The sequence below is a fragment of the Megalobrama amblycephala genome, linkage group LG8 (genome assembly GCF_018812025.1).
Source record: "Megalobrama amblycephala isolate DHTTF-2021 linkage group LG8, ASM1881202v1, whole genome shotgun sequence".
NCBI lineage: Eukaryota > Metazoa > Chordata > Actinopteri > Cypriniformes > Xenocyprididae > Megalobrama > Megalobrama amblycephala.
Window position 1 is genome coordinate 30,084,885 of NC_063051.1, and position 60,948 is coordinate 30,145,832.

Here is a 60,948-nt window from a genome sequence, read left to right on the forward strand (position 1 = left end):
TTAGTTTTAGTCATCTGAATTTTGTTTTAGTCTAGTTTTCTGAATCTACAGTAGATCTAATGCGTTTAGTTAAATTATAATGCATTAATTAAGAATTTCTCCAAAATTTCCAAACTCATTACATACTCCTGGAGAAAACATCTATTAACCTGTTAATATGAGTGATATTAAAATTTGAACACGCAATACAGACACGGATTTAACTGCTCTTAAAATGAAATACACTGCTTTTCAAATTATTATGCAAGTGACATATCAGTAAGATTTCAGTACAATAAACATTCAGATTTTAGTTTTTCTAAGAAAATGTTTGTTTGTTTATTTATCCATGTCTTTTTAGATAACTGGTATCAATCTCAGGCAAAATAATTTGCCAGATCTATGAAAACCCTACTTAGAGGTTGTTCCACATTATTAAGCAAGTCACAGTTCTCATGCAATATGGGGAGGAAGAAAGATCTTTCTGAAGATGAAAAGCATGAAATGGTGCAATGATGTGCAAAAGGCATGAAAACAACTAATATTGTGTGAAACTGAATGGAGATTATCAAATTATCATAAGATTTGTGAGTGATTTAGAGCACAGCAGAACTCGGTCAGATAAAGGCTTATTAATGAAAGTTCCTGTCAAAAAAATTTATTGTATTAAAAGGAGGGCTATAAAAAAGCCAGTGTTGAGCAGCAAACAGGTATTTGAAGCTCCTGGTGTCTCTGGAGTCTCAAGAAGCTCTCATGCAGGCTGGCAGTTGTGCGTAAAGATGCATTTCAGCCACCCTAAACCAAACCTCACAAAGAGAAACATTTACTGTGGGTGTAGAAATACATTTTCAAACAGTTTTATTGCTGTCGTGTTTTTTTTGCAGCATGGGATAGTGCATAGTGCATTGTATTTCAGAAGGCACTATCCTCCTTTTTATACCATAACTGAAAATGACCAGTTATGAACTTCACATATCTTGCAAAAGTCATTTTAATACCTTCAGAGAACCTAAAGGGACCTTCCATCTCACTTCCCAATATTCCAGCCCAAATCATCACCCACCAGCTCCTTGCTGACGTCGCAGTCTTGTTGGAACGTGGTGGCCATTCACCAACCATCCAGAAATCCATCCGTTTAAACCATCCATTGTAGTACAGCATTAGTCAGTGAATAAAACTATTCAAAAATGAGTCTTCATGTATTTCTAAACCCACTGTAAATGTTTCTCTTTGTGAGGTTTGGTTTAGGGTGGCTGAAATGCATCTTTACGCACAACTGCCAGCCTGCATGGAGAGCTTCTTGAGACTCCAGAGACACCAGGAGCTTCAAATACCTGTTTGCTGCTCAACACTGGCTTTTTTATAGCCCTCCTTTTAATACAATAAATTTTTTTGACAGGAACTTTCATTAATAAGCCTTTATCTGACCGAGTTCTGCTGTGCTCTAAATCACTCACAAATCTTATGATAATTTGATAATCTCCATTCAGTTTCACACAATATTAGTTGTTTTCATGCCTTTTGCACATCATTGCACCATTTCATGCTTTTCATCTTCAGAAAGATCTTTCTTCCTCCCCATATTGCATGAGAACTGTGATTTGCTTAATAATGTGGGAACAACCTCTAAGTAGGGTTTCCATAGATCTGGCTAATTATTTTGTCTGAGATTGATACCAGTTATCTAAAAAGACATGGATAAATAAACAAACAAACATTTTCTTAGAAAAACTAAAATCCGAATGTTTATTGTACTGAAATCTTACTGATATGTCACTTGCATAATAATTTGGAACGCGTGTAAAACCACTTCTCCTTATGAAGAACACATGGTCTTCTTTTCAATAAATAATGTATGCATTCTTTATGATTTTACTTGCATAGACTAAATTATTCTTTCAAACAGACATATTTATTTGTATAAATTAAATATAATCCTTATTAAAGCTATGAAAGAGCAGTGAATGCTTTTCTCTTTGTCTTTTGTTGTTTGATTAATATTAAGGGCACAGACGGCAGTAGGTTTATTAGGCTACTGTCACTTTAAGACCGAATATGCGGATCCAATACACTGATACACATCCGATATTCTCTGTTTATGTTTTCTTAAGACATAACCGACTGTGTTTACGTGAATACTTTCCAAAACGGACATTTTGACAATGTTGTGTGTGTTTTTCCATTCTGGCACGAAAAGACATGAAAGAGAACTCAATTCAGTACTCGAACGCTGACGTCTGAGAGGCGGCTTTCGCTTCGGGTGTGTGTGCACAGAAAACCGCACCGAATAGAGCTCTTTTTTTTGACTTTTTCAGATTTATATGTCTGCTCTTCTCTTTCTCCCAGACATTTACATTTTTGAACGTTTCTTTATGCAACAAGTGTATGCCAATTTATGTCCCGGTGGTCGTTCAGCGCATCTTCAGCGCATCTACAGCGCAGGACATCATTCTGACTGGATCTCTTCCCAAATCATCCCCTCAATAACATTTTCATCTCGTTTTTATTTGTTGACAAAAATGTAAACCAAATCATAGTTTTTGTCATTCAAAGCAGGTTTTTATTTAGTTATCGTCTCGTTTTTGTCTGCGAAATATGTTATTGATAAATTATTCGTCAACAAAATTAACACTGGCCCATTTTGGCGAGTTAAAATAAAAAGTTTTAATGAATGTAAATAGTTGAAGTGTTAGATCCATGTTTATGGTCTTAAAGTGACAGCAGCTTAATATACTCTACCTGCTGCTGCCTTGTGTCATTAATGTTAACTAAAGAACAAAACAAAATTAAAAAAAAAAAAACTTGGCTGAATAACTTTCTTAGCTTTAATAGGATTAAACTATATTTAATTTACCCTAGTAAAATAAACTATACCAAAAAGTATACTTCAAATAATATTTATTTTCACATCACTTAAGACTTACCAATATAAAATTATAATTAAACTTTATTTGCACAATGCACATTTCTTAATATTATGCCTAAATGCGTTTTAATATCACTATTAATAAGGATTATATGATCTCTAATGTATCTCTAATAGCAGTCTTTTAAATGCAAGATATTTAAAGTATACTCGCAATAGTTCCACTTTAACACAATCAGATATACTTCAGTATATCTTTAGTTGGATCTCAGCACAACTTTTGCACAATTAAAGTGCATCAAGTACTTCAAGTACACAGATAATATACCAAAAGTACAATTGCAGGGTATTTTTTATTTAGCACATAAATATGTAAATGTATTTGTAGTATACTTAGCATAAAATAAATGCATTTTGAAAATATTTTAATATATATATGTATACATTAGTCTTTCGTACTTGAATACTGCTAGACCAACCTGAAATCTACTTATTTCGTATTTTCAATTCGATTCACATTTATTTGCATAGCACTTTTCACAAAAAGTATCGTTTCGAAGCAGCTTTACAGAAAGGTGACTGTCAAGGTAATGTCTATATGGCAGAATATACAGTTATCATGCTGATTAAGCAGAAACATTTGTAAGCACACATTTCATTTGTATCTTTGTATTTATTTGTGCTTGTAATTTGTTCACTTGTTCTTATTTTATTACTAACAGTATTTTTGTCTTTATTTAACATTATTTATTAAAATACTATTTTTTTGTTGTTGTTTTTGTTTTTTTCTTGGCCCCATGTGTTAATATAGAGAGCCCTGCCCCTTTTGTTATAAAATAAAGTTACAAAATCTGTTATGGGGGGAAACATTTTTACTAAATCAGTAAAATAATGTTAAAACTCCGGCCCACGTTACCTCTCAAAGCTGGAGCCGGGCCTGCCTGTCCCTGTGTTTGATTGGTGGAGGGCTGTGGACTGATGGGGATTTGTGGAAGGGACACATTTCCTCTTAACTCTCCCATTTATTCGGAGGATTTAACAGGGATTGTGTTCAGATCTCCAAGCGGTTCAGTCTCATCGGCTCTGTTTGTGTGTCTTTCCTTCGGGCTGCAGGGTTGCCAGTGTGCAGAGTGAACCCGGACAGCAGAATCTGCTCATTCAGCCTCCTCTCGGTCGTAAGAGAGGACTTAGACAGGTGAGCTTTCAGTCTTATTTATTACGGTCTTCATTTTTGCATTCGGTGTCATTGAGGTGCTGTGTCTTATAGCTGCGGCGACCCCTGCTGTCCATCCAGAGGGTGCAGGACGAGTCCCGCGGGCGTCAGGGAGCCAGACTCTCAACGACCCGCAGGAGCATTCAGCCTAAGAATAAACCACTCGACAGGGGTACGGTCTGCTTGTGTGACTACATGAAAAATGAAATGAACACCAATGATGCACAACATTTAACTTTTGGCATATTTAACATTGTAAAGCCTGATATATGAAATAACAATCATCTAGTCTAATGGAAAAAAAATACGCTGCCCTCCAAAAGTTTGGAAACACCCCTGGTAAAGTGTGGTTTTGGACGATATCAGCATAAATCCTTATAATTTTTTGATGCAAATACATTACAGTAACTTGACATTATCATTGAAGACCAGCAATAATAATTTTCATTTTGATTACATAATAATGGCAATATATACATGTCAAAGTCAGACATGCCCCTTTGCCAGCTGTGATGCTGGTTACTGGTTAAACTTGGACCAGGTTTGTAAAAGATGTTTGGGTCAGCACACCTTAATAGCTTCAACAATTGATTGCCAATTAAGTTTAGAATACAATGAACCAATCAGAACCCAGTTTAGGTCAGATAGCTGCTAATGCTGGATATTTTGAGGAAGTTTTTTCTATGTATAAACTGTTTATGTAATAAAATATGTTTTCGTAGTTTGTGTTGTCCCTTATCAGTGCAAAATTATTACAAATTAAAAAGGATTCATGCCAATATTGTCCAAAACCCCACTTTTCTAGGGTGTTTCCAAACTTTTGGAGGGCAGCGTATATATAGCATGTATAATAATGTATAAAAATGACATTATTATGAATAATAATAAAAATACATATCAGTTCCCACTGTATGTATGTGTATATATATATATATATATATATATATATATATATATATATATATACACTACCGCTCAAAAGTTTGGTAAGATTTTTAATGTTTTTAAAAGAAGTTTTGTCTGCTCACCAAGGCTTCATTTATTTAATTAAAAAAACAGTAATATTGTGAAATATTATTACAATTTAAAATAACTGTGTACTATTTAAATATATTTTACAAAGTAATTTATTCCTGTGATGCAAAGCTGAATTTTCAGCATCGTTACTCCAGTCTTCAGTGTCACATGATCCTTCAGAAATCATTCTAATATGCTGATTTGCTGCTCAATAAACATTTATGATTATTTTCAATGTTGAAAACAGTTGTGTACTTTTTTTTTCAGGATTCCTTGATGAATAGAAAGTTCAAAAGAACAGCATTTATCTGAAATACAAAGCTTCTGTAGCATTATACACTACCGTTCAAAAGTTTGGGGTCAGTAAGAATTTTTATTTTTATTTTTTTGAAAAGAAATTAAAGAAATGAATACTTTTATTCAGCAAGGATGCATTAAATCAATCAAAAGTGGCAGTAAAGACATTTATAATGTTACAAAAGATTAGATTTCAGATAAACACTGTTCTTTTGAACTTTCTAATCATCAAATAATCCTGAAAAAAAAAATATTGTACACAAATATTTTGTACATCTGTACACAATAAATGTTTCTTGAGGAACTAATCATCATATTAGAATGATTTCTGAAGGATCATGTGACACTGAAGACTGGAGTAACGATGCTGAAAATTCAGCTTTGATCACAAGAATAAATTACATTTTAAAATATTTTGAAATAGAAAACAGTCATTTTAAATTGTAATAATATTTCACAATATTACTGTTTTTACTGTATTTTTAATTAAATAAATGCAGCCTTGGTGAGCAGACGAAACTTTTTAAAAACATTAAAAATCTTACCGATCCCAAACTTTTGAGCGGTTGTGTGTGTGTGTGTGTATGTGTGTGTATGTATGTATGTATGTATGTATGTATATATATTAATATTATTTATTTATTTATTTATTTATTTATATATATATATATTTTTTTTTTTGAAAAAGCATTGGTCAAATTAATGATGACGAGGCCTTAGAAAGCCATGTATCAAATTTTATATATATATGAGGCTCAGATAATCTAATGAATCTCTCTCTTTTTTTTCTTAAGCACATGGTGACCAAAAAAGGTCTGTCACTTTCACTGAGACCCAGCAGGAAGCAGCGGGCAGATCTCCTACTGCCACTCCCAGCCCCAGCAGCGGCCCAGCAGGGGTCACAGAGGTCGGCAGGATGAGCCATGCTGCCGGAGGACACTCTCCTTCCTCATCACCCAGCATCAAAACTGCCCCGCACAAACAGGCATTGCCACAGGTCTGATCACAGTGTTCAAATGAAAGCTTGCAGAGTTGTATTAAAATTATACTTGTGTGTATCGAGTGGAGACCAGGGTCGGAAATTAACAGGGGCATGCAGTATAAAATGTCCCCCAATTCAAAAACTGCATCTGCACAATTACATAAAATCTGTCGCTATTGAAAATGATTCGACGGCTCACACTCCACCTGCTCTGTTTTGACTGTAGGGCTCTCAGAGTGAGAATAAAGACAGGAAAGATCAGGCGAGTGTCAGAAGCAGTCTGTCTCCCACCCCTTCTGCCGCCTCCAGCTCCACTTCCAGAGCCTGCTCCCCTCTTCCTCCTCCCCTCCCTGTCCTGAGCACTCCGTCCCGGCCCAACCCATCCCAGATCAGAGAAAGTCCAGAGGATGAGGAGACATCTGGGCTTCTGCAAAACACCGACACCTCCCAGAGTCCAGAAGAGGACCGCGGCACAGAGAACCCACTGCTGACCTCGCTGCTCACACCCCATGCCCTCTCTCCGCTCCCCCTGTCCCCTGTCGACCTGGATCTGGACGAGTCTCACGTCTGAGAATGTCCGGCTTCAGGATGTAACGGTGCAAAACTGTGAAAAGAAGACATTTTGAAGAATGTCGGTAGCCAAACAGTTGATGGACCCCATTGACTTCCATATGTTTGACATTCTTCAAAATGACTTCTTTTGTGTTCAGCAGAAGAAAGAAACTCGTACAGGTTTGGGACAAGTAAATCATTTTTGGGTATATCTATCCCTTTAATTCTACCTGATTAACCTGTGTCGTACCATTCAGTCTTTATTGAGATCATTTTAATTTAAGTATTCTGTGAAAATCATACATTAGCTACAGGAACTCATGTAATTTATATAGATGTATTCTAAATATTTGTCTCTTAAAGTATTTATTCAGAGGATTATATAAAAATTAGATATGTAGAATAAATATTATAAATGCTTTATTTTCAGGGGAAAAAACAATGCCAAGTTTGTTGCCAAATATTTGTTTGCTAAGAAATACTCACATAGACACAAGGAAATAAGTCATTAAATATTTAAATAATATAAATATATTTAAATAGAAACATTCAAAGCATCTGATTATGTGTTTAATTTCAGCCTAATTCAACTTTGGTTACACTTTATTTTAAGGTGACATTGTTACTCAAATACGTACTGAGTAATATTAACTAACTACTGTAATTACTATAGAGTTACGGTTAGTTATTTATGCATAATTTACAGTTATTACTACACCCTAAAAAATGCTGGGTTAAAAACAACCCAAGTTGGGTTGAAAATGGACAAACCCAGCGATTGGGTTGTTTTAACCCAGCAGTTGGGTTAAATGTTTGCCCAACCTGCGGGATAGTTTTATTTAACTCAACTATTGTTTAAAAATGACTATATGTCTGGCTTAAAATGAACCCAAAATTTGTTGGAAATTAAAAATCAGACACATAATTACTAGAGGAAACAATAATCATAATAATTAATATTTTTGATTCATTTTAAGCAAGCAATACAGTCATTTTTAAACAATAGTTGAGTTAAATAAAACTATCCCGCAGGTTGGGCAAACATTTAACCCAACTGCTGGGTTAAAACAAGCCAGTCGCTGGGTTTGTCCATTTTCAACCCAGCATTTTCGCTTTTTTAGTGTATAGTAAGTATGTTGAAATAAAGTGTTACCTCAACTTTTGCTTAATCTGACTCTAAAATACAGTATAACCTTTTTTCAGATACCTCACATATGATTCTTCACCACATTCGGTGTTAAAATAGCAACTTAATTAACTGAATGTTTCACACTCTTGTGTTCAGAATGTAAAAGCTCATTTTGTTCTGTGTGCTGCTTTGTGGGTATATTGTTTTTTCGTCTGTTGCTATCTGTTGGATTTGTTCAATAATAAATTTTTTAATCATGATGTTGGTTTGTTGTCTTGTTGGTTTAGTATAATTACTAAATTAATTCTATTTGTTGTATTTGTGAAAGAGTAATACTGACTTCTTATAATTATTTGTCCTGAAGTCAATAATTTTATCCCTTAAAACTCATCTTTAATCACCAAAATTACGTATTTAAACGTTTTTTATCCTATGAAAAATTTTCTTCATGCCTTAAAATAGCTTGAATGTAACTCTACACCCTTTCCTCATAAAATATGCGGATAAATGAATATGCAAATTAGCCCCGCCTCCACTCACTCGCACAAGCTCAGAGATCCACTCGGTCAACTTACTGAGGTAAACGCTGTACAATGGTATCGCTCTTTACAACATCAGACACATAACGGTAATTAATATAGGCTAATTAGTATTTTGCTTGACTATGTTATCAAACAAATAATAATGTGTTGCTATTTGCCACTTGTTTGCCACCTGATGTCACCTGTTGGAGTTTGGGTTCCTTGCCGCTGTCACCTTTGGCTTGCTTAGTTGGGGACACTTGACATTTGACTTGACATTTGATATTCAACAGTATTCTTGACATTTATTCAACAGTGCTTTGATCTGCCAGCATTGACACTATTCTTGAAGAGTTGCTGTGCAGCAAAAATGATTTAATGGTTATCAATGTAAAGCTGCTTTGACACAATCTGCATTGTAAAAAGCGCTATATAAATAAAGGTGACTTGACTTGTTGCTAATGTTACACAAACCATGTTCCTGTTTGCCATCTGTGTCACACAGCTGTCTTCTAACAATCAGCATCCTCACTATATCAGCATATAGTTCATCATAAATCATACACCTGCCATATTGCTAAATCTACATGATTTTTCATATCAACAGAAAAATATATGGAAGGCCAAAAGGGCCAAAACGTGTGAAACTGACTTCTTAACACGCAAATGATGTCTTAATGCGTAATTATATGTAATTACGTGTTAAGACGTCAGTTTCACACGTTTTGACCCTTTTGGCCTTCCATAAAAATATACCGGGATAACCTGGCTTCTCTCGAGACTTCCCTGCTCGCTGTTAATGATATGCTAAAACCCGCCCTCACATTGACGTGATTGGTTACAAGGTAGTTCATGACGTAACAGACACCAGCGATTTCAGCCGTTTTTTTTTTTTATCACTGCAGGTTTAAAGAGAAAATACTCATCAATGGTGTTGACTTATGAATTCGCACATGGTTCATCTTAAAGGTGCCCTAGAATTAAATATTGAATTTATATTGGCATAGTTGAATAACAAGAGTTCAGTACATGGAAAAGACATACAGTGAGTTCTCAAACTCCATTGTTTCCTCCTCCTTATATAAATCTAATTTGTTTAAAAGACCTCCGAAGAACAGGCGAATCTCAACATAACACTGACTGTTACGTAACAGTCGGGATCATTAATATGTATGACCCCAATATTTGCATATGCCAGCCCATGATCAAGGCCATTAGACAATGGCAAGAACGTCTGGATCTGTGCACAGCTGAATCATCAGACTAGGTAAGCAAGCAAAAACAATAGCGAAAAATGGCAGATGGAGCAATAATAACTGACATGATCCATGATATCATGATATTTTTAGTGATATTTGTAAATTGTCTTTCTAAATGTTTCGTTAGCATGTTGCTAATGTACTGTTAAATGTGGTTAAAGTTACCATCGTTTCTTACTGTATTCACGGAGACAAGAGCCATCGCTATTTTCATTTTTAAACACTTGCAGTCTGTATAATTCATAAACACAACTTCATTCTTTATAAATCTCTCCAACAGTGTGTAATGTTAGCTTTAGCCACAGCAGCATAGCCTCAAACTCATTCAGAATCAAATGTAAACATCCAAATAAATACTATACTTACAGGATCCGATGTATGCAAGCAGCATGCATGACGAACATCTTGTAAAGATCCATTTTAAGGGTTATAATAGCTGTGTAAACTGTGTTTATGCTGTTCAAGGCAAGCGCGAGCTCCGGGGGAGGGAGAGCGGGAGATTTAAAGGGGCCGCAACCTATATATCGGTGCATAGTTAATGATGCCCCAAAATAGGCAGTTAAAAAAATGAATTAAAAAAAATCTATGGGGTATTTTGAGCTGAAACTTCACAGACACATTCAGGGGACACCTTAGACTTATATTACATCTTTTAAAAAGAAGTTCTAGGGCACCTTTAAAGCATATTAAAACTAGGGCTGCACGATTAATCGCATGCTATTCTCACGCGCATTTCGTCAGTAAAGCCGGTTCCCTGATTACCGCTAAATCGCCATCACCTGCTTTCAAATGAAGCGGCATTTAATAGACAGAGCCGTAGGTCACTGAAAAGCCACGCAATATCGCGTTCATATCGCAGATGAATCGCCTGCGATAATGAACGCGATATTGCGTGGCTTGTCCGTGAACTACGGCTCCGTCTATTAAAAGGCGCTCCGTTTAAAAAACAGGTGATGGCGATTTTGCGGTAATCAGGGAACCGGCTTTACTGACGAAATGCGAGTGAGAATAGCATGCGATTAATCGTGCAGCCCTAATTAAAACACCACATAGACATATAAACAACATTAAACACTTTAATTCAAAAGAACTAGACATGTGATGGTAATGCAAAACAATTTATTAGCAGAAAATAGTCAAATCTTGGAATGTAACTGTCAGTAAGAGTTTCACTTGTTGGCCAGAAATGTCTCGAGGAGTTTAAAGAGTCTTTCTTCTCTGGCAGCAGCTTCTCTTTCTCTCCTCTCCTCTCTTTCTCTGTACTCCCTTTCCTGTCGTTCTTCTCTAGCCAGCATCTCTTTCTCCCACCGCTCCTCTCTCGCAAACATCTCCCGTTCCCTCCTCTCCTCCCTCTCCAGCGCCTGTCTCTCTCTCCTCTCTTCTCTCTCTGCGGCCCGTCGGTCTCTCTCTTCTTCTCGGGCGGCAGCGCGTCTGTCTCTCTCGTCCTCTCTCTCCGCCGCTTGTCTCTCTCGTTCCTCCTGCCGCCTCTCCATCTCACGCAGCGCTATCAACCAATCCTCTTCCTTTCTCTGCTTGATAGGAGGAGCGTCCTGAGCAAATGAGGTCACGTGGTCCGGCTTGATGAAATGGTTGAGGGGGATCTCGCTGCTCAGCGCGCCATCCATGATGGCGTACCACTTCCAGGTCGCGATTGCTGTGTCTCCTCCCGCCATATTGAGGCTTTTGAGGTCCTGCAGTAAATAATACCAATCATTAGAAATGTATTCATGTGGGTTTCATTTTGATTTGAGAACCTTAATGAGTCCTTCGTGGACAAATTTGCACACAAATGTCACAGGTGTGATCCCATTTTTTTAAAAATAAATTAGAGATACACCGATATATCGGCCAATAAAAGCAAATTTTCACACTATCGGTCGATATATCCTGTCGATCAAAAGAGAGCAGGAAAATGCACTGCATTTGTGCTTTATGTAAAGAAAATGCTAAGAAACCAGTTTGATGTTCAACATTAATAGTAATTATATGAATTAATAACATTCAGAAAGAAATATTAATTTAATCTTCAGAATTTAGTTAATGCATGGTAATATTAATTTGAGTAATGTGTTTGTTTATAACTGATACCAGTTACTCTGAAACAAGTTGATGAAATGGAGAGAATAAAGTTCTTTCAAAATATAATAATTAAAAATATAATGGTTAATTATTAATTATAATGAAATGATCATTAATTTAAAAGAATGTATAAAAGGCAGAACCCCCAAAATATCGGCATCGGCAGATATCACTCTGAAGAATCGGCTATCGGTGGAGAAATTTAGTATCGGTGCATCTCTAGAATAAATGTCATAACACTATCTTTAATAAAATAAAAACACTCAATTTATGCATTTCTTTTGTGATGTTTTTTTTTTTTTTTTTTGGTATTTTTGAATTTATTTACCTCTAAAATTACCAAATTTTTCATGTAAAATATACTTATTTTTATGTTATGTTTAATTTTTTTTAACTTCAGTAAAAGTATTAATCCATTTCATCAGATTAAAGTCATTAAATTACAAGAAAAAAGTCATTAAATTATGAGAACAAATTTGTTCTCGTAATTTAACGACTTTTTTCTCATAATTTAATGACTTTATTCTCAACATTTTATCTTGACCTTTTTTCTCGAAATTTAACTTTTTTTCTCATAATTTAACGAATTTGTTCTCATAATCTAACAACTTTTTTCTCATAATTTAATGACTTTATTCTCAACATTTTATCTCGACTTTTTTTCTCGAAATTTAACGACTTTTTTCTCGTAATTTAACGAGTTTATTCTCAACATTTTATCTCGACTTTTTTCTCGAAATTTAACGAGTTTATTCTCAACATTTTTTTTTTCGAATTTTTTCTCAAAATGTAACTAGTTTTTTCTTGAAATTTAACAAGTTTTTTCTCGTAATTTAACGAGTTTATTCTCAACATTTTATTTCGACATTTTTCTCGAAATTTAACGAGTTTATTCTCAACATTTTTTTTTCGAATTTTTTCTCAAAATGTAACTAGTTTTTTCTCGAAATTTAACAAGTTTAATCTCGAGATGGTTTTATTTTTTTATTATTGCTTGGCCCTAATCCTCTACCGCATGAATGAGAGTTTGCACATTATTTAAAAAAAAATTAAATAATTGATGTTTAATTTTATTTATTTATTTATTTATTTTTTACATATTTTATTATTTTTGCAATTATCATAGTTTTTTTTATAAATAAATGAATAACTAGGGGGACTTGCAGCACATGACATTTTACAATCAAAATTGACCAACTTTACCTTCTCTGGTGTCCCCAGAATCTCAAAATACCCCACAGATCATTTATTATAGCTTGTCAAATTTGCCCCTATTTAGGTGTGAGCAAAAACATGCCAGTTTTTGTGTGTGTCCCTTTAAATGCAAATGAGCTGCTGCTCCCGCCCCCTTTCCAGAAGAGGGCGGAGCTTTAACAGCTCAACAACAACAAAGCTGGAGAATCTCACGCAGCCAAAATGACAAGTTTGCATGTTGGTTGCACCTGATGACTTTGATTTGGCAAATATTATTTTATATTAATAAGCAATGATTTAAGCATTTTAAAAAAATATATATATTTTCTTTTCAACAATTTTTAAGTTTTTTTCTTCATCGTAACATAAAGATAGTTGTACCCTGACATCTCTGACTTCACATCTCTTAAATAAATGAATAGATCCCAGATAAAAATGTCAAGTCACTACCTTTAAGCAATGTAATTTATTAATATTTCTTCTGCAGAATTGCAAAGGAGCAAAATTAAAGCAATACATCACCTTATACTTCTGTTTGAGATTCTCCCACTTCTTTCGCACCCATGCAGGAGTCACTTTCCCTTCCAGCTGTTTCTCTTTCACATACAGCCTGTAGATCAACACCATCATCATCATCATCATCATCATCAGTAATGCAGATGAAGGCAGATTAACACTCAGGTGTTACTCACTCGAAGGCTTTAATAGCTGCATTTCTTCTGCCTGTAAACAGTCTGTTGTTGCTGACTCTCCACACAATTAGATCTGCCGTGTTGGCATCAGTCCCTAAATCACAGAAACGACTGATAAAGATATTGTCACCACTATTTGACAAGGGAATTAATCACATGCATTGACAATTTCACGATATCCGCATGTTGTTATTGTTAAAAAGTAAATAAATCATGCTAATCATAAACCGATTCATTCTGACATTAAAAACGTGTTACTTGCATTTAAAGACTCCTTCTTCCGAGCCCATTTTATTATTTTGTTTTGTTTAGCATTGCTTTCTTCTGCTGTTCTTTCTCTCCTGTGAGTGAGAATGAAGTACGGCATTACCGCCCCCTATGGTGAGGAGTACAACACGATTGTTTTAGTCGGTTGTTGTTGTCTGTGACTGATTTAAAATGAATCACAGTTCAAAAAAACTATATAATGTATTAAAGATTCGGGAATTGTTTTTTTAATTCTTTAATTTCGTGTAATGAGACAGCTGAGGGTTTTGTCCAGCAGGGGCGGTGTCGGGGTCGCGCCTGCAGGAAGTGACGCGCGCAGCAGGAACAGCTAGCAGTTCGACAGAAAGTGTGTAGTCACCGTGTGTGACCCGCTCTGCAGCTTTATTCTCAACATTAACATTATAAAATCATCTAAATAATTCTTCTTATCAGTGTCTGCGTGTACATCTGTCATCATGGTAAGTGAACACGTGTGAATAATCAGCGCGTTTGTGGATTATGATCTGTTTATTAGCACTGTAGCTCATTTGCACTCTCATCTTTACACATTTGCTCGTTTTAAAAACATTTATCATAACCTGCGAACTAAAAAACTTTCTTCTAAGTATTTTTGTGTATTTATAAGCACCCCGCGCGCACAATAAGCTTTAGTTATGTTGAGAGAGTGTTATTATGATGAATTATTTGCCTGGTCATGTTTAAAACGAAACTAACAGTGTATGAATGCGGGATTAATCAAGCACAGGCGTGCAATAATTTTCATAATTGTATCGGTATGAGAAGGGGAATTGACTTTTCTTGATCAAGTGAATGATCCTTTATAAGCGTTTCAGATGTAGAGTTATAATATGCTTTCATTCAGCGTACAAAATTATGACAGTTTGGTATTTTATTCTATATAATAACTTTATTTTTTTTGTCCAAAGGCCTTAATAATAATAATAAATAAAGATATGACATCCAAAGTATGTGAGGTAGTACAACTAGAACTTTATTGAATCCAATAGGTTTTAATTATATTTTTCTACATATAAATGTATTGAAGTGTCAAAATGACATTCAGTTTAACCGTCTAAAGGCCAATACAGCCATTTAATTTGTGATTTAAAATATATTAAAATGTAATAAATGTGTATTTTTTTTATTCTGGCATGATTTTATAACATCATATATCAACATAGTGCAAAATGGTATTAAAATTATGTGTAGAAATCGTTGCTTTGTATGAGAAATTATGTCCAGAAAAATGAATTTCATTGATGTCATTTGGCGTAACCAATATAAAGAGACCGTTTTAAATCAGGTCATGCGGTCAGTATCATGTGACATCATTCAGACACCTGGACCACATGGTCGTGAAACAAAGTAACTAACTCTCTTTTAACTATTTGAAAAATTCATGTTTTCACTTGTTCATACGCATGTCCCGAAACATCAGGTCATTCGGTGCAACTGCTATAAAACATGGAAAATGTTGTAATATTTTAAAAACTTGCACTAAATATAAAATTGTCCTTTTTGCTAGATATCAGCCTGTTAGCATCGTTTGAAAATATTGTGATTCGGTAAAACCGAAATTTAGGTTAAACCGAATGACTTTTTGGTGACAAATTTTATCCATCTTGTAAAAAATGACAAAAGCAGTGTTAAATGATTATAAAAACCACATAATCTCATTGTTAACACTTAATACAACTTCAAAATTAATTATACAATATCTCCGTTATGTTTTTTACACTTTTAAAAACCTTATGCGTCAATGACCCAAATAAAAAGCAGTTTCTTAAAGTCGCCCTGTAGTGAAAATCAAGTTTTTAATGTTGTTTATGTCTATATGGTGTTTTTAATATGCTTTAAGACAAATCATTTTCAAATTCATATGTAAACACCATTGCTGAGTATTTTCTCCTTAAAACTGCAGTGAAAAAAAAAATGCATTTGAAATCGCTGGTGTTTCTTACATCATAAACTACCTTGTAACCAATCACATCAATGTGTGGGCGGGCTTTAGCATATCATTAACTATAACTGATCTGAAGCAGGGGAGTCTCAAGAGAGAAGTCAGGTTTATTTTTCTGTTGATATGAAAAATCAGGTAGATTTAGCAATATAGCAGGTGTATGATGTATATTACGATCTTATATACTGAAATAGTGAGGATTATCATTAGAAGGCAGCTGTGTGACTCTGACATGGCAAACAGGAACATATAACATTTGCAACACATTATTAGCGGTTTAAAAACAGAATCAAGCAAAAGAATAATCATATTAATTAACGTTAAGTGTCTGATGTTGTAAAGAGCGATACCATTGCGCAGCATTTACCTCAGTAAGTTGACCGAGTGGATCTCTGAGCTGGCGTGAGTGAGTGGAGGCGGGGCTAATTAGCATATTCATAGATCAGTGTGTACTAAATGACGCAAGGATGTAGAGTTACATTCACAGGAAAACTTTAAATATGTAATTTTGGTGAGTTTTAAGCTGGGATGAAATCTGACACAGTCTTGTTGTCTTCTGCCTAGTCTATTATGTCATATAATGGAGGTGCCGTCATGGCGATGCGGGGAAAGGACTGTGTGGCGATAGCAGCAGACCGAGGTTTGGCGTCCAGGCTCAGCTGGTTACCACCGACTTCCAGAAATTATTCCCCATGGGAGATCGACTCTTCATCGGGCTGGCAGGTCTTGCCACAGATGTACAGACAGTGTAAGAATACAATATTATAATCTTAATATTTTTAACAGCACTTGTCACTTTACCTTATACATAATATAACCTTCTCCTTTTACTCTAGATCTCAAAGGCTGAAGTTCCGCTTGAACTTGTATGAGCTGAAGGAGGGTCGTCAGATCAAGCCGAAGACCTTCATGAGCATGGTGTCCAATCTTCTGTATGAGAGGAGGTACATAATGCACTTCTTTTCTCACTACTTCCTGTTAATTTGCACCAAATACCCCCAGGAATCTATTGTATGATGTTTATTAAGTGCACAAACAGCATGCTTGAAATCTATAATGAATGCCTATGTATTGCATAATACATCAAACTGGAAACGGATGCAAAAAACATACCTAATATAAGCAGGATTTAAAAATACAACCCATTAAAAGTCATTTGAACCAATGGGATCACTCGGGGTCCTAAAGGAGACCCGATTCCTGGCGTTCTCAGTGCCATCAAAATAAAAGTCCCATTTACTCACAGCTGGTATGTGTAACCTCTCATGTCCCGGTCTCAGGTTTGGGCCGTACTACATTGAGCCTGTGATTGCTGGTCTGGACCCAAAGACCTTTGAACCCTTCATCTGCTCCCTTGATCTTATTGGATGCCCAATGGTAACAGAAGACTTTGTCGTGAGCGGCACTTGCTCAGAGCAGATGTACGGCATGTGTGAGTCGCTATGGGAACCTGACATGGTAAGTGGACGTCTACATTACTGTATTGGACATGAAGGCTGATTCCTGATAGTTTCCTCATAGGCTATGCTGTTGATTGTGTTCTCTAGAAACCAGACGATCTGTTCGAGACCATCTCACAGGCCATGCTGAACGCTGTTGACAGAGACGCCGTGTCTGGAATGGGAGTCGTCGTTCATGTCATGTAAGCGTTTCATCAAATGACAATCATTAACTTAATAATCTGCACATTTTTACTGAACTCAAAACAGCTTTTAATGTCTTTATTCACTGTATACACTGGGATGTTTAATGCTTTTGAAAGTCTCTTCTGCTGCTATTTTTGATCAAAAATACAGTAAAAATTGTGAAATATTTTTCCAATGAAAGAGAGCTGTTTTTTATGTGAATATAAAGTAAAATGTAATTTATTCCTGTGATCAAAGCTGAATTTTCAGCATCATTACTCCAGTCTTCAGTGTCACATGATCCTTCAGAAATCATTCTAATATGATGATTTGATGATCAAGAAACATTTATGGTTATTATCAATGTTGAAAACAGTTTGATGCTTCATATTTTAATAGAAACTTTTTTAAGTATATTCAACATTCTTGAATTTTTTTATCCAACAAGGATTCATTATTTTAATGACAGAAGAAATTTAGAAATATATACAATATACATATTTATGATGCAAAAGACTTATTTCAAATAAATGCTGTTCTTTTGAACTCACTATTCATCAAAGAATTATGAAAAAAATTATCAGTTTCCACTAAAATATTAAGGAACAAAAAAAAAAGTTTTCAACTTTGATAATAAGATCCAATAGTAATAATTGAGCACTAAATCATTATATTAGAATGATTTCTGAAGGATCATGTGACACTGAAGACTGGAGTAATGATGCTGAAAATTCAGCTTTGATCACAGGAATAAATTACACTTTACTATATATTTATATATTCACATAGAATTTTTTTTTTAATGTAATAATATTTCACAATATTACTGTGTTTTTGATCAAATAAGAGACTTCTTTCCAAAACATTAAATGCATTAATTGACAAAACATTGATTAATCCAAATGTAATTAATTTTGTTTGACGTCTTGAACTGAATATAGTAATGCATGGTCCAGATTCAGACTATGAAGTTTCTTATTTTGACATTTCTGTAATCCGTTGAGTTGATGGTGTATGTGTTTATTTCACAGTGAGAAGGATAAGATAACCACACGCACCCTGAAGGCCAGGATGGACTAGAGAAAACTGCTGCTGTTTCCTCTCCTACAACCCCATTTGTTTTTTTTGTACTGAAATAGAATTTGCCTCGTTCCACTTGTCATCATTAAGATTGAATTGTTCAATAAAACTTTCTGATATTTACTCATTTCCTAGTTTTGTGGTCAGAGGAAAAAGTTCCATGTATTGGGAAAGATGCATGGAAATTCAGAAAGGATTTACTACACAAACATGGAAGGCACTGACTAAAGTGAATTGAAAGCCATATTTAGCTGCAGTGTGTCCATGACCAGTGTTAATCTCAAGATGTTGTTCAACTCCGAACTTTATTTGAGATAAAACACAATAAAATAGATCCTGTAAATTAATGGAGTCATAAAAAAAAATGCACAACCATAAATTAATGCAAATCCTTGTGAATGATGGGGGATGCGTTAAATTTGCAGAATTTCATTTTTCTCTTTATGCATCGACTTTTATTTAATAATTGTTTAATCTGTAAAAATATGGTGAAATGACGGGGATGTTACTTTGGATTCTGATTGATCTGTTTATTCCTAGTTCAGGGTTCGAGATGGTTTGTGAGTCGATGAAAAGCTAATAATTTAATGGAATGTAAAATCATAATAAATGTGAATACAGAAATTCGTTCAGACAAATATAAGCTTTTGAAAGTGAATTTTAAACAAATATTAGCCTTTTAACTTTCAGCGCAAAATAAAATAACTATTAGGCCGTCAAATTCATTGTAATTCACAACAATAATATATTTATATCTTAATTTTTATAATTAGTTAAAACTATAATATTATTAATAGCCCTATACTCAGTTTTATTTATAAATAATAAAATCAATTAAATTTAAATTTTTAAAAATTTCATCTGTTTAATTGCATGTCCTCATGTGACGTTTACCAACATCACAAAACCGTGAATTATTGAAATATTAGGGTTTTTGGCTGATAAAGTTTGGGAGAGAAAAGCCTGTCGATCGCCCCCTGCAGGAGAAATGAAGAATGACGAGGCTGAGCTGTCCTCAGCAGAAAGCAGACAGAAAGCAAAATTAAATAAAATAAATGAAGCAATTGAGTTTAAAAGGATAAAGGAACAAGCCGGCAGAGTATTGAAATGTGTTAGCTGAGCAGTCAAAATAAAGCAAAAGCTTACAGCACATGGTATTTCCAGGCAGTTTTGCACAGAAAAACTCCACAATAGTTTTCATAACCTTCAAAAAGAGAGGGAAAATAGAGAACAATTGATAAGTTATATGAAATGTTTTTAATGTTTTAGAAAAATTTTTTCAGGATTTTTTGATTATTAGAATGTTTAAAACAGCATTTATTTGAAATAGAAATCTTTATAAATGTCCTTATTGAATAAAAGTATTATCTATTTTTAATTTTTAAACAAGATCTTACTTACACCAAACTCTTAAATGGCAGTGTAGCACGGTTTCTACAAAAAATATAAAGCAGCACAACCGTTTTCAACATTGATAATAATCAGAAATGTTTCTGATTGATCATGTGACACTGAAGACGGGAGTAATGATGCTGAAATCTCAGCTTTGATCACAGGAATAAATTACACTTTACTATATATTTAAATAGTTATTTTAAATTGTAATAATATTTCACTATATTTCTCATCAAACAAATGCATAATTAAGAGAATTCTTTCAAAAACATGAAAAAAAACTTAATTAGCCCCATGAAGTCATAGTTTACTGTGATTTTAGAACAGCATTGTCAGGCACAACATGGAGTGTCTGTTCTAAAATCACTGTAAACCACACAGAGGTCTTCTTCTCAAATGGTTCCTACATATAGCTGGCAATGTTTCATAATACAAGCACACAGCAACACAAACTGATTGATTGATTGATTGATAACACACAATAATCTAGTAGTTCTTCAATCAATGTTCAGCAGAATGGTTGCCAAGCAACACAGACATCGTTATCCGTTTGTTTCTTATAACCGGTATAACTTGTATTTCTCGCAGTGCTGTTCTTGCACACCGCAGCTCTCATGAACTGCAAATACTCTCTTCCCAGCTTGAGATAATGATACCAGGCATTTAGATGTTTCTCACTTATAGGCAAACTCCTAGTTCTTCATCATAAGTGCTTGTCAATCATGGGAACTAATGCACCGATATGATTTTTGGGGCCGATACCGATTTTAACAAAGAATTAATGGCCGATACCGGAGCTTTAATACGGTTAATGGAGAGCAGTTCAAGGAACAAGATATTTTGCAGATTTAATGCTGCAGTCCGCAACTTTTTTGTTAAAAATTTTCAAAAAGTATATAATGAGAATATACAACATGAATCATTTTCCAAACCGTGATTTTGTCTTATCCTGAATCATTATGGTACGCTTATAATAAGTGTTTATATTCTGACTATTTCAGACCAGACTGGTAGGACCCGCTGCAGAGTATCACAGTAACTGCGTGACTCGCCATAGACATACACTGAGAAAAGTAGATCCGGCTACAATGTTCTTCCGCAAGACACGTGCAGTTCTGTTTATTAACCGCTAGAGGGCCAAAAACGTGGACAGCAGCTTTAAAGTTTGTCAGTTAATTAAGCACCCCCCGAAAAGGCATAAGATCTGTGTTTATTTACTTTTAGTTGTAATAAGTGTTTTGTGTAATTCAAAATGGTGAGAGAGAGTTTAATGCACACTTATTGTGCTCTGTATTGTTTAGCTTTTGTGGTGATTTTATTGGAGTGAAAACGGATGCAATAAACTTAAAGGATTAGTTCACTTTCAAATTAAATTTCCTGATAATTTACTCACCCCCATGTCATCCAAGATGTTCTTCAGTCGAAAAGAAATGAAGGTTTTTGATGAAAACATTCCAGGATTATTCTCCTTATAGTGGACTTCAATGGTCTCCAGACGGTTGAAGGTCAAAATTACAGTTTCAGTGCAGCTTCAAAGAGCTTTAAATGATACCAGACGAGGAATAAGAGTCTAATCTAGAGAAACCATCACTAAATTTTTTAAAAAGATTTTATACATTTTAACCATAAATGCTCATCTTGAACTAGCTCTCTTCTTCTTCTCTATTTGAATTCCAGCAGTGTAGACACTGTTAAGTGTATTACTGCCCCCCACAGGTCAAAGTTTGAACTAAATTGTTATATACAATATGCTTGTGCAAGTATATAACAATTAGTTCAAACTTTGACCTGTGGAGGGCAGTAATACACTTAGCAGTGTCTACAATGCCGGAATTCTAATAGAGAAGAAGAAGAGAGCTAGTTCAAGATGAGCATTTATAGTTAAAACGTATATAATTTTTTATTTTTTTTAAAAAATTTAGTGATGGTTTCTCTAGAAAAGACCCTTATTCCTCGCTGCAATGAAATTGTTCAACCATTTGGAGGCCATTGAAGTCCACTATATGAAGGAATATTTTCATCAAAAACCTTCATTTCTTTTCAACTGAAGAAAGAAAGACATGAACATCTTGGATGACATGGGGGTGAGTAAATTATCAGGAAATTTTCATTTAAAAATGAACTAATCCTTTAATAAAACATTAGTAAAGTTTTGTTCATCATTCGGATGGGTTCCGCTATACTTATGAAAGTTACAAAAGTTATTTAGTCAAGAATAGTGTGCGATCTTTTGTTATTCGATTGGCATTAAAGCGCAGACAGCAGCACTAGGATTACACAACAGACATTATACAGCTCTGCGCCTTCACGCAGTTAATTAATAAACCATCGGTTTGTTTTATCAGCCTTTTTCATGCTACAGCCGATATGCCGATGGTTGTAAATTGAGCAAAAATCGGCCGATAAATATCGGTGGCCGACACATCGGTGCATCCCTAGTAACAATTAAATGTTATTTTCAGACTCGTTCAAAAGAAAAGCTCAGCCTCTGGATTTTAATGTCACATTGCTTCCTTTCTTGGTACCCCTAATAACCAAAAGCAGCCGAGACCTCAGGGAAATTACTTCTGTACAATATCAATATATAACAAATAAGGTAAATTCAGGTTGATTGGGACACATTCTGCCGAAGACTTAGAGTTCATTATGAATATTATATGAATTACACAGTTACAATTCATATAAATATTAATAAATAATTAGCAGCAAAAGCTGGGCAATTTTGTCTCTACAATTCTTTCACTCTAAACTGTTTTAATTTGGAGCGAGATACAGGGAGAATGGCGTTATTTTATCAGCGTGTCACTTCATACTCACAGCTGATTGGTCCAATTTTGGTCTGTGATCTCTAACCCAGAATAAAACCTGCTCTGGAGCAGGTTAGCCATGTAGCGTTAATTACCATGGCCCTAAAAACCAATCCACCTTCTTAAGCCCGAAAAACTAGTTTCAAACTTACCTGGGTAGTGGCTGAAACCAGCTTCGTGCAACAGACCAAAACACACTTAAAAGGTCCTGAAGGTTTTATGTTTTTAACTATAGATTTAACAAACAGATTTCTTTGGAACAAAAGCCTCATTAAAGGGTTAGTTCACCCAAAAATGAAAATCCTGTCATTTATTACTCACCCTCATGTCGTTCCACACCCTTAAGACCTTCGTTCATCTTCAGAACACAAATTAAGATATTTTTGTTGGGAAATGTCATTGCTGGCTATGCTTGCTATTGTCATTGCTAACACAGGCCTCACTGAGCCATCGAATTTCAACAAAAATATCTTAATTTGTGTTCTGAAGATGAACGAAGGTCTTACGGGTGTGGAACGACATGAGGGTGAGTAATAAATGACATTATTTTCATTTTTGGGTGAACTAACCCTTTAACAACAAAAGGTCAAAACAAAGTCTAATAATATGAAGCATCTCTTCTATCCCAAAAGAACGAGTTAAAGCAATACACCACTGAAGGCTGTTAGTGGGGTTTTACCACAGGTAAAAACACAAATTAGCTGCCTAAAACCAAAGACTATTATATAGAAAGATGGTTCACTCCTATTAGTTATGAATGGGAGAAAGTGCAACGCGCAATATGGCAGAATACGTCCTGATTTATAAAGTCATTGCATCACTGCAGCTGCCGTTAGAAGCTCCGGTTATCATATGCTGTGCCTCATTTCGGAGGCTGCGTCCTCCGGAGGTTGCATTTGAAGGCTACATACGTCATCAAGAATGTCTTATTTAAGAAAAGTAACCGTAATAAAATTGAATGTTATTCCCCGTGAGGTGTAAAACACTGCAATTTCTTTCTAACTTTGCAATCTAATGGTTACTTTTCTTAAATTAAATCACGTCGATGACGTATGCACCCTTCAAATGCGACCTCCGGAGGACGCAGCCTTCGAAACGAGACGCAGCTCATAGAAACCGGAGACTCGCGTTTAGAATTGCACATGTGTATGGCTGGTCTAGCTTTAGACAGTTCATGTCAGAATTTTGTTTCTGATTTAAAATATGTTATTTAATTGTGAGTTCGGCAAGTAGTTTTTTTTAAATTTCAGGATTCCTTCATTCAAATAGATAGGACCTGGTCTTAGATGTCCGAAATAGCTGGCGTTACAATAATGGCTGCCAAGTGAACGGTCTTTCCTTGAAAAGGAGTTTGCTGAAACCCAAATAATCATGGTAAAATCACTATGCATGTCTTAAATTGTCTTCTTGCTCTTACAAAATTGCAAAAAAGCATAAAATAAGAGAGGCCGATGTTCAAAAAACACTTTTATTAGTAATGAGAATCAGAATAAACAATTCTTCCACCAAGTGATATAGTTTGTTTACAGTTGCTAAGCAATGTAGCAACATGTCTCATTAACGTGTGGTTACAGTTATGCGTTAAGCATTTTACAACAGCTCCGAACATGATTTAAATCTTAGAGTAAGCTCTAATCTTATACATCTAGATTATTCAATGACTACCATGTTCTACGAACAGTTCTAGAACCACTAGTCCAAGCTTTAAAAGAAACAAATTTACTTTTGTTTACACGTTTACTAAGAAATAAATGTTTTCCAAAATTTATTTGGTGGCACATGCTTTGTGTAGAATAGTTGTAATATTTGGGGGGGGGGGGCAGAACATATATCCTATTAACTATACAAAAAAAAAAAAAAAAGTTTATTTTACAATAAACATCAGCATTAATTACTCCAACGCAGTAGTGATTTTGCTGTTGTAACGTAAAAGGAGTACACGCTCAAAATGTTCATCTGTGAGATGATTTCCTTTTGCGGTAACAGCGTTGGCCCCGTTGCTGAAGAGATGTTGCACTGGGGCGCTTGAGGGCAGAGTTGTGTTGAACTTGATGAACACTTTTTTCACCCCTGGAAATTCATTTAGGCATTTCAGATCTTTGTTTGTGCCCTGAAGATACAGCCACACCTCTTCTGCCGCTTCCCTCTTTCCACCTTTGTTGCCAGAACTTCCAGGTCCATATGAGAAGAAATCATCCTCATGAACAGAGCCTCCATTGGTCTCGGTTTCCTCAGTCCCTTGGTCTACCTGTACAACCTCAGTGATCAACTGCGCTCGAAGAGCTTCCCTCTCATCTTCTGGTAACCACCACAATCTGAACTGTGGCATGGTGGCTGTGGCCAATCTGGCATCAGAACTGTCAAACACCTGCTTGAAGCGGGAGTCAATTGCTTTAACGGTGTTCTCAATGACCTTGGAGAACAGGTGGGTGTTTGCCGCCTTCTCCTCCAGCTTCCTTTTAAGGGTCAACAACGTTGGTATCACAATGCCAAGGAAACACTTTTCTTCTCCCTGCAGAAGGTCAAGCGCAAATGCCACTGGTTTGAAGACGTCTGTATATTCTGTGAGATACGCGGTTTCGTCAGGTGTGAAACGTGTGACACCCAAGGCTTCGGTCAATTCGTTGAGCTGCGAATCAGTAAGCGACATCAGCTTGTTAACGGCATAGTATTCCGAGCTCCACTTATTCAGGCAAGGAACTGTGATTGTCATTTTTGCAATGGATTCCAATGCCTCAGCAGATTCCGTAGAGGAATGGGTCTTGTGCCATATCGCGGCACATTTTGCAATCGCGCTACTGTGCAATTTACCTGCCGTTCCATTTGAGACAGCATCCGCTAGGTCCTTTGAGGCAATCAAGTTCAATGTTTGAGCTGCACACCTTTGGTGGGGTGGTAAGAAATAACTCAGAAAGAAGTCTCCACCCATTTCTCCGTCACAAAGAATACTGCCCAAATCCTCAAAGTGACTGTCCTCCACTTCTTGGTCATCCTCAGATGAGAACTCTTTAAAAGCCTTCACGAAATTGTTACAGTTGTCAGTGACGGTGGCCTGAACTTTGCTCTCGATGTTATAGGAAGAGTGAATTTCTTGAATTTTAGCAATAATGGTTTCACAGGTGTAGCTGATAGGGATTCTTGTGCAGGCAAGAGCAGCAGACTTCCTTTCGAGATTGTCCTCAAGCCAGTGGCACGTCATTCCAAAATAACTTCTGTCCTGCACCGACCATATATCAGCAGTTGTACACAATGTCTGCACTTTGTCGAGTTTCGCTTTTAGCTCCCCTTTCATTCTATCAAATGTCACATCAAGCCTGGTGACAAAAGCGTTTGGGCTCATGACTTTTTTGCCTCTGCTTAATGCTTCAATCAACTTTTTGAAGCCAGGTTGCTCGAGAATTGAAATGGGTTGCACATCCTCCACGATGAAATTAAAAACCAGTGCATTTAGCCTGGATTGTGTTTGATAATAAATGGTGGGATCGGACTTAGCTTCTTTTGCTTCGGCTGATTCTTCTGTTTGATTTTCCATAATGCTTGGTCCGTAATTGCTTGGTCCATCACTGCTTGGTGCATCCCTTATTCTCTTCCTACACACCACAGAATGCTTTCTCTGGAGGACAAAGAAATTAAAACAAGACATTTATTTTCTTGGCTTGAACTTGTTGAAACCAAGACACGTGAAACACTTTAAAGCATTAACTAATGGGTATGTCTTGCCCTAGAAGATGAAAGATTTGGAATATTTATTTCTTCTAGGTTTGAAAACAATGAAGAAACTGGGGATGTCCCGAGGTGCCTCAAGGCTCGGTATTGGGGCCGATTACACTTTTTTTTTTTTTTTATTGATCAATATCAGCTATCCTAAGACCGGTCCTTTATTTTGCATCAGCTGTCACACAGATGTTGTGACATGCAAGAACCAATAAGGTCTGTTCTAGCACGACACACGCACGTTCGAGCTTCCGTGTTCAGCATATTTGATGCATACTTTTGTAACGAATGACTCGAAAGTAATTGATTTACCATTTATTTATATCTGCCATATTTATCACTTTTGACCAATAGGTGGCTAGGTTATAATAAGAGTAAGGTGACAACGACACATACAAAATTTTGGTGTCAATATGCCAAAGCATTGCAGAGAAACAGCATGCAATAGTTCTCTGTAAAAGATTTTGGCATCATGCCTCAATTTTGTTTCGGTTTCGTCTATCAACGCGAAATCCAAAATTTTTGTCGACACTGTCTGAAGATGATCCGACTCGAATTTGGCGAAAATTGGATAAACAGTTAGGAGGAGTTTGAAAAGGTAAGTTCTAAAGGAAATCAAAAAGGCGGACAGGAAGTTTGGCTGACTATTGCAAAATTGGTATCTACGTTCTTGGCATGACCCAAGATATTGATATCTATTGATTTTAATAACTTAATGTACTTGAAGTGTGCACCAAGCACTAGGAAAATACTTGCCTGGCAAGGCCAGACTGATATATCTTCTACAAGATATATCAGTCTGGTCAGTCCGCCCTCCGTCGCGATTCGAGTCAACTCCAAACCGTAACGCAAACAGAGTCACTCTAGTGCGGCGAAAGTCCCTTCAATATCAACAAAGATTGCGCACGGGAGACCCGAGAGTTTGTTGTATTCGGCCGTGAATTCAGTTTTAAATGACCAAAAACACATTATTTACTTTTCGCTGTTGACTCTCTTGTCGCTTTGCTAACGTCATATCCGCCCTTCTCTGATTGGTTTACTCCGCTTCCTGTTTGCTCAGATTTGCTCCGCCCTGGAAATCGAATTGATTCAATGGCCGACCAGACTTATCCTCTGGTACAGTGGTGAGGCTGGATTTTCCAGGCAAGGAAAATACAAGTATCGCATCGGGACTCGGTGTCGGCAGATACTCAATATTCAATGACTCAGGACATCCCTACTCAAAACATTCTTCAAATTATCTTTTGTGTTTCACAGACAAAAGTATCTTGGTTTGAAACAACATGAGGATGAGTAAATGATGACAACTTTTATTTTTGGGTGAACTATTCTTTAACATGTTGGACAAAGTGGGACAGTAGCCATTAGGCAAGCTGATCTAGAAGTGTAACGGTATGAGATCTTCACGGTACACTGAAAACGGTACAATATAACAGGATTATACACTTGATTTCCCCCCACACAACTTTATATTTTCTGTTGTTTTTGGCATTAATAAAAGGTTGTCCTATAGTAATGTTGCATTTAACGCTTACAGAAAGTACAAACATAATGTTGACCTATCTATAAACCTTAAAATTAGTCATTATATTTTATAAAGTTTATCTATAATTTATTAGTTGGCGATTTATAGTATTGTCACTTACATTCAGCTTTGCAAATTCCTTGGGGTGGTGGTCACGTAGATGGTGCATCATGTTTGAAGTGTTGCCCGCCCGAGCCGACACTTTTTTCCGACACATTCTACAAACTGGATAACCATCAACAAGGATGGTGCCTCCTGGGTCTTTTAAATACCCAAAATACTCCCAAACAACGGACTTCAGCCGCTTGGGTGGGAGAAAAAGAGGCTCAGGCTCCGACATTTCGCTGTGCTGCCGTTTGCGCATCTGGCAAGGTGAGTGACACTTAAATGAAAGAGGAGAAAGTCGCAATTTAGACATTTTTTTATGATTCCCTCTTTTCTTTACTTTGTTTTTTATTGAAAATAAGACCCCTAACTTGTGTTATAATAATCGTCTTTATTTAAAACCGTGTACCGTAAAAACCGTCATACCATTACATTGCTAGTGTGAACAGATAAAGTGCTTTGATGAATAATAATAAATCAATCAACATACTGTAATGAATAAACATCACAATCATTCCATACAGAAATTTAGCTGTGTCTGAAATCACCCCAATCCCATTGTGCATTATTTAGGGTGGAGATTATCCAGTGCACTCATTCAATCCCATAATACTCAACTAGAGCGTACCCATAATACATGGTTATGGTATTTTTATTATCAATTAGACTTAAAGGATTAGTTCACTTTCAAATGAAAATCACCCCAAGCTTTACTCACCCTTAAGCCATCCTAGGTGTATATGACTTTCTTCTTTCTGATGAACACAATCGGAGTTATATTAATAAATACCCTGATGTATCTGAGCTTTATAATGGCAGTATGGGTTACCAAACGAGTATGAGCTGAAGAAAGTGTCTCCATCTACATTCACATCCATCCATCATAAACATACTCCACATGGCTCCAGAGTGTTAATAAAGGCCTTCTGAAGCAAAGTGATGCGTTTGTGTAAAAAAAATCCATATTTAACAAGTTTAGAGGTAAAATATCTAGCCTCTGCCAGACCGCCTCCCGTATTCAAGTTACGAAGAAAACATAAATTGCGCAAAAAGTTTAAGTGACGCGACGCCAAGTTGAATAGGGAAGGCATAGGACGTGGCATAAGCTTTTTGAACTGCAAGAGTTTTACACTTTCTTCACATGTTGAATACAGGGCCGGCGGAAGCTAGATATTTTACTTAATAACCTGTTAAATATGGATTTTTTTTTTTTTTTAACACAAACGTATCACTTCGCTTCAGAAGGCCTTTAAAGGATTAGTCCACTTTTAAATAAACTTTTCCTGATAATTTACTCACCTCCATGTCATCCAAGATGTCCATGTCTTTCTTTCTTTCTTTCGTCAGTCGAAAATAAATTTTCTCCATATAGTGGATTTCAACGGCTACCAAACGGTTGAAGATCTAAATTACAGTTTCAGTGCAGCTTCAAAGAGCTTTAAACGATACCAGACGAGGAATAAGTGTCTTATCTAGCAAAACGATCGGTCATTTTCAGAAAAAAATACAACCGTTTATGCTTTATAAACACAAAATATCGCCTTGAACGTACTTCACGTTTCCGCGTTCTTCAAAAAGCTTGCGCTGAATGTTCTAAGCCTTTCCTATTATACTTATGGAAAAAAACGGAACTGGCGCCACGGTTGTTCCTTAAGTAGAACAAGAAAGGCTTCGGAGCGTTACGAATCAAGTGTGTCAAATCAGCGATTCGGAGCGCCAAAGTCACGTGATTTCAGCAGTTTGGCGGTTTGACACGCGATCCGAATCATGATTCAATACACTGATTCATAACGCTCCGAAGCTTCCTGAAGCAGTGTTTTGAAATCGGCCATCACTATATAAGTCTTTTTTTTTTTTTTTGGCGCACCAAAAATATTCTCGTCGCTTTATAATATTAATATTGAACCACTGTACTCACATGAACTGATTTAAATATCTTTTTAGTACATTAATGGATCTTGAGAGAGGAAATGTCATTGCTGGCTATGCAGGCCTCACTGAGCCATCAGATTTCATCAAAAATATCTTAATTTGTGTTCCGAAGATTAACGAAGGTCTTACGGGTGTGGAACGACATGAGGGTGAGTAATTAATGACAGATTTCATTTTTGGGTGAACTAACCCTTTAATAACCCCTTGGAGCCATGTGGAGTACGTTTATGATGAATGGAAGCACTTTCTTCAGCTTCATACTCGTTGATATCGCTCACTGACATTATAAAACTCGGATGCATCAGGGCATTTATTAATATATCAGAAAGTAGAAAGACATAGCAAAGGAATTGTCAGCAAAGGAATGTTTTATTTGCTTTTTTAAAACTATAAAGCAACTATAACTATATGACATTCACTAAATAAGGGATAGAGGTTGATTTCGGACACAACATATTTCATACAACAAAGTTAAACCCGCCTTAAAAACATCACTGACCAATCCCACCTTCGCAACTGTTGCCGTCCGCCATTTTCTCAAACGAGCTTTTGCTCTTTTTTTAACACAAGTATACAGAGGATATGCATGTTTCGAAGTTTAAGATTATATTTTACACAAACACAGTAAGATGTCATTGTTTGATCACTTAGAATTGTGAAACAAGCGACATTTCCCCTTCTAGAAAGCATAATAAACAAACCGTGAGACATACACGCGGTTTTGCCCCCCATTCCCAAATATACACGAATTACATCAATAACATCCTTTTCTAAAAAGTAAATACAACGTTTTACCTATATTAAATAGTCGACAATAACTAAACAGTTTGCAAATAATAGCCTAAATGCGTTGTAGAAACAGTACTTCCCTAAACCGCCAAAAGATAATTATATGAATCATTATATGACTGGATAATCTATTATACGTTATTACTATCGAGTAACTAGACTTAATTTAGCACCCTACATCCAACTTAACGCTTTTTAAAGAAGAAATTAGTTTGCTCCAAACTCAAAACCACTCCCACTTTTGTTGATTCGGACCCACGTTTTGCTTGAAACTTGCCTGAAAAGCTTTTAAAGCGAAAACCAGTATTTATAAGTCACCAAATGATATTATTTAACGCTTCCTTGCATTCACATTAACAAAAGCTTTCATCTGTGCTCGAGCGCGAATCTACCAAAAACATGCTTTCGCATATTCGCCCAACAAACTCAAAATACACAGTAAAAACAGCAATCTCTGGGTGTTAAATTGAGAAAACACGCAAACGTACCTCTAAATGCTTCTTCAGGTTGGATGTGGAGTCCCTGGCGGTGGATAGGATGTTGATTTTGGGGAGGCAGAGGTTGCACTGCACGGTGATGTTTCTGCCGCGCGTGTCTCTGAATGTGAAGTGGTGTTTGTGCATCCAGTGGTCGAAGGCTGTGCGAGACCGCTCCATCTTCACACGAGCTCTGCTCTTTTACAACGAAGCAACAAAAACAGTAAATTATGTTTGCTACTTACTGTTTAATAGTGTAATACAAAAAATAAAATATATCCTATTCTATTTGCAGACTCTTTGTTTTTGTAATCTAATTATGTAATCCAAAATATCGTGTAGTCCGTTACTACCAAACAACAGACACATTTCTTCTCTCTTCTGTTTGCTGTTTCCGGTGGAGGAGAAACTACAATAGCTCACTACCGCCACCTTTTGCTTGGATGAAGCAAAGACAGTAGACTAGAGATTTCAAACACATATCACTGGGAAAATTCACTTTTTGTCTCATTTCAAAGGCTGCATTTCTCATCGAAGATGTCTCATTTCAGTAAAGTTATAAAATTGACTTATTTATTGTGAGTTGTAAATTACTATAATTAAATTACTGAGTTGTAAATTACTGTAAATGCAACACTAACTATAAACTCTAAAAAAATATATATATATATGGACAAACAAACCCAACTGTTGAGTTAAAAATGTAATTAAAAAAAATTAACCCAACAGCTGGGTTTGTCCACATCTGACCCAATTTTGGGTTGAAACAACCCGGTTTTTTAGAGTGTAATATAGAAAACTATATAAACCAATGCTTTAATAAACAAAACCTCCATATGGGTGTTTCTTCAACTATAGCCAATTTTGGCCTTGTTGATTTTGAGAATTAAAAAAAAAAAAAAGACAATTTGTCCACTACACTAAAATTTGGGATTTGTTTCAACCCAAATCCCAAATTTGGGTCAAAAATGGACAAACCCAACTGTTGGGTTACATTTTTTAATTACATTTTTAACCAAACGGATGGGTTTGTCCATATTTGACCCAAATGTGCATTGAAACAACCCAATTTTTATATAGCAAACTATAAACCAATGCTAAAAAAATGGTGGGTTAAAAACAACCCAAGTTGGGTTGAAAATGGACAAACCCAGTGGTTGGGTTAAATGATTGTCCAAAGTGCTGGACAGTTTTATTTAACTCAACTATAGTTTAAAAATGACTTTATGTCTGGCTTAAAATGAACCCAAAATATGTTGGAAATTAAAAATCAGACACATAATTACTAGAGGAAACAATAATAATCAAAAGGTGAACATTTATTAATAAGCAATTTAATGTTTATTGTTTAATTATTATTCATTAAACTTATTAACAAATGTTAATTTATTAATAAATCTTAATTTCCAACATATTTGGGTTAATTTCCTGCAGGCAATACAATAATTTTTAAACAATAGTTGAGTTAAATAAAACTACCCAGCAGGTTGGGTTAAAACAACCTAATCGCTGGGTCTGTCCATTTTCAACCCAACTCGGGTTGTTTTTAACCCAGCATTTTTAATAAACAAAATCAACATTTAGGTGTTTCTTCAACTATAGGTAAATTTGGCATTATTGATTTGAGAATAAAAAAAAAATTACAATCACATGTTTCATTTGTCCACACTCTAACAAATGCTAGGTTGTTTCAACCCCAATTTGGGTCAAAAATGGACCAAAACATTGGGTTAAACGGTTGATGTTACGTCTATAACGTAATGTTACTTTGCTTGGTTGTGTTCCTACTGTCTCCTTCTCTTTCAGGATTGGTCCTGGGCATAACGAGAGGCTGCTGGTGGTATAAATCCCCCCGGATCCCGCTGGAGGGCGCTCTCTGCCTCTTTTAATGATTGATTGTTCGGTGTGTTTGATACTGTGTGTTAGCTCTGGTGAATATGTTGTGTTACACATCGTGATTTATGCTCCAACAGATGCTGTTAGCCACCTTTGAGCCTTATTTCTAGAACATCAATGTCCTGCTGACCATGTTGGTAACTTCTTAACTATCTTGGGAAGCTGTAGGAAGAGAGTTTTTTTACACTGACAAAATATTTAGCCCTGCCTTTTACACTTAACTTGATCAAGAAAAAAATATCCATTTAAATATGAAATAAATGTCATAAAAACTATAAAATAGAACTTTCTCATGCATGTCAACACATTGTTACAACACTAATTTTATGTTTTAAAACTATGTTTCTTGAAAATGATTGCTTCAGTTATTTTTTTTGCCAGAGAGAACCTTATAATACCAAAGTTGGAAGTACGCACTCAGCTTCCCATAGGTCTGATATTGAGCAATGATATAGACCTTATTTACCAGAGAAACAAGCGCGCCGCCATCTTTATAAAATTGTCTTTGAACTTCCGTTTTGCGGTAACTCTGTACATTTCTATGGCATCGCTGTCAAAGAATAATTAGTTGGTTAAGTGGATTTACTTGTAGAGTTAATGAAAGTTATCATGAGCATTGTTATGTTTAAAGCTGATGTCTTAACAAATGTCAGTAGGTCGGGAAGATTTTAAAACGAGCAGTTAATTCATAAATGTAATATCGCTGTGGAAATACAAACCGGAAGTCAAAAGACAAACGAGCGCAACTCTGAAAAGGGGCGGGGCTACATAAGGTCTATTGCTTGTGGTAAAGTGTTCCCTTAGCCCATCATTGTGGACAAGCCAGATATGTCTGGGTTGTAGGGTTGCCAACTGTCCCGAATTAGGCGGGACGTCCCGCATTTTGAGCCTAATTGATTTGTCCCGTACGGGACCTCACTTGTCCCGTTTTTTTACTACTGCGCTGATCTAACCACTGATACAACAGCAGTGCTGATCACGATACTTGAGAATGATCACCGACACGGCAACACACACACACACACACACACACACACACACACACGACACCTCACACCTGACCTATCATCATCATCCAATCACAGCCCCCCTCCTCTCACGCGCATCAGTATACGTTGTAAATGCGCCAATTCCTCCACACACAAAAAGTCGATAATCGATTTGGCATGTGGGTAAAACTGCAAATGTGGATAAACCTGCAAAAAAGAAAAGACTGTGCAGCTACAATAAAAATTGGGAAGTAAAAAATATATGGATTAAGCCCGTCAGCGGTGACTCAACAAAAGCCTTCTGTAGTTTATGTCGCAGGGAATTTTCAGTTGGTAAATTTTCAGTAATCAAACAGATCTTGGTCCCCATTGACTTCCATAGTAGGAAAAAATATATACTATGGAAGTCAATGGGGACCGAGATCTGTTTGGTTACAAACATTCTTCCAAATATCTTCCTTTGTGTTCAGCAGAACAAAGAAACTCATACAGGTTTGGAACAACTTGAGGGTGAGTAAACGATGACAGAATTTTCATTTTTGGGTGAACTATTCCTTTAAATTAGCTATCATTATGACAAATGGCTAAAAATCATACACTGTATTTTCGCACAAAATGGTTGTGTAAACCGGTTGATGTGGGCCAACAGTTTCCTTCTGTTTTCCTGTCTGCATGGTAGCTCAGGCTCAGACTAGAAAGTTTGATGATGTTTTAGATGTGTCTGAAACATTTATGTCTGATAAAGTTGACAGAAAGGAACGTGTGCAGGATGTTTCTCCTAATGTTTGTGCTTTTGACCAGGATGTTGCAATCCAAGTTGAGGGGAATTTTACAGTTAACCCTCTATGGTACGCAATATGATATCAATGAGGAAAAAATTATTTGTGTTGTTTTTCCTGCTTAAAATTGGACACTTTAACAAAATCAATAAACATTTTCATAATTTTTTAATTTATTTTAAATTAAACATTTGGCATTTTCATGTAGAAAAAAAGAAATATATTTATTGAAAACATTAATTTCTTTAACTAGACACTTAAACAAACAAATTGCTCTAGTTTTTAATGTATTAAAAGTTTGATATTTAATAAAAAGTAACATTGTATATCCAGCTGTTGCCCTCAGGCAACATTGTACCATAGTGGAACACAAGTATTACCAAACCATCATATCTTTATGTTATTATATCAAGTTATCATACCCATATTCATCCTCATCTCCATCTTCTCTCTCATCCTCAGTCTCTTCCTGATGGATTGTCACTATGATTTAATCTTCCTCATCACAGTATGACCCCTCATTAACTCCTCATCCTCACCCTCATAAACTGGCTTTGCTACTTGTGTTTTATACCTCTTTAAAGTGCTATAGAAAATGTGCGGATCATAATATATGCAGATATGGTATGTGAATTATTATTCTTAAAAGTGCATTACAAAATCATGTGAAAGTGCCAACATATTTAGATCATTTTAACTCTTTTCCTTACAAATATGATACATTTGTATTGAAACCTATTATGGCTGTATGGCCTTATTCCATTATGGTACAATGTTGCCTTGAGGCAACACACAGTTTTTTGTTATTTTCTCTAAAACATTTGATGATATATAATGTAAAGTTCTTAAAAATACTTCTTTACTTGCCAGTGAAGGTGACTCATATTTTTTGTGGGTGATTAAATGGTTACAAACAAGTGAAAAAAGCACTTTTCAATGGAGAAAATATGGAGTCACGTGACATGTGCACAGGTGCTGAAACAGGACACAAAATGGACACCTGTTGGTCATGTTTTGGTCTTTTTTGCACTTTTATTGATTAGTATTTGAGTTATTCTGTCCTGAGATATGTTTGATCAATCAATTGGTGGCTTATTTTTAAAAAACAAACTAAAATAGACCATGTTGCCTGGAGGCAACACCGTACCATAGAGGGTTAAAGACCCAAAATATATGATGAATGAAGACCTCAGAGTTTAAAAAAATAAATTGAAGACAACTTTTAACTGAAGAATAGTTTGCAGTTTCATAAGCAGAAGCCAGCTTCAAGGATTAGTTCACTTTCAAATTAAAATTTCCTGATAATTTACTCACCCCTATGTCATCCAAGATGTTCATGTTTTTCTTTCTTCAGTCGAAAAGAAATGAAGGTTTTTGATGAAAACATTCCAGGATTTTTCTCCATATAGTGGACTTCACTGGCCTCCAAACGGTTGAAGGTCAAAATTACAGTTTCAGTGCAGCTTCAAAGAGCTTTAAACGATACCAGACGAGGAATAAGAGTCTTATCTAGAGAAACCATCGCTCATTTTCTAAAAAAAAAAAAAAAAAAAAATTCTATACATTTTAACCATAAATGCTCATCTTGAACTAGCTCTCTTCTTCTTCTTCTCTATTAGAATTCCAGCAGTGTAGACGCTGCTAAGTGTATTACTGCCCTCCACAGGTCAAAGTTTGAACTAAATTGTCATATACAATAAGCTAGTGCAAGTATATAACAATTAGTTCAAACTTTGACCTGTGGAGGGCAATAAGTGACAGAAATGTTGAAAGCGGGAGGGATCACGGCCGGGAGAGTTCTCATCAATTCAAGAGAATAAAGAAATACAACAGGTTTTATAGGATTTCAGATACACTTCACAGTCATGATCTATTACTCATTATCATCAGTCTCAATACGATTGGTTTAGATTTAAGAAAAACATCTCAGTTCCTCTGTCCCGCATAAATTTAGATTAGAACAACTGAATCATCAGAAAATGTCTCAGGGTTAATAGTTCAGATTACTCAATAGGTTAAAACAATTTCTCAAAGACTATTTTTTATCCTTAAAAGGATGCTGTCTAGCCAGCACAGCAGAATTTCTCCACTTACAACACTCAGTCCTAGTGACTATTTCTCTATTTCAAAGTTAGATTATTATTAGGCCTGTAGAAGAAAAGAAATGTTAGTTCATTATATAGATGTAGATGTGGGTGATTGCTCCCCTATCAAGTGAACCCCATCAAGAGAAAAATAATGCAAGAGTAGTCTGCAAACCTGTTAGATCATGTTTTTGCTGTGCCACGTTCCAGTTCATGGAGTTCATCCTGACTACTGGTGGCTAAATCAAATGGGAAATTTCGATTCTGCACCATAACGAAACCTGATTCCTATCTTTTACTAAGGCTGGATGATTGTATCGACAGGGTTGGTGCTGCAAAGTTTGTGACTAAGCTCGAGCTTTTAAAAGGTATCTTGGGAAATGTGTGGGTCAAGGACAAGTGCATCCTGTCAATGCAAAAATTCTCAGCTCCAAAAACGAAACGGGAGTTGCGTCGTTTCCTGGGAATGACTAGATATTACTGTGCTTTCTGGAAGAACTTCGCTAAGGGTCCAACAGAGTGCTGTTAGCCAAAGCCTTATTTCTAGAACATCAATGTCCTGCTGACCATATTTGTAACTTCTTAAAGTTTTTAATGTTGTCTATCTGGTGTTTTTAACATGTGCAAATCCATAAGTCAACACAATTTCTGAGTATTTTCTCTTTCAAACTGCAGTAAACCAAAGACAGTCCCGCAGTTTGAAATCGCTGGTGTCTGTGATGTCACAAACTACCTTGTAACCAATCACGTCAACATGCCGGCGGGATTTAGAATATCATTAAATGACCATGCAAGGGAGTCTCGAGAAGGTTATCCCGGTATAATTTTCTGTTGATAAGAAAAATATTTAGCAATATGGCAAGTGTATGATGCATATTACGATGTTATGATGAACTTTCTCCACTGATGTTCTGGGTTGTTCAGAGCGTATCTAAGGATACTGGTTTGTTAGAAGGCAGCTGTCTGACTCGCGAATGTAAACATGGTTTGTGTAACGTTAGCAACAAAGTATTATCTGTTTGATAACATAGTCAAGCAAAAGACTAATCATATTAATTACCGTTATGTGTCTGACATTGTAAAAAGTGATGCCATTGTGCAGCGTTTACCTCAGTAAGTTGACCGAGTGGATCTCTGAGCTCGTGTGAGTGAGTGGAGGCGGGGCTAATTTGCATATTCATAGATCTGTGTATATTAAATGAGGCAAGGGTGTAGAGTTACATTCAAGCTATTTTAAGTATCTATTTTTGTAGGCCAACAGGCCACTATTTTTTCTCCTGTTTTGGGGTAGATAAGGAGTTAGGTTATGTTATTGTATGTTTTGTTTCTTTTATTTTGATTCATCGGGAAGATTTCTGTTTGTTTGTTGTTTTTTGAGTATTACATTTACATTTATGCATTTGGCAGATGCTTTTATCCAAAGCGACTTACATTGCATTATACTATACATTTGTATCTGAGTATGTGCAATCCCTGGGATCGAACCCATGACCTTGGCATTGCTAGTGCCATGCTCTAACCACTGAGCTACAGGAAAGCTTAAGATCATAAGATCATAGGCATAAGAGGCATAAGATCACCCCTGATGATTTTGCAACATTTCCTGAAATTTTATATATAAACAATGTGAATTTCAGGAAATGTTGCAATAGATTTTTTTTTTCTAGTGATTGTATGATTTAATTTCGCTTTAGCCATACACTGCAAAACAAATTGCATTTCTTGTCTTGTTTCTAGTCCAAATATCTAAAAATTCTTAAATCAAGAAGCATTTTCTGGACAAGTAAAAATCATTGTTTTCAAAATTAAGTGAGTTTGTGCTTAAAACAAGCAAAATGATCTGGCAATGGGGTAAGAATTATCTTATTTCAAACCGAAAAACATGATTATTTTGCTTACCCCATTGGTATATTATTTTGCTTGTTTTAAGCAAAACTCACTTAATTTTGACTTATTTTTTCTAGACAATTTTTACTTGTCTAGAAAATGCTCATTGATTTCAGAATTTTTAGATATTTGGACTGGAAACAAATAAAAAAAATCTAAGTAAGAAAAGCATTTTTTGCGGTGTATATTCTCCTTATGATCAGATATCCTTTTATTGACTAACATGGTCTAACTTGACCCACATTTAGATCTTTTAAAGTATTAAAATGGTATTTTGACCAGAAATACTCTTTTGCCAATTAACCAATGACCCATCCACAGTTGGCATTTTCCATTTCCAATTGCTTTTTAATAAATGTTCACCTTTTGATTATTATTGTTGCCTCTATAGTAATTATGTGTCTGATTTTTAATTTCCGACCTATTTGGGGTTCATTTTAAGCCAGACCAACCCGATCTCATGGCAATTCGTAGGCCTACGTATTTTATGAGGTGGCTAATTCATATGAATTCATACGAATGACCTACCCCAAACCCCTACCCAGCAGGTTGGCAAACATTTAACCCAACCACTGGGTTTTTGTTAGTTGTTTTTAACTCAGCATTTTTAGCGTGTAGTAGTTGGTCTTTACACAAAACCATCCTTTCATTTCTTGACCATGTGGATAAACCAAACCTCAGTCATTAAAATCAACAAAGCACACCTCAGCCAATAAGCTTTTATCACTTTTAATGTAGGAATGCAAAATGTAAAACCATTAGACCACATCAGACCACCTGGGCCTCATAATGTAGAACATGTGCTATTTTCTTGCCAGTACCAAACAGCCCTATTATCTGCAAACAATGATTATGAAATACTGAGAATACATCATGAATCATGATGATTAACAGTAAAACACTTCCTGGAGGGATGATGAAGACAGTGTCTGGATATGCATGGTATGCGCTTGCAAATGGGCCCCGGCGGATTGGGGGCCCGCAGCGTGTACTTTTAATTTTTAGAATCTTGAAAATGAAAGTAAAATATCTTAATTCAAATAAAGTGCAAAAACTGTTATTTTACCGATTTTTTTCTAGATTATTATGATCAAACACCTTCAAAAAAGTGACAGTGACAGCAGAGAAACACTGTTATTTTACAGATTATTATCAAAAAACCTTCAATAAAGAGTTAAAACATGCTGAAGATTCTAAATTAACAGTTTTATTTTGGAAGACAAAATACAACTTCTGTACTAATACTGTATAAACAGAAAATTTAATAAATTTAGTTTTTGAAGAAATAAAGTACACATTTCAAATGAAATACATTTAACATTTAAAATACTGTACCAGTTAACAGTATAACAAATCAAAATTTAATAAAACGTTAAATTAAATATTCAAATAAACTTCAAACTGAAGAAATACAAAACTGATACATCTACAAGATACAAGATGTCACTGTTTCACACCACTATTGATTCTAAAACAGTTTCATTATTCAGATGTAAATTAGAGCCACAAGGAGGAATTGAAAAAATAAAAAAATGCATTTCTATCTTATCAGTTAGGGTTATGAGATCATGATATTACTTTTGAAAAAGATGGAGAAAGGATCAAATTGTGCTGTTTACTGTTGGCTTTGTATTTTAGTGTTTTCCAAATCAGTTTTATAATGTTTTCCTCAATATTTGACTCCAATTAGCTCTGATAATACATGTGGTCAAACATTACATTGTCTTTTAACTCAGAATTCTATTAAAAGTGTAATAAGTAAAATCAAAAACATACAACAAAAGGTCCATGAAAAAGAAAATTCTGTCATTTATTACTCTCCCTCATATTGTTCTACACCCGTTCATCTTCAGAACACAAATTCATATATTTTTGATGAAATCCAAGGGTATCTGATCCACACATAGGCACCAACATCATTGCACCTTTTGACGTCCAGAAGGGCAGAAAACATGGTTTAAAAAGACAGTAGACCTGGAGATTTCAAACACATATTCTAAAATACACTAGTATTAGTTTAAACTATAAACCAATGCTTTAATAAACACAACCTCCATTTGGGTGTTTCTTCAACTATAGCCAATTTTGGCCTTGATGATTTTGAGATTTAAAAAAAAAAAAAAATGACAATAACGTGTTACTTTAATTTGTCCACTGCACTCTAAAATTTGGGATTTGTTTAAACCCAAATCCCAAATTTGGGTCAAAAATGGACAAACTCAACCATTTGGTTACATTTTTTAAATGACATTTTTAACCAAAATGGTTGGGTTTACATTTTTTTTAGAGTGTAATATAACAAACTATAAACCAATGATTCAAAAATGCTGGGTTAAAAACAACCCAAGTTGAGTTGAAAATGGACAAACCCAGCGGTTGGGTTAAATGTTTGTCCAGTTTATTTAACTCAACTATTGTTTAAAAATGACTATATGGCTGGCTTAAAATGAACCCAAAATATATTGGAAATTAAAAATCAGACACATAATTACTAGAGGAAACAATAATAATCAAAAGGCGAACATTTATTAATAAGCAATTTAATAAATGTTTATTTTTTTAATTATTATTAATTCAACTTAAATACTACATATTAATAAATGTTAACTTCCAACTTGGGTTCATTTTAAGTCAGATATAATATCATTTTTAAACAATAGTTGAGTTAAATAAAACTACCCAGTAGGCTGGTCAAACATTTAACCCAACTGCTGGGTTTGTCCATTTTCAACCCAACTTGGGTTGTTTTTAACAGTGTTTAATAAACAAAATCAACATTTGGGTGTTTCTTATACGTAAATTTGGTGTAAACTTGTTGATTTTGAGAATAAAAAAATGTCATTCACATGTGTTTAATTTGTCCACTTAAAAATGCTGTTTCAACCCAAATTTGGGTCAAAAATGGACAAACCCAACCATTGGGTTACATTTTTTAATTACATTTTTTTTTCATAGAATTTTTATTGCGAAATTGCTCTTTCACATTTTATAACATTCACATCTTACCCAACCCGATCTCAAACTAAAACAAAAGGACATATGAAAGGGTTCAACTGCACAGTTAAAAGGGTGATTAAATAAGTAAATAAAATTAAAATATATACAAAAAAAAAAAAAAGGAATACATAATAAATTAAAATAATACAAATAATAATACAAAACCACTTCTCAAAAGGAGAAAAAGAGTTATACCTCCCCTCGATACCTCCAGGACATATATCATTAAACAGGTAGCCTAATAAATTGTTGCCATTTTTCAAAAAAGGATTCCCCCTGCCTCTAATATTATACTTGACTTTTTCAAGTTAAAAAAAAAAAAAAAAAAAGTTGTAGGAATTTGAAGTTGCATCATTGCTTGCAGAGCAACTTTTCTCCAGCATTGTGACGTATTTCCAAGTGCTATTTAATAGAAAGGGCAGGGTTTTATTTTAGCGCTCCTAAATTAATAATAAAGCGTTTTACATAAAATATATCCTGTTAACTCTAATATTTCTAAATATCTGGACATTGACAGCTCATGTTCTTTTTGTAAACGAGCAGAGGAGACATTTGCACATCTGTTTTATGATTGTCCTGTGTACAAACTGTTTTGGTCCGACCTTGGCTCCTATATCTTCAATTCTACCAACTCATTCTTTCAGTCTAAAATACATTATTTTTTATTATATTGATGACAAAAATAGACCCCTTGAGTACATTGTTAATTTCTTTATTTTATATGGAAAATTCTTTATTCATAAACAAAAGTTTGCAAATAGTATTCCGTCCTATCCCCATTTCAAAACTGAATTAATATCACTTCTCAAATCTCCTCATTATATAAATAACAAAAAATCCCTAAAATTTATAAAATATTACACAGCAAAATCTCCAGAGTTAAATCAACTCTGCTCAGAGTACATATGGTCCCTCTCTAAATAGTGTTAAAGTAACACTGAAGCAGAGTTAAAGTTAATGAGAAAATTAAGCAATTAAGAATTGCACTTTAGTGATGAACACCTGCTGTTAACAAGCAGAATCACTGAAGAAAAGAGAAACAAGAACTACAACTGACTTCAGTCACAGCCATATTAATTGCTTAATTATCTCATTAACTTTAACTTTAACTTTAACTGCTTCAGTGTTACTTTAACCCTATTTAGAGAGGAACCGTACTCTGAGCAGAGTTGATTTAACTCTGGAGATTTTACTGTGTATGAAGAAATGTTTAAAGAAAATACTTGTATTTAAAAGCTTTCCCTACTTGTCAATGTCTGTATGTTATTGTAGCAATAATGATATTGTAAGCATTCTTGTGTCACTTTGTCTTGTCATCTTTTGATTTTCATTGTTTTTTTATATAGGCCTATATATAGAATTCGTTTTGTTTCGTTTTTATGTGTATTTGTATGCAATCCCTTGACAATGTTCTTATGTTACTGAGAATAAAAAAAAAAAAAAAAAAAAAAAAAAAACGTGATGTATTGATCTGTTTTAAAATATTTGATTTTAAAATAGGCCTATCATATTTTGATGTGTAAAAATAATGTGCAAATATCTTAAACTCTCTGACACTGCGATCTCTCTATGGGTTATGTGATTGTTGTCATATTTATAAAAATATGTAAAAACATGTCTGTAATTAAAATAAAAATGATTGATACAGACGCCTTTTGAATGGAAATAAATCACAAGTACTTTGGGTGTCTTGTTCATTATATTTATTTTCATATAAAAGCAACAGAACTTAAATTACATCAAGTTTATCAGCAACACAGCGCGCGAGTGTGAATCCCGCGATATCTGCCTTTGATCTCGTAGTTTCTGATCTACTACGAGAACAGAGAACTGTCAGTTTTGCCTGCACATTTTCACTCCTCCCCTCACTGCAGCCGCCTACTCTCGGCTGAACTTCAGGCGTATGGCAAGCCATTTTAGCATTCAATACTCCTTCCGGTACTTGTCATAAATCAGTTTTGACTAGTCATAATTCCAGTTTCAGATATCTCTTCTGCAATTTTGACTCGTCGTAATTGCAATTAAGATATCTACAATGTGATTGTCACTAGTCATAATATGCATTGAAGATATCTACAGTGTTAATTTGACTAGTCGTAATATACATTAGCCTACAGATATCCACAATGCTTTTATGACTAGTCATATTCTTCCATTGACTTCAATTGGAAAATATTTTCGGATATCTACAAATGAGTTTTGACTAGTAGAAATTGTAATTAAATATATCTCCAATTTGATTATGACTAGACAAAACCTAGTTAGAGATATCTCTAATTTAATCACCACTAGTGCAAATTATAATTTGAGATATGTCTAACTGGGTTTTGTCTTGTCATAATCAAATTGGAGATGTATTTAATTCATCGTTTTTTAAGATATCCAAAAAATACATAGGCCTATGTAGATATCTTTAAGTAATTTATTACTAGTCAAATTACATGGATTTTTGACTAAGCAAAACTTAATTAGAGATATCTTGAAATGAACCGTTTTCTAAGGTTATAGTTGTCAGAGATAGCGTCGGAATCATACTTTCTCATTAGCTCCATAATAATTTACGTTAATGTTTTTCACATTAACGCTCGGTCTCAAACAGAGACAGAAGTCAAACAAACTCACAAGTACCAAAACGAGTAGCATAATGCGCTTAAACTGTCAAATACATACAAAAGTATGTCAAAACAGGCAATCTTGGCGAGTATTCAGATAAACACAGTCAGTTTTGAATCGTTAAATGGCTAAGAAAGTGAACCCATGTCATGTGGAACAGTATTGGGTCCGTTGAACACCGTTCATAAACTCTTAAAGGGACAGCAGTCCAATATTCCTGCTGCTGTCTGTCATGTTAATCAAAGAACAAATCAATTTCAGCTCTTGTCTTGACTGAATAAGTTTTATAACTTTAATGGTAAGAATTGATCTGTAGTAATATTTACAATAAAGACTACAGAAATTAAGGTAACCAATGTAAAATAACACTGAATGTGTCATTTTACATTTGATTACTTTAATTTCTGTAGTATTTCTTACCTGAATAGAAACCAGAAAACTTAGTTTCATAGCTCTCTTTATTCTATTGCATTTATTTGAGCTGTTTATATTTTATTACTGACTTTTACTTTTTTTTTTAATGAAAATAAAACTTTGCATTGAAGAAAAGTAATTTTTGTTTGTATATGTTGTCAATTATAGAAAGAAAATCGGAATCGGCAAAAATCGGTATCAGCCGATCTCACTAACAAAAAATCGGAAATCGGAATCGGCCAAGAAAATTGCAATCGGTGCATCTCTGGTTTAAATGCTAAAACAGCTTGCCATACAGGCTGTCTATAGTTGGTGACTTCATTTTCCCGCGCCGCTTGTCCTCTTGACTACCTTGCGTGCAAACCGGCGAGAGAGTTATTGAGAAATGCATCGTTCGTAGCTTGGAGGTCAATTGGCGCAAGCGATTATGTCTGAACCATGGCTTTACCCTACTGTTTTGCTGTGCGTTTATGGGTTTTTCAGCAGCCACAGACCACTCGAACCTTTTCTAACCTCGTTTTTAATGGGACCTGACAAGAACCTGACTGAGACTGAGGTAATGTGTACACTGCAGTGTGGATTTCTTGTGAAAAGTATAGTGAAAGTGTATGTTTTTTTGTTTTGTTTTGTTTTGTTTTTCTGCTGAATTGATTACCATTTGTATAACCACAGTTTTACTACAAAAACTATAGTTAAAGTATACACTATTAATGATCTGATGTCATATTGTATCCTCTGAATATCATTGAATGTGCGCTGGCGAAGTAAGGGACCGTCTGAAAAGTGTGTATTTTCACTTGAGTCATTTATAAAAATGTATCAGATTACCTTGATTTTTTTTTTTTTTTATATTGCGATGCCTGAAAATACTAAATTTTTTATACTTTATTGATTTATAAATAGATTAACAATTTTTTATTTAAAGCAAGTTTGAAAACTTTATAACTTATTTTTAATGGTTATTTATGTTATTGCCCTTAAATAATTTTTAAATGATCAATCTTTGTCACCTGAAAATAGATTACGCTTACTTGTAAAGTAGAAGCATGCATTTTCTGTCTTGAAACTATATTTATTGTGAAAATCGCTAATAAATGCTAAATTAAATGAAACAATAGTTCAAATATCATTTTCATTTACTCATTAATGTTTGACAATGACATAACATTCATACAAACATGCATACATATGTTTTTTTTTTTTTTTTTTTTTAACAGATATACATGGTAAAATAATAAATTACTCATATGAACAATTTTGCACTGCAGGAAAATTATTGAGGGCATAAAACCAAACTTTACCGCAGTAGGTTTTACCACAGGTTAGGTTATAATTCCGATACATAAACCAGAATGAGTCCTTTCGATTTTATTAGAGTGAAATAAGATACATTAGTGTAGAATTTAATAAGGATAATGAACACGTGCGTCAGTTTGACACGCTTCTCATTCTGTTACTTCCTCACTGAGCACGATGTGAAAGAACATTTAAAGAGAAAGAGATGATGGGAAGAATATACTTGGGTATTGGAAGTCAACTTTGCCAACTATTTTGTCTAATCCCAGAAGTTTAATCTCTTCACAAAAGCCAAATCCTGCATTAATTACTAAAGCTGCATCATGAGATTTTTAGGCTTCAGAGAGTTTGTGTGGTCATCATCTGTCTAAATGTAGACTGTGAGCTTGCATAGTTTCTGTATCCCAGCTTTCAGACATGACAGACATTTTTTGGTCCGCTAATGAATCTATTAATTAATTAATTCAACTGTCCTGCCCTGGAAAACCTTATTGAGTAGTTTGGCATAATAATTCATTATTAGTATTTTTCTCAGAATATATACTGGTGGTCATTATACAGAATTAAGTTGGATAGGGCTGCACAACAATTAATCGCGATTAATCGCTTGCAAAATAAAGTCTGTGTTTACGTAATATATGTGTGTGTTCTGTGTATAATAATTATGTATATATAAATACATGCACATACATGTATATATTTAAGAAAAAAATTATATTTATAAATATTTATATAAAAAAAATTATTTTTCCACAAATTTTGTATGTATGCAAATTGTATAATATCCCAAGGTACACATTTCTAGTAATTGTGCAGTTAATTCTCATATTGTATTTTCAGAAAGTTTTGGGATATTTTGGAAAATGTTATCTGTTGTACACGCAAAAACTAAACTTGATCGAATATCCCCCCAAAAAACAATGACGTCAACTGAAACTGAAACTGAAACTTTCCGGTTGTCACCTTTTCGGTTGTGACGATTTTCCGCTCAATGACGATTTTCAGCACGTGGTTAGCTAGCACAGTTCTCAACAGTTGTACTCCCATAACTACATTTAATGGAATAACTCCCATAAAAGTTTGCTTAATTGCAGAAAATGGTGTTTGTTAGTGACGTTCCTTAAAGCTCCACACAGATTTTCAGACTTTTGAACACATTTAACTCAGAATGATGATCTATCTGCTGTGAAAGAGAGGCTAAGAGAGGAGGAACACAGGAATATTTCCTGATGTGGTTAAAATCTCAGCCAATGGACTAAAACATACACTGTTTCAGTAGTGACATGAAAATGCAGAACTTTTTTTTTTTTTTTTTCCATAAAGTTCATGATTTACAAACAAAATATAAAATATTTTTTCACTTTTTAAAAAAATCAAAAATATAAAAAAAAAAAAAAAAAAAAAGGAAAAAAAATTGCAAAAATTATTTCAATATTTTCATAAGTTGAAATTTAGATGTTAGAGTTCGGGACAGCCACCTCTCAGATGAAAGTACCCAATAAATTAATATATTTTATATATTAATCTTACTGATATTTTAAATATTATTGTGGGATTCAATGGATAATAGAAAGATCTTAGTATACATCTAAAATTTGAATACTAAAATGCTTTTTAAATGTGTATTTTGGTTGTGAGACAGCAGTTTGCACCAATTCTGTAGAACGGCCCTTATATATAAACAGGAATTGATGTCATAGAGAGAATCCCTCTAAGGTTAGTTCAGGTTGTAAAATGTCCCCAAAATTTATTATATTCATTAATTAACAATTTGTGATAATTTGTAAAAACCTTTGTTGTATTTTAATTCACTTAATTAAAATTTGTACACTTGCATTTTTATGCAATATATTTAAGGTGTAAGGAAAGCGTTACTGCAGTGCTTTTTATTTAATGGTCACACCACATTACTTTCTTTTTTTGGAGTTAAAGGGTTAGTTCACCCAAAAATGAAAGCAATGTCATTAATTACTCACTCTCATGTCGTTCCACACCCGTAAGACCTTCGTTCATCTTCAGAACACAAATTAAGATATTTTTGATGAAATCCGATGGCTCAGTGAGGCCTGCACTTTCAATATTCTCGTGGCTTTATAATATTAATATTGAACCACTGTACTCACATGAACTGATTTAAATATGTTTTTAGTACATTAATGGATCTTGAGAGAGGAAATGTCATTGCTGGCTATGCAGGCCTCACTGAGCCATCGGATTTCATCAAAAATATCTTAATTTGTGTTCTGAAGATGAATGAAGGTCTTACGGGTGTGGAACGGCATGAGGGCGAGGAATAAATGACATTATTTTCATTTTTGGGTGAACTAACCCTTTAAATTTTAAGCTAGATTTGAATCTTATCATAAGCATTCTTATCTATTATTGCCTCTTCTAACTACTTTAACTTTCATCACAGGTTGTGAGCCAGATCTATCCATTTTGGACATATTCCTACCTTGTCCTGCTTTTCCCTGTTTTCCTGGCCACAGATTACCTTCGCTACAAGCCTGTGCTCATCCTCCAGGCGGCCAGCTTCATAGTGACATATGCTATGCTCATGAAGGCCCAGGGCGTGCGGGCCATGCAGTTACTGGAGTTCTTCTTCGGTGTGGCCACGGCCACTGAAGTTGCGTACTACTCCTACATCTACAGTGTTGTGGAGCCGTCTCATTACCAGAAGGTGACTGGTTTTTGTCGTAGCATCACACTGTTGGGCTCAGCCATTGGCTCATTCATTGGACAGATTCTGGTGTCTGTAGCCAGTGTACCTCTTTTTTACTTGAGCGTCATCACACTGGCGTCCTCCTGCATAGCCTTTGTTGCCCCTTGGTTCCTACCCATGCCCGAGAAGAGCCTGTTCTTTCACCAGAAAGAGAGCAGCGCTCAGGATGAAGCCGTACTGGAACCCATGAACCGCAGTCACATGATCGAGAATCCAGAGGATCCAGAGTCCAAAGTGCAGCTTAGTGCAGATGAAAGAACGGTGGGTAGTTTATGATAATATCATTTAAAAAAATGTATATGGTTTATTTGTTTGCTCTTCTAAAATGCTTTATTAAACAATATTAAGAGTCAGTGAGCATGAATTGGAGCCACGATCTCAAGGCCCCGCCCACACTCCTGCGATCTCAAGGCCCCTCCCTCACCCCACGATCTCAAGGCCCCGCCCATACTCCCACGATCTCAAGGCACCGCCCACACCCCCGTGATCTCAAGGCCCCTCCCTCACCCCACGATCTCAAGGCCCCGCCCATACTCCCGCGATCTCAAGGCACCGCCCACACCCCCGTGATCTCAAGGCCCCTCCCTCACCCCCGATCTCAAGGCCCCCCACACCCCGCGATCTCAAGGCCCCGCCCATACTCCCGCGATCTCAAGGCCCCTCCCTCACCCACGATCTCAAGGCCCCGCCCATACTCCTGCGATCTCAAGGCCCCTCCCTCACCCCACGATCTCAAGGCCCCGCCCACACTCCTGCGATCTCAAGGCCCCTCCCTCACCCCACGATCTCAAGGCCCCGCCCATACTCCTGCGATCTCAAGGCCCCGCCCATACCCCGCGATCTCAAGACCCCGCCCACACTCCTGCGATCTCAAGGCCCTGCCCATCACCCCGATCTCAAGGCCCCGCCCACACTCCTGCGATCTCAAGGCCCCGCCCACACTCCTGCTGATCTCAAGGCCCCGCCCACACCCGTGATCTCAAGGCCCCTCCCACACCCCACGATCTCAAGGCCCCGCCCATACTCCCGCGATCTCAAGGCCCGCCCACACCCCGTGATCTCAAGGCCCCTCCCACACCCCGCGATCTCAAGGCCCCTCCCTCATCCCGCGATCTCAAGGCCCCGCCCACACTCCCGCGATCTCAAGACCCGCCCACACCCCGCGATCTCAAGGCCCCCCCACACCCCGCGATCTCAAGGCCCCCCCACACCCCGCGATCTCAAGGCCCCTCCCTCAACCCGCGATCTCAAGGCCCCCCCACACTCCGCGATCTCAAGGCCCCTCCCTCAACCCGCGATCTCAAGGCCCCGCCCACACTCCCGCGATCTCAAGGCCCCGCCCACACTCCCGCGATCTCAAGGCCCCGCCCACACTCCTGCGATCTCAAGGCCCCGCCCACACTCCTGCAGAATCGATTAATAAACAGAAAAACTCATTATGTCAGTGTGAAATAAATAATTCTGGAAATGTAGAAATTAAAGTTAAAGCTCCGATCTCCTCCCGAAGATCCAGAAAAAAAGTTTGTTGGTGCTTCAGTGGCTACTTCACTCAGAGAAGCTGTCAATCATGATGTCAAAACCCGCGATTTTATAGCATCAAATAACTTATTTAAAGAACGAACACTTGAACTTACATCAGCGTGATTTAAAAACTGCCTAAAATGACAGAAACCATCTTTGGAAAAAAATATTTGACGTCCCATGACATTACATGGAGAGGGCAGGGTTTATGACCTATACTGGGATCAGCCATCTGGGACGCTTTGGCTTGAACGCGAGATGGCCAATCAGAGACGTTTAAATCTGGACAATGGCCAATCAGAGGTGTTTAAAGGATTAGTTCGCTTCAGAATGAAAATTTCTTGATAATTTACTCACCCCCATGTCATCCAAGATGTTTATATCTTTCTTTCTTCAGTCGAAAAGAAATGAAGGTTTTTGAGGAAAACATTCCAGGATTTTTCTCCATATAGTGGACTTCACTGGGGTTCAACGGGTTGAAGGTCCAAATGTCAGTTTCAGTGCAGCTTCAAAGAGCTCTACATGATCCCAGACGAGGAATAAGGGTCTTATCTAGAGAAACCATCGGACATTTTCTAAAAACAATCAACATTTATATACTTTTTAACCACAAATGCTCGTCTTGCACTGCTCTGTGATGCTCCACACATTACGTAATCACGTTGGAAAGGTCACGCGTGATGTCGGCAGAAGTACTGATCCAGTGTTACAAAGTGAATGTGCAAAGACTAAGTCAAACGGCCTTTATTAAAAAAAGGTAAAACGACGATTTTGAAGTTGGCAGAGAAAATGACCCTACCGCGGTACTTCACTACGTCACGCATGACCTTTCCAACGTGCTTCAGAGCCTAGTGTAAACAGAGCCTTAATCTGTTTCAAAGTTTAACCAAAGTCTGACAAATGTTCTTTTTTGTTAATCATTTATACTGATATGTTCACAGACGTATGCATGTTTCTCAGATGACTGTCTATGACTTGGTTTTGACTCATTTGTTTGATTTTCAGACTCTCAAGGACAACACTAGCAATAATAGATTACTGGAAGTGTTGTCAGTGCTCTGGGCAGACTTCCTGCAGTGTTACTCATGCCCTACCCTTCTGGCCTGGTCAGTGTGGTGGGCTTTGTCCACGTGTGGTTACATCCAGGTGATTAATTACACTCAAGCACTTTGGGAGAAAATCTTGCCTTCCAGTGATTTTGTGATCTACAATGGATATGTGGAGACCATTGCTACTGTGCTTGGTATGGCCATCTGTTTATAATCCATTTTATTTCTTAAATATTCAACTTCAATTCTTGACAAATCCTCACTTTCATAATTTTCAGCACAAATTCAACAATCATATATGGGTCATTGACTAATAAGGTTTTTAACAGTGTAAAAAAAAAAAACCTAATGGAGATATAATTAATTTTGAAGTTTTATTAACACTGCTTTTGTCATTTTTTACAATATGGACAAAATTTGTCACCAAAACATTCATTCGGTTTAACCAAAATTTTGGTTTTACCAAATGACTCTTTTGGTTACACCGAATGATGATATTTTCAAACAATGCTAACATGCTGATATCTAGCTAGCTAGGAAAAGGACAATTTTATATTTAGTAGAAGTTTTTAAAATATTACCACATTTTCCATGTTTTATAGCGGTTGCACCGAATGACCTGATGTTTCGGGACATGCGTATTAGCAAGTGAAAACATGAATTTTTCAAATAGATAAAAGCGAGTTAGTTACTTTGTTGTCCTTTGCAGGCGTCTGAATGATGTCACATCCTGTCACATGATACTGACCGCATGACTTGATCCAAAATGGTCCCTTTATATTGGTTACTCCAAATGACGTAAATGAAATTCATTTTTCCGGACATTCTTTCTCATAACAAAACAACCACTTCTACACATAATTTTAATACCATTTTGCACTATGTTGACATATGACGTTCTAAAATCATGTCAGAAATAAAAAAATAAACATTTATTACATTTTAAGATATTTTAATCACAAATGAAATGGCTGTATTGGCCTTTGGAGAGTTAAACCGAATGACCTTTTGACACTTCAAAATCTTTAAAATACCTTTATATGAAGCGAATTTATAATTAAAACCTTTTGGATTCAATAAAAGAGATCAAGTTATACTAACTCACATACTTTAGATGCCATATCTTTGTTTTTATTATTATTATTAAAGCCTTTGGACAAAAAAACCTGTCACGTCATTGACCCAAATAACAACAGACACAATTCGCAATAAAAGGGCACCTATTATGCTTTAAATTTTATCTTTCTTCAGAGCAGGGGTGTTAAACTCAGTTCCTGGAGGGCCACAGCCCTGCAGAGTTTAGCTTTGACCTTAATTAAATGCACCTGATGCAACTAATCAAATCCTTCAGGATTATTTGAAAACGTGTGTTGAGCTGCGTTCCCACCGAAATTGCCTGGAACAATTTGTCCCAGGAACTTTTTTTCCCCCAGACCTTTTGCTGTCTGAACTCAGCAGTAAATCTCCAGGAACAGGATTGGGCACCCCTGCTCTAAGCAGCTGACCAGTCACAACAGACTGGGTCAGCTGACTTTAAAGAGAAAGGAGCTAAAACAGGGCATTTCAGGCAGAGTATAGTAAAAAAATATATATTTTTGAACTTTAAATTATGTAAATGTATTCTAGCAGACCTCAACAATGAGATTATGACCTTGGAAATGAGCATATTATTACATTTTAACAGTGCTTTGGCAAGATTAAATTATTATGTTTTTCCCACCAGGTGCTTTTGCAGCATTTGTTGTAGGCTATGTGAAAGTGTCCTGGTCGGTGTGGGGAGAACTTGCTCTCTGCATGTTCTCTGTGATCATTGCAGTGTGTGTGTTTCTCACGGACACCATCAGGAATATCTGGGTCTGCTACACTGCCTACATCATCTTCAGAGCTACCTACATGCTGCTTATCACCATTGCAACGTAAGTTAACTGTCAGTATGTATCAGTTTTCTTTAGAAATCAACTGTGTGCTGGAAAACCAGTGACCGCTTACACACATGCCCATTGCTTTTCACGGATAGACAAACAAAACGTCTCTCAAACACACACACAGAAATAAATTAATGCGACTATAAATATTGCTCTGTTTTAATTTGTCAAATAAAATCAGCCAAAATGCACAAAAAAAAAAAAATAAAATAACACATCCAAGATTGAGAACATCATGCACGCACACGCACAAAGTTAAAAAGTTATTTTTTTTGTTGTAATTGTGATTTCATAATATGAATCCAACTGGAAAATCTTATGAAAAGATGTCTTCAATTAGTCAAATAGTGAATAGTGGAGCTCTGCTGCCATCTGCTGGTTGAAGTGATAATTCTTTCCTTAATGGCAAAAATGCGAGACCATAAGATTTGCCAGTCTGACGTTGTTTTTCTTGATTTTTCGTGTTTTTAATGGCTAAATGGTTATATTTTGTCTGGTTTAATTGTGTTTATTGCTATGCCATACTTTATTTTGCTGTATCCTACAGTTAATACACTTAAGTCCAGTTATGGATGACAAGGACAAAAAAAATCTAAATCTTTTGTCGTCAAATTCTGGCTTCCTAGTGATGTGAAATATGAGCATGAGTCTTCACAGGGTGATCATTTTGACTTTATTTTGTATTTGAGCTGCGCAACTTGGACATGGCATCAGTCTTGGCGCCTATGTTTAGCGAAGCTAAAGCTAAAAGCTTCTGGGACGCTATATACCATGGCGCGGCTGGTGAAAACACAAGCGTTCACTAGTGTGGCCGCAGACACTATCTTGGTCACAAGCAACTTCCTTCCGTTCAGTGCACCACAGAGGAAAGCTGTGCCTGCTAATGCACTCCCACGGCCCACTCTGTTGAGACTGGTTGGCAACCTTGACTGATTCTGTAAAGTCCATTGGGATAAACAGACTGAGACAACACTATCAGAGTTTGAGGGCAGTCCTCATTCTCATTTTATTATTTCCTGCAAAGGCAAAAGCTAAATTGCACCACTCTGTGCCAGCCAAGCTAGAAGTTCCATGGGCCAGAATAAACAATGACATTTTAAAGCTTTCCCTCTTCTGTACTCAGTATATGTTCTTTGAGAAAATCAGGTGTCGTCTTTGATCTTCTGAGGGTTGTGGTCTGGAGCTGGCTTCCGCTTTCTGCTTGTGCTCTTTCTCTCTTCAACAGATCTTCTACACACACCTGAGAGCTCTAAGGGCCTGTTTTTAATGTTCATTTTGATGCACATTATCTCTTCATTTACACATAGGTTGCTTCTGCTTGCACTAGTATATTACCTGCATGTGTCAATCACTAAGTTACTTGCGTCAATGGCTTTAGAAATACACACATTTTTTGTGTATTTTATCAGATTTCTACCTTGCTAGACAATTACAGTCAAACCAAAAATTATTCAGATAATTTTTGATATTTTTATATATTTTTACTAGTGGGTGCAGGACACTATAGTTCATTTATGTAAGTGAGGATAGCAAAATAAACTGTGACATAAAAATTAAAAATTTGGAACCAAAAATTATTCAGACACTTTGACTTGACCATGTTTTCCTTAAGTGTTATCTGACATAATTAAAGGGTTAGTTCACCCAAAAATGAAATGTCTGTCATTTATTACTCACCCTCATGTCGTTCCACACCTGTAAGACCTTCATTAATCTTCAGAACACAAATTAAGATATTTTTGATGAAATGGCTCAGTGAGGCTTCCGATGGCTCAATGAGGCTTCCATAGGGAGCAATGACATTTCCTCTCTCAAGATCCATTAATGTACTAAAAACATATTTAAATCAGTTCATGTGAGTACAGTGGTTTAATATTAATATTATAAAGCCACGAGAATATTTTTGGTGCGCCAAAAAAACAAAATAACAACTTTAGTGATGGCCGATTTCAAAACACTAGTGATGGGAAGTTCGGATCATTTTACTGACTCGGACTTTTGAGTCTCGTTCAACAAAATGAACGAATCTTTTTTCGAGTCATTTCGTTCATTTCGTTCATTTTAGCAAAATGTAATTAAAATGTTACGTGTTACTTCCCCAACACATCTACTACTTATGCAAACGTTGATCCCACTACAAACAATACAAAACTACAATGCTATAAGATTCAGAAATGATTAATTCATTACCTGGGTCTTCAGTTTATGACAAGCTGATTAAGCTCACCTCACCTCTTGTCTGACAAGTCTTCGGGTTTAAGTCATTCCTTAATGACGTGACAGGCAGTCCCATGCTAAACCAATGCAGTCTGAGCCGGTAAGAGAATTGATTAGTTCTCTTCATGAGTCTTTCGGGTTTTGAGTCGTTCCTTAATCACGTAACAGACCCATACGCTATTTCTGACATTTCTGTCACTGTTTTTGTTACTGTTTCTTGAGGATCTGTGGTGTGTTATTATAAATAAATAAAGCCCTGTTATAAATAAAATGTTGATTAATTTATCTTTTTGACTGTCTATCTGTAAATAAACACTAGGCTATATAATAATATAATGATCCAAGCCTACAATACAAAGTATTTATAGCCTAGTTTGTTCATTTTTACTCCAATTTTGAGTTTGCTGTTATAATAATTGCTTTTCCTAAGGCAGACTTGACATATTGGTCTATATATGTATAAGAAGATTGCTCAAAAAGAACATAATGACATAAATTAAAAGCAAATAACATTTTGAATTTGAATTATTAATGTTAGTTTAAAACATCAAGGTTATGATAACTTCAGCTTTAACAGTTGTAACACAAACTCAAACAAAACTGGAGAGTTAACGTTGTTTACTAATAAATATAATGTGCTTGGGTCACACAGCATAGCGTATGGGTCTGTCACGTGATTAAGGAAGGACTCAAAAACCCGAAAGACTCATAAAAAGAACTAATCAATTCTCTTTCCGGCTCAGAATGCATTGGTAGCGTATGGGTCTGTCACGTGATTAAGGAACGACTCAAAACCCGAAAGACTCATGAAATGAACTAATCAATTGAATCATCAGGTGAACTACTACTAGCCAGTACAGAACCTGTAGAATATTGCACATGCGCGACTGAACGAATCACCCCCCGAGACGACTCGTTCTTCCCGAGTCACATTAAAGATTCGTTCAAAATGAACGAATCGTTCAAGAACGACACATCACTACAAAACACTGCTTCAGGAAGCTTCAGAGCATTATGAATCTTTTGTGTCAAATCATGATTCAGATCGCGTGTCAAACTGCCAATGGCTGAAATCACGTGACTTTGGCGCTCCGAACCGCTGATTCGACACTGATTCATAAAGCTCCGAAGCTTATATTTCATTTATAATTTATGCAGTAAAGACTTTAAAGTGTTTGATAAGTTCAATTTCTGTATATTTCCACCTGTTTGACAGGTAAATATGACATTTATTATGATTGGTTTATGTGAAGATAGTTTTAAGTTCACTTAAATTAAAAGTAGTTATTTTTTAAAGCCTAATAAATGTTAAAATTGATAGTTTTCAGTTATACGGTAATGATAAATGTCTATAATTAATGTTTTTTAAAAATCAATTTCATACAGACATAAATAGTATCAGTAATACTGGCCTTCATTCATAAAAACATGCCATTAAACGAATATACTCCATAAAACTTCAATGTTTTTAATCGTGATTAATTACAGAAAAAATGTGTGATTTAATACATTTTTGGCAGCACTAATTTAAATGCTTTACACTTTAAATCGATGTTGGGAAAGATCATATTCATGTGTCTCTTTTATATTGCAGGTATCAGATTGCTGCTAACTTAAGCATGAAACGATATGCTTTAGTTTTCGGAGTGAACACTTTCATCGCACTCGTTCTGCAGACGCTTCTTCACCGCTGATTGTAGTAGATTCTGCTGGTTTGGGCCTGGACATTTTTCTACAGGTAAAGCACAACATGAATCCAGCTGAGTGTGTCATAATGCTTTTGAATCCCTAATGAAAGCTGCTAATATCCTGTGGAATTTTGTTTGCTGTTTTCCAGTTCCTCATCTATGCGAGTTACTTTGCTGCAGTAGCAGTGATATTCTTCATTGCAGGGCTGTATAAACTGCTCAGAAGGAGATCTGAAGGACAGAATGAATTACCCTCTACAGAGGCCGTTCCAGAGACATGAAACGCCTCATATCAGCTTCTTTTAAGCTCAAGGTGAAGCACAAAATAATTCTCTGTTCAACTGAACGTATATGTAAAAAAAAGTATATAAAGACAAAAGCAGCATTTCCAGATCAGTCACACTTGATTGGTCCAGCTTTATAGATTAATAAGCACTGATGATTATGATTGTCATTACTAAGTGGTCATTGTGGGTCACAGATTATGTAGAACAAAATGCACTAATGTAAATAGATACCATTATGATGCCTTATTTATGTCTGTTACTTGGTAGTAAGAAACTGTGTGGTTGGTTCATAAAAACCAGGACCTTAATTTATAAAAATATGAAACGCATTTATACATTCATCCAAGGTATTTGAATTTCTAGTGCAGTGTGCGAGGTTGGGCCCTGTAATTAATTATTATAATTTTAGTCAAAAGAATTGAGCCAATAATAGTCGAACTGTTATGCCAGTACAATCAGTACATACAGAGCACTACAAAAAAGATTTGAATAGAAATGGTGTACATTCTTTCCTTGTACACTCTAAAACATGCTTAAACACAAACCCAAGTTGGGTTGAAAATGGACAAACTTAAATGTTTTAACAGGTTTAAAACGGGTTTTAACGGGTTTAATGGGTTAAACGTCTGACCAACCTGCTGGGCAGTTTCATTTTGCCCAACTATTGTTTAAAGGGGTCATGAACTGAGTTGTTTTATAATGTTTCCTGTGGTGCACTTATAATATTAGTATGCTTTTTAGATCAAAAATTGTCATAATTTAGAAATAAAAGGCATTTTTCCTACCCTGAATTTAGCCCTCTGATTTGAATGCTCTATTTTAAGGGGCGTGTCTGCGGTGAGACTTCAGTGGAAACGCCCACCGCTGTGATTGGCTGATATCTTTCCATTTGAAATAGCCAAGTATTAGCACATTTTTACTTTTACAGCTCTCAAGGTTAAAGGGTTAGTTCACCCAAAAATTAAAATAATGTCATTAATTACTCACCCTCATGTCGTTCCACACCCGTAAGACCTTCGTTCATCTTCAGAAAAAAATTAACGATATTTTTGATGAAATCCGATGGCTCAGTGAGCCCTGCATTGACAGCAAGATAATTAACACTTTCAGTGCCCAGAAAGATAATAAAGACATATTTAAAACAGTCCATGTGACTACATTAATGTTATGAAGTGACGAGAATACTTTTTGTGCACCAAAAAAACAAAATAATGATTTTATTCAGCAATATCTAGTGATGGACGATTTCACTGCTTCGGGAAGCTTCAAAGCTTTACGAATCTTTTGTTTCGACTCAGTGGTTCGGAGCACCAAAATCACGTGATTTCAGTAAACGAGGCTTTGTTACATCATAAGTGTTTCGAAATTTCAATAACTCACGTGACTTTGGCAGTTTGATATGTGCTCCGAACCACTGATTCGAAACAAAAGCTTCCAAGCTTCATGAAGCAGTGTTTTGAAATCGCCCATCACTAAATATTGTTGAATAAAGTCATTATTTTGTTTTTTGGTGCACAAAAAGTATTCTCATCACTTCATAACATTAAGGTTGAGCCACTTTAGTCACATGACCTGTTTTAAATACATCTTTAAAAAGGACATGATCTTGCTTTCATCATAACTAACAGGGCAAACTTGATGTAACTAACTTGATTCGTTGAATAAAACAGGAGTTTTGGTGCGAGTCCAGAACTCAGTCACTGATAAACTTGCGCTGTTTGATTGACAGCTCCAGCGATTGTAAAGGGAGCGTTCTTTGATCGCTTTCTATATATAATTTTATCACCGTTTAAATAACAGATTGTTTTCACCCTACTAAGAGAAACAAGGTGAAGTTGACCGTTTAGTCACTGGTTTGATTTACTGACAAAAAACATCTGTATCCGATATCAGATCAGGCAATTAGAATGAACACAGTTACTGACATGTTGTTGCATTACTGTCGAGTCCATATCGTAAAAGTCTGTTTGCACTGAAATGTGATTGATTTACCAAAGAATCCACAGTGAAATGAACCAAATACAAATAAATAAAGCTCAACTGAGACATTCACATTTTTAAAAATAAATAACCATATTCCCATGCCAGTGTTTCACCTATCTATAGGCACAATCCAGAATCAGTCGTTCGCTGGATCTGGTGTCACTAAAAGCTTTTATTGGACTAAGAAGGATGCTTTTAATCCTGAAACTTACAGGATATTCTTATAGTACGATGGCCTCTTATATATCAAAAGCTCAAGGAAAAGTTGATTTCTCAATTCATGACCCCTTTAAAAAGTACTATTATGGCTGGCTTAAAATGAACCCAAAATAGGTTGGAAATTGTTGTACGGTGTTGCAGGTGTTCTGCTGGCCTTATATTACGTTTCTCCAAACACAAACTACAGATGTTTTGTTGAACATCCCATCTCTGTTTTATTTATTTGTTATAAAAATTATTTGTTAAAAAGCGCATCTTCATTTACAGAGAAGGGGAGTGTGTCTGTGTGTTTATTGAACACTGCTCTTATAGTCCTGGATATATCATGTTACGCACAACAGAAGAAAATGAATTATTTTTATAGGTTTGTAATTGATTGAAGAAAGATCAAAAGTCAGAATAATATGACCAGTTGACTATGACCAGCTGAAAGGTGCATCGCATCACCTATTGTACCACATTTCAAATATCTAATGAATCTTTATCTATGGTCTAGCTCTAAAGAAAAATTGATAAAGTAGGAAGCTTTTTTAGAAATATGCAATGCATAAGTAATGAGCTTTCACACTCATTAGAAATCTTCTTACATATTCAGCCTTCTTCAAAAAATTACATTTTAAATGTGTATTTTTAAAGCAATAACATATGATTGCCTTGATAGGCTATATAAATGAAGTCATGATTGTGCCAACTTTATAACAAATGTATTTTTTTATGTTTGTTTGTTTTTTTCCACTGACAATATTTCAAGCTTGTTGTAAAGTGTTATGGAAATGTGAGACCAAAACATGGTTGTGTGTGGGAACGACATCTATATGTCCCATGTAAGGTATTTATTTATTTTTAGGTTTTGTGTTTTTGTTGTGCTGCTCTTTTTTTTTATTGTTATTTTACAAGTATTGTTCTGTTGAGGTTTTCTAAATAAAG

The 60,948-nt window shown here is 35.7% G+C and overlaps 5 protein-coding genes across 9 annotated transcripts in view; 3 read left to right on the top strand and 2 right to left on the bottom strand.

Annotated features, from left to right (window-relative positions):
• The window catches only part of LOC125273266 (protein unc-80 homolog), a 53,419-nt gene extending 45,796 nt beyond the window's left edge, over nucleotides 1-7,623 (top strand). Inside the window, 4 exon segments of the mRNA XM_048198472.1 lie at nucleotides 3,959-4,040; nucleotides 4,113-4,230; nucleotides 6,167-6,369; nucleotides 6,581-7,623. Coding sequence (XP_048054429.1) covers nucleotides 3,959-4,040; nucleotides 4,113-4,230; nucleotides 6,167-6,369; nucleotides 6,581-6,925 — 748 coding nt within the window. The 3' untranslated portion in view covers nucleotides 6,926-7,623.
• A 3,294-nt stretch (nucleotides 7,624-10,917) lies between these two features.
• Nucleotides 10,918-14,193, bottom strand: si:ch73-193c12.2 (stress response protein NST1). The gene is made up of 4 exons (XM_048200463.1): nucleotides 14,043-14,193; nucleotides 13,781-13,874; nucleotides 13,611-13,698; nucleotides 10,918-11,506 (listed from the first exon to the last, which is right to left on the bottom strand). The coding sequence occupies exons 1-4, from the start codon at nucleotides 14,068-14,070 to the stop codon at nucleotides 10,985-10,987; spliced, it is 732 nt and encodes a 243-aa protein (XP_048056420.1). The 5' UTR covers nucleotides 14,071-14,193; the 3' UTR covers nucleotides 10,918-10,984.
• Nucleotides 14,134-18,835, top strand: psmb3 (proteasome 20S subunit beta 3). The gene is given in 7 exon segments (XM_048198473.1): nucleotides 14,134-14,187; nucleotides 16,572-16,641; nucleotides 16,644-16,755; nucleotides 16,844-16,951; nucleotides 17,288-17,465; nucleotides 17,555-17,649; nucleotides 18,664-18,835. Coding segments are annotated over 7 exon segments (666 nt in total). The 3' UTR covers nucleotides 18,713-18,835.
• A 5,533-nt stretch (nucleotides 18,836-24,368) lies between these two features.
• zgc:161969 (uncharacterized protein LOC569044 homolog) lies at nucleotides 24,369-51,025 on the bottom strand. Of its 5 annotated transcripts, none has more exons than XM_048200466.1 (4): nucleotides 51,011-51,025; nucleotides 31,468-31,653; nucleotides 28,275-28,535; nucleotides 24,369-26,527 (listed from the first exon to the last, which is right to left on the bottom strand). In XM_048200466.1, the coding sequence occupies exons 1-4, from the start codon at nucleotides 51,014-51,016 to the stop codon at nucleotides 24,806-24,808; spliced, it is 2,175 nt and encodes a 724-aa protein (XP_048056423.1). In that variant the 5' UTR covers nucleotides 51,017-51,025; the 3' UTR covers nucleotides 24,369-24,805. The 5 variants fall into 5 exon arrangements, with proteins under 5 accessions (XP_048056423.1, XP_048056424.1, XP_048056425.1 ...); XM_048200467.1 differs by having other exon boundaries at nucleotides 31,468-31,648; nucleotides 51,011-51,024; XM_048200468.1 differs by lacking the exon at nucleotides 51,011-51,025 and adding an exon at nucleotides 36,434-36,494 and having other exon boundaries at nucleotides 31,468-31,648.
• Nucleotides 45,435-58,779, top strand: slc19a2 (solute carrier family 19 member 2). Its single transcript, XM_048200470.1, is given in 7 exon segments — nucleotides 45,435-45,670; nucleotides 48,827-49,393; nucleotides 51,659-51,896; nucleotides 53,426-53,618; nucleotides 57,439-57,529; nucleotides 57,532-57,582; nucleotides 57,682-58,779. Coding segments are annotated over 7 exon segments (1,401 nt in total). The 5' UTR covers nucleotides 45,435-45,541; the 3' UTR covers nucleotides 57,814-58,779.
• The last annotated feature ends 2,169 nt before the right edge of the window (nucleotides 58,780-60,948 follow it).

What these genes read in the sequence shown, in the direction of transcription:
- si:ch73-193c12.2 (XM_048200463.1), bottom strand. Translation starts at nt 14,070, where the DNA reads ATGGGCTCGGAAGAAGGAGTCTTTAAAT. An exon ending in GCAGCTATTAAAGCCTTCGA is followed by an intron (nt 13,699 to 13,780) that starts GTGAGTAACACC and finishes GTTGATCTACAG; the next exon opens with GCTGTATGTGAAAGAGAAAC. An exon ending in ATCTCAAACAGAAGTATAAG is followed by an intron (nt 11,507 to 13,610) that starts GTGATGTATTGC and finishes TATTTACTGCAG; the next exon opens with GACCTCAAAAGCCTCAATAT.
- zgc:161969 (XM_048200465.1), bottom strand. Translation starts at nt 36,457, where the DNA reads ATGAACATCTTGGATGACATAGGG. An exon ending in ACATCTTGGATGACATAGGG is followed by an intron (nt 31,654 to 36,433) that starts GTGAGTAAATTA and finishes TCGTTGTAAAAG; the next exon opens with AGCAGAGCTCGTGTGAAGAT. An exon ending in ACCTGAAGAAGCATTTAGAG is followed by an intron (nt 28,536 to 31,467) that starts GTACGTTTGCGT and finishes CTTTCATTTAAG; the next exon opens with TGTCACTCACCTTGCCAGAT.